Source organism: Hemicordylus capensis, chromosome 4, assembly GCF_027244095.1.
Source record: "Hemicordylus capensis ecotype Gifberg chromosome 4, rHemCap1.1.pri, whole genome shotgun sequence".
Lineage (NCBI taxonomy): Eukaryota > Metazoa > Chordata > Lepidosauria > Squamata > Cordylidae > Hemicordylus > Hemicordylus capensis.
This window is the reverse complement of record NC_069660.1, coordinates 29,093,346-29,160,804: the sequence shown is the minus strand read 5'-3', so window position 1 is coordinate 29,160,804 and position 67,459 is coordinate 29,093,346. Positions and strand designations below refer to the sequence as shown.

Genomic DNA, 67,459 nt, shown 5'->3' with positions numbered 1-67,459 from the left:
AATTGGTGTTACATTTGCTACTCTCCAGTCATCTGGTACAGAGCCCGATTTCAGGGATAAGTTAAATATTTTAGCAAGGAGGTCAGCAATTTCACATTTGAGTTCTTTGAGGACTCTTGGATGGATGCCATCCGGCCCTGGTGATTTGTTAGCTTTCAGTTTTTCCAGACAGTTTAGAACATAATCCCTCGTCACTTCTATCTGACTCAGCTCTCTAGCCTCCATCCCTAAAAAGCCTGGTTCAGAAACAGGTATATGCTCAGTATCCTCTGCCATGAAGACAGACACAAAGAACTCATTCAGCTTCTCTGCAACCTCCATATCCTCCTTAATAATCCCTTTCACTCCCTCATTGTCTAATGGTCCAACTGCCTCCCTGGCAGGTTTCCTGCTTCTGATGTACTTAAAGAAGTTTTTGTTATTCTCCTTGATATTTTTGGCTAAATGTTCCTCAAACTCTCTTTTTGCCTCCCTTATTGTCACCTTGCATTTCTTTTGCCAGAGTTTGTGTTCCTTTCTGTTCTCTTCGTTTGGACAGGCCTTCCAATTTCAGAAGGAAGTCTTCTTCCCTTTTAAGGCTTCCTTGACAGTACCCGTTAGCCATGCTGGCATCCTCCTGGACTTAGTGGTACCTTTCCTCCTTTTGGGTATACAATCTAACTGGGCTTCTAGTATTGTGGTTTTGAGTAAACTCCATGCACTCTGGAGTGAAGTGACTCTCCTGATTTCCCCCCTCAGCTTTCTTTTCACCATACTCGTCATTTTGGAGAAGTTTCCTCTTCTGAAATTCACAATGTCTGTGTTAGACGTCCTTGGTGAGTCTCTCCCCACATGTATGCTGAATTTGATGGAAATATGGTCACTGTTCCCTAAAGGGTCAATGACACTGACATCATGCACCAGGTCCTGGGTGTCACTCAGAATTAGATCCAAGGTTGCCTTCTCTCTGGTTGGTTCCATGACCAACTGTTCTAGGGCACAGTTATTTAGCGTATCTAGAAATTTGACCTCTTTGTCCTTACCTGAATGTGAATTTACCCAGTCTATGTGTGGGTAATTGAAGTCACCCATAATTACAGCCCTGCCTCTCCTTGACGCCTCCCTGATTTCCTCCTGCAACTCCCAGTCACTGTCGGCATTTTGATCCGGAGGGCAATAGCACATCCCCAGTAGCACGTTCCCTTTCCGGCCTTGTATAGTCACCAACAGGGTTTTTGTGGAGGACTCCAGTCCACCTAGGTTTTCTAGCTTGTTAGATTCTATCCCTTCTTTAACATACAGTGCTACCCCTCCTCCAAGGTACCCCTCCCTGTCCTTTCTGTAGAGTTTATACCCAGGGATAACAGTGTCCCACTGGTTCTCACTGTTCCACCATGTTTCTGTTATGCCCACTATATCTATTTCTGCATTAGCAACCAAACACTCCAGCTCACCCATTTTGGCTTGGAGGCTTCTGGCATTGGCATATAAGCACCTATACGCTGAATCTCTCCCCTGATGTATGCTATTCTTTTGACTCTTTGACCTGCTGGCACAGGCTCCCATCTGCTCTTTATGTGGTTCTGCTATGTCCCCTTCTGTTTTATCTGAATTCTTTGCAGCCTCACACTTTAAAGGATGGCTTTTGCCAAATGGGATACTGCCCAGCTCCCATCGGCTGTTCCCCAGGTGTCATTTTAAGAGCTGCTCTGCAACCTTTTTGATTTTAAGCACCAGCAGTCTGGTTCCATCTTGGTTCAAGTGCAGCCCATCCCTTTTGTACAGGCCTTACTTGCCCCAAAATGTGCCTAACAAATCTAAACCCCTCCTCCTGGCACCAACGTCTCATCCACACATTGAAACCCCTCAGCTCTGCCTGTCTCACTGTACTTGCGCGTGAAACAGTTAGCATTTCTGAGAATGCTACCTTGGGGGTCCTGGACTTCAATACACTACCTATCAGCCTAAATTTGGCTTCCTGGACCTCCCGACTACATTTCCCCGCATCGTTGGTACCAACATGCACCACGACAGCTGTCTCCTCCCCAGCACTGCCTAGGAGCCTGTCTAGATGCTGCGTGATGTCCGCAACCTTCGCACCAGGCATGCAAGTCACTGTGCGGTCAACACACGGGTCACAAACCCATCTCTCTATCCCTCTAATGATCAAATCACCCACTACAAGGAGGCCCCCACCTCCCAGAGGAGTATCCCCTGTGCGAGAGGATATGGGCTCATCATCCATGGAAGGGGTCCCTTCTAAAGGAGCATTTCCCTCTTCCTCAGACCAATGTCCTCCTCGCCCAAGACCTTCATTCTCCCTGACAGCAGAGGAGCTACCAGCCGTGGAGTGGGATGCCTCTATCACATCCCTGAAGGTCTCGTCCACATGCCTCTCTGTCTCTCTGAGCTTCTCCAGATCCGCGACCTTGGTCTCGAGGGAACGGATTTGTTCTCTGAGAGCCAGGAGCTCCTTGCACCGAGCACCCACCCATGACTTCTGCCCATGGGGCAAATAGTCATACATGTGGCACTGTGTGGAATACACTGGGAAGTGCCCCTTCCCCTGCTGACCTATCTTCATACTGTTTTCGTTTACAGTATTTAGAGTATTACAGTATTTAGAGAGTTTATTGTCCGTTTATTAGAAGGATAGGTCTCAGTCGTAATGGTCAGCTATTTAACTGTCCAAACAGCCTTTCCCAAGAATATGAGGGATACGAGGGAGGGATATGTACTTATGTTCTCTTCTCCACCAGGCTCCTTGTGATCCTTGTGATCACAGGGGCTTGTTCCAGGTTCCCCCGCACACTTCCCGCTGTCCCTGTTCACTATGCTCTGTTCACTATGCTCTCGGGCCTTCACCTCTTATGTAGAGTAGCCTTCCAAATGACACACAGGATGTGAGTCAAAGGAAAGGAATGTGGGGCCTCTCCCAGCCCTAGCTGACTCCACTCCCTCCAGGCAGCCACTAAGTAAACACTGGAGTTAGGTAACCCTAACAACTCCTAGCCCTGTGAAATCTTAACCCTAACAAGTAACACAGACACACACAGACACAGAGAGATAAAGAGACTAAGACCTACCCCTTAAAGAGAAACAGCCCCTGCAAATCTCCCCTCTTCCTGTTAGTTTGTTTGAAGGGGAAAAGGCTAGATGTTTAGAAAAGCTTGCTCACCTTCTCAGCTGTGTCTGCTCTTCCCAGAGTAGCCTTCATACCAGCGGGGATTCGAACCAGCAACCTTCTGCTTGTTAGTCAAGCATTTCCCCGCTGAGCTACTTAAAGTGTTGGCCTACAATCCCCATAATCCCTGGTTATCAACCACTTTGGTTGGGGATTATGGGAGTTGCAGTTTAAAAACAGCTGGGGTGCCTAAGTTGAGTGGGCCTGCTCTAAAACGAAGGTACTTTTGTGAATAGTTAAATGGCACTATTAAATTAAATGGCATTAATGCCATTAATTAAATGGCACTATAAATGTGCAAGTCTCCATCCCTTTGGTAAATGTCCCTTGTACCAATTATGATCAGAATATTATGACTGAGGTTCTCTTTTACTAAATGTGCGGATTGTAGTAGTTGTCTGCTGAGGTAACAGCACTCACCTTATGCTCAGAGGCACATTCTACCAAATTCTTAAACACTGCTGCAACACAAATCCCAACTTTTGATGTTGGCACCAGCCTATGCAGGTAGTTGATCGAGGGGAGGAGAGCTGGCCCTATGGTAAAGTGCTGTTGAGTTGGTGTCGACTCCTGGTGACCACCGAGCAGAGGCGTATCTAGGGAAAATAGCGCCTAGGGCAAGCACTGAAATTGCACCCCCTGTCCAAATATCTGACACCCATTTTTCAGATAACTTTACCATTATATCAGCTGAAAAATACAAGTAAAGCTTGTTAATCTTTTAATATTTCAAAAGCTATTTAGCCGTGGATGTAGCCAGACCAAAAAATGCTGGAAAACTACAAATTTCAGTATGCTGGGGCTCATGAAATACCCAAATACTATGTGGAGGTGTACTTGGAAAACTAATGTCTAATTCTCTACTATGCATTGTAGCATCACTATTACATAAGTTTTAAAAATAAATGGAGAATTTGACTTTTCCCAGATACTCTGAAAATAAAGGATATGCAGAGTAAACTGTGTCACTGCTTGGAATATATTCTAATATTTCAGAAAGATAGTTAAAATGAGAGAAAGAGAGCAAGAAACTCCCAGTGGGCCTTAATACTAAGGATTTCACATTGATTAAAAGGCAAACTCGCCATTAAATAGCCATATTATTAAGACATCACATTTAACTCACTTATCACAAGAAGCAAAGTAAGAGCAAATGAATACAACCTTAGCTCATAAGTTTCATCTCATTATCCACAAGCCCTGATTCTCTGTACATAGTGCCAAACTGAATATGTGTTCAGTGACTTATATTATATTAAAATTTTAAAAATACCTGTAGCCCCTCCGGGTGCTTCCTAAAGGCTGTGGGGTGGGTCTGCAAAGGTTCCCCCTCCCCTCGCTGGCCTCTAGGGCTTTGCAGGGACCATTTGAGCATGTGCGGTGGCCATTTTAAAAAAATATTTTCCCCCCAAAATGGCCACTGAAAACAAAATGGCTGCCGTGCATGCTCAAATGGCCTCTGCGAGGCCTGGCTTGGCCTAGGGTCTCACAGAGCCCATTTGAGCATGCCGTTTTGTTTTGGGTGGCCTTTTTTAATTTTTAAAAATGGCGCCCCCCTTCAAGTGGCACCCAGGGCATGTGCCCTGCCTGCCCTACCCTAGATACGCCCCTGTACATGAGTCCTGTAGTTACAGGGGATGGGGCTATAGCTCAGTGGAAGTGGGTCCCTATGCTTGCATTCAGAAGGTTCCAGGTTCACTCTCTGGCATCTTCAGGTAAGGCTGGGAGAGACTCTTGCCTGAAACTTTGGAGAGAATGCTGCCAGTCTGTGTCAACGGATTGGAACATAGGAAGCTGCCATATACTGAGTCAGACCATGCCCTTCCCTACTGAGTGGCAGCAGGTTTCCATGGTTACAGGTTGGAGCCCTACCTGGAGATGCCAGGGAGCAAACCTGGGACATTCTGCATGCAAGGAGTTGCTCTTCCACTGAGTTGCAACCCCCTTCCCTAAGGGGAATATCTTGCAGCAGACAGCATCACATGTAGTTTCCCATTCACATGCAAATCAGGGTGGAGCATGCTTAACAGAGGAGGCAATTCATGCTCGCTGCCACAGACCAGCTCTTGCAGTATCAGACTGGACATCAAGTCTCATGCCCCCCCACCCCCCATGGTATGAATAACATGCACCATCACATTTTCTCTCTTTATAGAGCTGCCACACCCATAACTATCCCTGTAAACCAACAGGTTTTTTGCTTTAATTGGATTGTTTGAGAGGTGGCAAATATTCCTGGCAGCTGAATTATTGTGCTTGAGATCCAAAAGAAATGCACAGCTAGTTCTTTATGGCTGAGGAGAGTTTGGGCTTGGGTTTTCTCCAGATGGTACCTGCATGACCATCTACTTCTGGAACAGAGAAGACTTTAGGAGCATAGGAAGCTGCCGTATACTGAGTCAGACCATTGGCCTATCTAGCTCAGTATTGTCTACACTAGGGATTCTCAACGTTGGGCCCCCAGATGTTATTGGACTTCAACTCCCATAATCCCCAGCCAAAGGCCACTGGGGCTGGGGATTATGGGAGTTGAAGTCCAATAACATCTGGGGGCCCAATGTTGAATCCCTGGTCTACACAGACTGGCAGTGGCTTTTCCAAGAGTGTAGGCAGGAATCTATCTCAGCCCTATCTTGGAGATGCCAGGGAGGGAACTGGGAACCTAGATGCTCTTCCCAGAGCGGCTCCATCCCTTAAGGGGAATATCTTATAGTGCTCACATGTGGTCTCCCATTCAAATGCAACCAGGGCAGACCCTGCTTAGCTAGGGGGACAAGTTATGCCTGCTACCACAAGACTAGCTGTCCACTCTTTCCAAAGCAATATGCAATATGGTATGCATGGGTATCTTCCTTTTAAAAAGGGAGGGGAGTTTTAAAAAAACCCCTTCGGGCCTGCTTAAAGTATGCTCTTTGGATTGCATATATACCAATTGAAATTGTTCCTGCAATACACAGTAGTATCCAGCAGGAGTCCCCCTTCACCTATGGAACTATTGCATGGAGAAGTTGCAAGGCTTGATGTCAATGTTGCCGATGTCAAAGTGCAGTTGTGCTACCAGTATTTCCAGTCCTAAGCAGTGGGAATTACTACAAAACCATATTGGTTGTTCTCTTCATCGTATGTCTGAAACAAGATGGTCAGATCATGTTGAATGTGTAAAGCGTTTTGCAACTCATTTGCCTGGAATTAAATTGGCACTGGAGGACCTCCTAGATCTAAATGTGACGGCCAAAACAAGAAATGAATTCCATGGAGTTTTATTATATGTGACATCTTTTGCCTATGTGCTGTGTGGTACAAAATATTAGCTGGCATAGATATTTGCAGCAAGGTCATCCAAGCTAGAGATGCCACACTGGATGCTGAAGTAGCAAACATAGAAACTCTCCTCACAGATCTGACAAAACTTCAAAACAACTGGAAATGCATGTGGAATGAAGCCACATTGGTTGCATCAAACCTAAAGATAGTAATGAAACTTTCCCGTAGATGTGGTGGAGTTAGGCGCAAGAGGACAAGGCCACATGATGACAACACACCTGATGCTAACTTGGAGGAAATGAATGACACAGATGATAGGCCAGAAGAGGCCTACTTCAGAAAGCGTGTGTTCTACATTTTGGTAGATAATGTTATAGCAGGATTAACTGTCCGCTTCAATGCTGTTAAGGAGTTGGGGGAAAACTGATTTCTTGTGGAAATATCTCACCATGTCTGAAAGTGATGTAGAGAGAAAAGATTTATCTTTATCAGAGCAATATCCTGCTGACCTTAATGGTGATGATTTTGGAAAAGAAATGCAACATTTACCCTCAGTACATTAAGCAAATTTTGTAAATACACAGTTAAAGCCATTAGATCTGCTGAACTTGTTAACAGAGTACAGACTTGGTGACCTGTTTCCAAATGTTTGTGTTAGCTTAAGAATACTATTAACAACTAGCTGCATGCTCTTTGGGGCCGGCTGTACCCCACTTTCCCACTCTCTCTTGCCCTCCCTCCCACCTACCTGCCCCACTCTCTCTTGCCTCCCCCTGCCCCACTCTCCCTCCCTCCTGCCCCACTCACTCTTGTGCCCCTCCCCTCCCACCTATCTTGCCCCCTCCCCCTTCTCTCTTACCATCCACCCCCCTGCCCCTCCCCGTCCCCCTCTCTCTTTCCCCTCCCCTCCCCCTCTCTTTCCCCCACCCCCTCCCCCTGCCCCTCTCTCTTGCCCTTCCCCCCTCTCTTGCCATCCTCCCCCTGCCCCCTGCCCATCACCCCTCCCCCTGCCCCACTCTCTCTTGCCCGCCCACCCCTTCCATTCCTCTTCTCCCTGCCTCGCACCCCCACCTGCACTGAGCAACTTCCAGCTGGACCTCACCATTGCCACAGCCAGGTCCTCCTTACCAGCAGGGCAGCAGAGTGCCAAAAAGGGCCCCACTGCCGCCGTTCCTCCTCCCAGGAGGCAAACTGGGGAGTCCCGCCATCCATTTCCCTCCCACCCCAGGCTGCCCCACTCGCTTCCCCGCACCCCCATCCTCTCGCCGGCACCTCCTCTCCCCTCCCCTGTGCATGGCCGTCCCGACGCTGCCTCCTGCTCCTGCTCCTCCCACCCCAGGATGGCCTGGCCAGGCCAGGCCGTCCTGCCACCTCCGCCTCCCAGTGGTCAGCCAAGGCCGCCGCCTCAGGCCGTTTTGTGGCCCCTGCCACCATTTTCTCTTGCCCACAACTCTCGCCCAAGGCCAGGAACTCTCGCAATGTGTCGCAAGAGTTCCGCTGCCAAATCCAGGACATGCATGCCGGCTAAGAGAATTAAATATATAGATTCCAGCAACAACAGCTTCTGCAGAGAGGTCATTTACCAAACTCAAGCTGATTAAGAATTATTTAAGGTCTACAATGACTCAGGAACATCTTGTGGATTTGGCCAGGCTAAGTATTGAATCTAAGTATTGGCCAGGCTATGTATTGAATCAAACATCAAACATTTATTGTTGCCAGAACAATAAATTTTAATGCTGTGATTCGAAATTTTTCACCAAAAAAGGCCAGGAAAGCTCTTTTTAAAAAGTAAATACTAAGAACCTATCTAGCTTTAAAAAAAATTATTAATAATTATGTCTTCTAATGATCTGATCTGCATTGCAATATAAAAGGATGTTTCAATGTGAATTCTTTCTCCTTCTCTGTATTGTAGCATAAACAAAGATGTTCAGATCAAATGTGCTTTCTTCTCTCTGATCGTCTTTTATTTTATTTATATTTATCATGGAGGAAGAATAGGAGCATAAGGCTCAAATGCAGAAAATCAACAGACCACTCCATTCCACCCCTCTCTCCTCTTCCATACCCTTCTGGGCCTTACAAGCTACAGCTCATGGCATAAAACCGTAGTGGATAAAAATACGACAACCACTGGAGAAGGCAAGGGCCCCCAAAAGAAACTTCATACCCCCTGATAAAATTCCTCTCAGAGGCCATGTGCATGCTGAAAGCAGTTAGTTCAATCTCCAGTATTTCTATAATAAGTAGTTTTGGATTTTTTAAACAACAACTACTGTATGATTTTGCTTTAATTCTTTTCTTCTGGCTCACATGCAGATTTCTCCAAGTTTGGGCTGTTTAAGAAGACAGATTGTGAGGAGCTCAAAAATGATCTCTCGAAACTGGGGAAGTGAGCAGGCAACAGAATGCCAAACACAGTTGCATATTGACTTCACATATATGCTTATGAGGTCTGATCTGTCCGTGACTGACCAGGAGAGGGATCTTGAGGTCATAGTGGACAGCTCATTGAAAGTGTCAACTCAATGTGTGGCAACTCTGAAAAAGACTATTTCCATGCTTGGAATCATTAGAGGGGTATGAAAATAAAACTGTTAATGCAACTAAGGTGCAGCCATATTTGGAGTATTGCATGCAGTTCTGGTCACCATGTCTTAAGGACATTGTAGAACTGGAGAAGGTGCAGAAGAGGGCAACCAAGATGATCAGGGACCTGGAGCACTTTCCTTATGAGGCAAGGCTACAACGCCTGGGGCTTTTTGGTTTAGAAAAAAAGACAACTGCGGGGAGACATGAGAGAGGTCTATAAAATCATGCATTGTGTGGAGAAAGTTGATAGAAAATAATACTAGAACAAGGGGTCATCCCATGAAACTGATTGCCAAGAAATTTAGGACGAACAAAAGGAAGTACTTTTTCACACAATGTATAATTAACCTATGGAATTCTCTGCCACAAAATGTGGTGACAGCCACCAACCTGTTGGCTTTAAGAGGGGTTTAGATAAATTCATGGAGGACAGGTCTATCAATGGCTACTAGTCTGAGGGTTATAGGCCACATCCAACATCAGAGGCAAGATGCCTTTAAATACCAGATGCAGGGGAGCAACAGCAGGAGAGAGGGCATGCCTTCCTTACCTCTTGCCTGTGGGCTTCCCAGAGGTATCTGGTGGGCCACTGTGTGAAACAGGATGCTGGACTAGATAGGTTTAGGGCCAAATCCAGCAGGGCTGTACTTATCCTCTTTCTTTTTAGTTTTCAAGATAACTCATCCATTGTGTTAGATTTTAAAATAATAATCTGCTGCTTGTCTTTATAATTCATACTGAGAATAATAGGTAGGATTTGTATGTAATAGGGTTTTCATTATTATTCTAATTGCAATTATAGTCACTCATTTGGATTCAAATTCCTGCTACTACTACAACAAATGTTTATACACCACTTTTCAGCAAAAGTGCTCAGCCCCATTTAGATACATAGAGATAGATCCCTGTCCCTAAAGGGCTCACTGTCTATAAGCAAATGTAAACACCAGCAGCCACCACTGGAGGGATGCTGTGTTGGGACTGGGTAGGGACAGTTGCTCTCCCTCTGCTAAATAGAAGAGAGTCACCACTTTATAAGAACATAGGAAGCTGCCACATACTGAGTCAGACCATTGGTCCGTCTAGCTCAGCCTTGTCTACACAGACTGGCAGCGGCTTCTCCAAGACTGCAGGCAGGAATCTCTCTCAGCCCTGTCTTGGAGATGCCAGGGAGGGAACTTGGAACCTTCTGCTCTTCCCAGAGTGGCTCCATCCCCTGAGGGGAATATCTTAACAGTTCTGCTCACACATCAAGTTTATTTTATTTATGCATTCATCAGACTTATATACCACCCTCACTTTAATCTCTGGGTGGTTAACATAAAACAATTAAAACAAATATAAAAGTTAAAACAAATCAACATTTTAAAATCAACCATAAAATTAAAACAGACAATTTTAAAAAGCTGAGAAATTTTGAGCGAGAAGATGGGTTTTCAGGTGTTTTTTTTAAATTGCCAGAGATGGGGAGGATCGTATCTCAGCAGGGAGCACATTCTACAATCTCAGGGCAGCGACTGTGTAGCCACCAAATGAGTTGGCGGTAACTGGCGGTTACATCGAGAAGATCTAGAGGTTTACTTTTAAAGACACTTTAAAAGACAGGACTGTCACAAACAGGGTGCAGGGCCGGGGGGGGGGGCGTGCAAGTCAGCATGTGTGGGGCCTCCTTAACATTTCATATCATTATAGAATCTTACTGATTGATGACATACAGTGTAAATAGTGTGAGTGAGGTTTTTGGACATGTCCAACCAGCTTAGACAGACAGACAGACAGACATAATGTTTGTTAATTCCAGAAGGTTTTGACTTTTTGGATGGTTTTTTAAAAAAATTCAAAAAATATTTTAAAAACCAACATTTTGTCCAATTCACTTCAATATAATAAATATACATATTCCTCCCACCCTGCCCTACGTCTCTGCTCAATACCAAAGCCCTATGCCAACTTGTTCCAGGTGATCTAGAGGCTAGGGCAGAAAGGGGGGTGTTTCACCCTTTTTTTAAATGATGGCAGATTCCTCCATATGGGGGTGGAATACCAAAGCCCCATGGCAAGCCATCCCACCAATATTAAAAAAGGGTGTGTTGGGGGGGGGGGGGTCACACAAAAAGGAAACCACATTATATCTCCATGACTAAGCCTGAGAAGTCGAAGGTTGGGCTGGGCTGAGGGTGTACACAGAGCTGTGGTGGGCAGGGGTGGCTGGCTCTGGCCACTAGAGAAGAGAGCTGGTCTTGTGGTAGCAGGCATGACTTGTCCCCATAGCTAAGCAGGGTCTGCCCTGGTTGCATATGAATGGGAGACTTGATGTGTGAACACTGCAAGATATTCCCCTCAGGGGATAAAGCCGCTCTGGGAAGAGTAGAAGGTTCCAAGTTCCCTCTCTGGCTTCTCCAAGATAGGGCTGAGAGAGATTCCTGCCTGCAACCTTGGAGAAGCTGCTGCCAGTCTGTGAAGACAATACTGAGCTAGATAGATCAATGGTCTGACTCAGTATATGGCAGTTTCCTATGTTCCTGTGCCTCCTTCCTTCCTTCTGGCCAGCCGGCCCTGAAAGAGCTCTAGGCTTCAGCAAGGCCTGCAGGAGAGGCGTCCCTGGAAGCTCCACCCACCCACCAAACAGTTGAGAGGCAGAGAGGGAAGGAGCTGTAGCAGGGAGCTTTTGCTGCACACCTCCCCCCCACCAAAAAGATCAGCTCCCAGCTGGGCTGAGTGGGGAAATATAAATTACTGGGACTGGGAGAGAGTGCAGGGCAGGCTGCAGTGTGCCCAGAGCAGGGTCTGTGCCAGCACAGGGCTTGGGGTGATCGCCCCAGTTGCCCCACCCTAAAAGGTGCCTCTGCTGACCTTTATCTTTTCAAAGGGAGAATTCCCATTACCAATAGGTAAACTTGAGAGGTGCTTTATCCCCAGTGGTTCAAAGGATAATGTTCGGGTTGCCAACAGAGCTTTCTGGGCCTGCTATAAACATCTGCACCCAGCCCCCTCTCCCAGCTGCGTGAACCTAGACCTTCCCATATTGCTTTGGGTGGAGAAAGGATGGGACAAAAGCAAAAAGGATGATATGGAAAAAGGCATCCGCATGGGTGTATGTCAGGGGTTCCCAACCTTGGGTCGTCAGCTATTGTTGGACTACAACTCCCAGTCTCAGTGGGCAAGGCCAAAGAGTTGGGGCCCCAATGCCGGGAACTTTGTGTCCACATGTGTCTGCCTATGTGTGAACAAAATAGCTAAAAAGTTCCAAGTTCCTGCATTTGCTTCCATGCCTCCCACAATATTAAGGAAATGTTAATAAGGATTGCTAGATGCATGTCCCCAAGTTCCTTCTACACCAGTGGCAGCCAGACTGAGGTGCTCCAGCTGTTGGACTACAACTCCCATCCACGGCTCAGGAGTGACCATGTGGCCATGATGATTATAGGCCTATCCCAAGTGGTCTCAGGAGCGACGCATGTTGCTGGTCACATTCACAACTTGGCTTTTTGCTCTGATCAGGATGGTGTTCTGTGGATGGGGACTCCTGTTATTTCCCCATTGTCATGGATGGACCCACCATCTAGTTAAGGTGGGGTTTGCAGGTGCAACCCACTTCTGCAGGGGTGAAGGACCTATTAGGCTGGTCCACCAGAGAAGCTTATTGAGTCCAATAGGATTCCAAGAAGCCTTGGAAAGGTTTCAAGTTGGCTCTGCTGATGATTCCATCGATGCTCTGGCGCAAACATGGGATAATGAACTCACTAGAGCACTTGACACAATAGCTCCTAAGCATCCTCTCTGACCTACTTCAGAATTAGCATCGTGGTATTCAGAAGGATTACAGGAGCTGAAGCAGCAAGGTAGACGATTAGTGCGCAAGTAGAGGAAGACTCGATGTCAATCCAATAGATTACAACATAGTGCACATTTGAAGATCTATGCTCTGGCAATACGGGTGGCAAAGGAGCAGTTCTTTTCTGCTCACATTGCTTCCTCAATTTCACATCCAGCAGAGTTGTCTTGGTTGTAAGAGGGCTAGTACCCTCCCTCTTGAACTCGAGTTTGTAACCTTTGATCACCCACTGTGATGTTTTAAATGTTTTTTCCAGATAAACTCTCTTGTATTCAGGCTGAACTGAATTCCACATTTATTGCAGAGTCTACTAGGAAGGTGTCCAGCAACTCCTCTTATGAGATCAGACCGGATCACTTTCAGTTTGTGGATCCCAAGGATATGGAGAAACTGCTTTGGACTGTATGTCCTACCCCCTGTTCTCTTGACCCTTGCCAGCTTGGCTCATTTCATCTGCCAAAAGTACTAGCAGAGAGGGTCTGAAGCATATTATAAATGCTTCTCTGAGAGAGGTCAAGATGCCTCCTTGCCCTGAGGGTATAATTAGACCTTACTTGAAGAAACCTGCAATCGATCCCTCAGAGTTAGACAATTATAGACCTGTCTTCAGCTCCAGGCAGTCTTGAAGGAAACAGATTATCGAGACCCATTTCAAATTGGCTTTTGGGCAGGCTATGGAGTTGAGACTGCATTGGTTGGCCTGGTGGATCATTTCCTGCTGGGTATCGACAGAGCAAGTGCGGCTCTGTTGATCCCTTTGGATCTCTCAGCAGCTTTCGATACCATCAACCATGGTATCCCTTTGAGTCACCTGAGGGAGTTGCAATTGGGTGGCACTGTTTTACAGTGGTTCTCTTCCTACCTCTTTGGCAGATTCCAGATGGTATCGCTTGGAGACTGTTGCTCTGCAAAGCAGGAGTGAAGTGAAATGAGCGTTATCCCAGCAGAGAGGGCTGCCTGCCTAGAAATGAGCTCCGGAGAGTTCCTGACAACAATGGCTCCCACCAGCTCAAAATTGTTTTGAGGGGTGCCTGGGTGAGGGGGTGACCCCTTTACTAACTGCTGGTCTGGAAAACTGTGCACAAAGAATGTACCAGTCCATGACTCCAAAAACCTTGAGAAACACTGGTATAGACAATACTGAGCTAGATGACCCAATGGTTTGACTTGGTAGAAGGCAGCTTCCAATGTTCCTATATGCAAGTTGAGTTAGAGATCAGGTGCATCCCACCTTTTCATAGATCTCTCTCTTCTGACAGTCCTGGGAAGGAAGCTGAGCTCTGCAGAATGTCAAGTCCACATTAACATTTTAATAAGGCAGCCAGAAAGCAAAAACAGAGCATAGAGAAATCCTAATTTGAATCAAGCTCACCGTCTCATTTTGTAATTTTAAACAAACCTTTGTTTCTCACCCGAGCCCTGCTTCCATGTGCTAACTAGAGATGCAGCCCTTGGAATATTCCTTCTACACTCTGATAAGCAGCAGCTCTGCTCTCTGCTGCTTGTCATCTTGTGAACATAGGAAGCTACCCTGTTTGGAGTCAGACCATTGGTCCACCTAGCTCAGTACTGACTCTCCCCATCATACCTGGAGAAGCCAGGGACTGAACCTGGGACACTCTGCATGCAAAGCTGTGGCTCCATCCCCCATTCCTTAAGAAAGAATCTCAGGCAAGTTCTTTTCCAAAGGAACTCTTCTGGCTTAGCTAACCGGGGTGTGGTGGGTGTCTGAAATGCCAAGCTACTTTCTAGGATTTAGCTGCCTCTAATAAAGATGCAATCAATATGAACCACTAGCAAATTGCATCAAGGAGAGCCTGCCCATTTATTATGCTTTATAAATATTCATAACCAGCAAATTGCCCTTTGTAATTATTTCTCTCCCTCAACCACTTTCCACAATGCTTTTTAAAACATACACAGCAAGCACACCACTAAATGCAGTAGAGTGCCCTTTAAAGGCACCTCTGGGTTCCTCTCTTTTCTTTCTTCTAGGAAATAAACAGGGAGAAAATCACAGAAGTCAAAGGGCTGTTTAAGTTTACATCAAGGTGCAATACCTGGGCTGAGCACCAGGGGCACTGCAGGCTGGGCCCATGAAGATTTGATTGGAGGTTCAGAAGCTGCTCCCACATCCAGACATCGAATAAGTGTGAGGGGGTGGGTGGGTTTGCCACCCCTGGATTCCCCTGCTACTCTTTATCTCTCTTGCCTCAGACAGACCTTTATGGGTGGGGATCTTCCTCAGGCCACACGTGCTAGCAGGCTTCTCAACTCCAATCTGCCTTCCCTAGCTCCCACAAGGCAGTTGAGTCTGGGCACACACCATGCCTGTGGTTCTAGAAACTAGACTGTGCCCCTCTAGGCTGTTCTCTCATGTGCTGTGCAAGTTGAAGCTAGCCACAGCAGCAGCTCCTGGATCTTGCAGGAGGGCCAAGCTCAGGTCCCAGACCCTTCATCAGGGGAGCCCAAAGTTGCAGTGAACAAGCACATCTTCAACACACCAAGCACAGAGCCAACTGGAAGAACTGGCGCCAAGGTGCCACGTACCTGCCTCAGGAATGGCATACCTGTGCAAGGGAGTGTCTGCTTCATTTTTCACGACATCAAAAGAGAACAGCTAATTGTAGCCCTGTCCTTAGGCTGGGTAGCAGCAAAGAGCATACATGATATTTTGTGAAATACTATATTTGCCACTGAAGACTCCTCAACTAGAGTTGAAACACATCTGGCAGCAGCATATCCATGAACAGATGCTGGTGAAATGATGTTATCCCTTGGCTATAACAAGACATTTGGAAGATTGACATGGACTTCTCCCTTCTTATTGATGAGTTTTGGGACAATTCAACTTTTTAATTTGATAGGGATCATTTTCATGACTACGTTGCGTGTATATAGAGAGTTTTATAACTCCTTGCGTAATTGAACAGTGTTCCCTAAGGGTTTAGTTTAATATAATCACAATAAAACTGTTTGTATATATCTAGATTTCCTTTTTATGCCTTGACACATTGTTGAATCCATATAGGGTTTTGTTTTCACATGCTTCATCTTTCACCGCAGCAACAGATGCACCACATACCCAGAGGTTCCCCAGTAACCAACACAGCTCAGTCCTCTATCTGCAGACTGGGGACAATAGCAGCCTCTTGCAGGAAATACTGAGATATAAAGGGAGTCTTTTGGAACCAACAAAATTTATTGTAGCTAAAGTTTTTGTAGACTGGAGTCCACTGCCCGATGCATTCCCACAGAAGCTTATGCCTCAACACATCTAGTTATTAGAGGCACCACAAGACCTGCTTTTGGTGAGCAGACTATTAACATAACTACCCTTTTGGTATTTGAAAATATAGGTAGGCTTTGAATGTGAAAAAATCCAGTGAATGACAACTGAATTATAGAGGTGTAAGATGTTTGCATAGAAGTGCAAGGATCTACTGCAGCCTACCATTGTGTACTCAGCCAAAACATACCTTTGCTTTCTCCTTTTGACAGAAGAGGTGGCCAAACATTTAAACCAGCAAGGGTCTCCTTTTCATGCATCTGGTGAAATTCCATTGAGGATTCTTCAAGCTGGAGTTCCCAAGTTCCCAGTTAATCACTGTATCAAGGTTAGTTGTCAAAGAAGCCTCGCTCAAAACTGAAGACTGGCCAGGTGGTGCCTGCTTCCAAGAAGACAGCTGCTTCGGGCTATAGCAGCAACTAGGAGGTGTATTTGTGGCGAGGATGCTGCTTCATGTGTGTCCAGGTGCAGTTACTGCATGCTAGGCTAGTGTGTGCCGCTTTGCTACATGTGCTGCTGCATTTTGCTGCTCTAGCATAGATGCAGTGGGCTTGCATTCCCCTGCTGCTGCTGCATGCAAGCTGCAGGTACTGCACTGCTGCATGCTACCTTGCTGTTGTGCTGCTACATGCAGGCTGTTGAACTGCACTACCGTACTGCTACATGTTAAGATTGCTTTACATAAGGAACATAGGAAACTGCCATATACTGACTCAGACCATTGGTCCATCTAGCTCAGTATTGTCTACACAGACTGGCAGCGGCTTCTCCAAGGTTGCAAGCAGGAATCTCTCTCAGTCCTATCTTGGAGATGCTGCCAGGGAGGGAACTGGGAACCTTCTGCCTGCAAGTATGCAGGTGCCCTTCCCAGAGTGGCCCCATCCGCTAAGGGGAATATCTTAAAGTGCTCACACATGTAGTCTCCCATTCAAATGCAAACCCAGGTAGACCCTGCTTAGCAGAGGGGACTATTCACATACTCATGCTGCTGCTGCATTGCTGACCATTCACATGCTGTGGTTGCTGAAGGCACTGCCATGTGATGTCCCTGCCACCTCCGTATTGTGTTGCTTCAGACTGTACATTCCTCTGCTACGTGCTGCCCTCCAGATGCTTCATGCACTGTTCCTCCTTTTGCACTGCTTGGCTACTGGGCAATATCAACTTGGCAATTTCCCTTTTCTCTCCCTCCCCTCCACTAACATATCCCTTTGTCTGTAAACTAGTGCAAGCATGAGGAAAACTGGTCGGTGTGCACCTAGGTAGCCATTATATCCATGGCAGATTTGGCTTCTGAGTCGTCCCCAACCTGCAGGAGGCGGCAGAAAGAGCAAGGAAAAGCCCTGGAGGTTAAGTTGTGAGCGTGCATGCTGTTCAAGACAATATTGTGTGCTTACATGGCAGAGTTCAAACAGGCACTAACTTTCCCACACACTTCAACCAAGTGCATTTCTGTAAGCATTTCCCCCCCAACCCAAGCTGTTTTGATCCTAGAATTATATAATGCTTCAGCACAGTGGCAACAGGAAGCCAAAGCTACTGTATGCATAAGATTAAACACATCAAGTAGTCTAGAATGAGTGCAGCTCCACATCCTTCCTCATTTTAAGTAAAACACTGTTCACTCAATGATTTGGCCTCCTTCTTCACTTAAGGGATTTAAAGTCATGATATAATATGGTATAGCCCGCCTGGACCAAAACTGCTGGCGAGGGGGGGGGAGAGACAAGTGAGTAACAGTGGAACCATGGTACAAAACTAGAATTTTGTACTGAACAGAAAATATAAAGTGGGGGAGGGGGGAAAGAATGCCAATGGGAACAAGCAAGCATTCTTCCCAAAAAGAGCTTGAACACAAGTTGTAAAGTTGTTCCATCAGGCTGGTGTCAACTCCTGGTGACCACAGAGTCCTGTGGTTGTCTTTGGTAGAATACAGGAGGGGTTGACCATTGCCATCTCCCACGCAGTATGAAATGATGCCTTTCAGCATCTTCCTATATTGCTGGGAAACATACCAGTGGAGACTCAAATGGGCAGCCTCTCGCTCCCTAGGCAAGTTACTTCTCCACTGTGCCATTAGGTGGCTTAAACACAAGTAACTCCCCAAATATTCTGTAGAGGCACAGAATTGGAGGAGATGCTAGTTGAAAGACTGAGGGATTTGTTTTGTAGGCTATTGAGTATTTCAACTGTGTCTTATAGAAAGGAGCAGGAAATCCACCCTTGGCATTTCAGGCTTGCTAGAGAGCAGTCCAACCTACTTATTCTAAGATTTGCATTTGCCTGCTAAGGATGGCGGTTCATTCTCGAACAAAAAACTGCAACGAGACTTAACAAATGCAATTAGTATTGTCGAACTGCTTTGTTATAAATATATTATATACATTAAGTCCACATTAAAATATTATTTCATGTTACACCAAAAAGATTAAGGCTTTATAATATTTACATGAATGGAGCAAGCACCTTTAAAAATACACACCATTAACCTACTCCTTCTAAGACACAAATTTACTGATGTGCCCAGTTTTCTAGGACTACTTGAAACAATGATTATTGGAAGAGGAATTATACTGAAAGGAATCTGATCACTGAACACTAGAGGACCAAATGCAAGGGTGTGTATTTCACACTTGCACAGAATATGCTCTGATTACCCCCAGCTTGCTACCACATTAGTTGCAGGCTTATACAGCAATCAAGGAAGTAGAACACTTGTTTATTTCAGGAGAAAGACAACAGTAAGGATCCTTAATCCACTAGCAGAGTGAGACTTCCAAAAGTTCTGCTGCACACCACATAGACTAAGACTTGACATGACAGCAAGATGAAGCAACTGGAAGGTGTACCAACCAACCAACCAACCAAATGCACTGAAGTTGTGACCATGTCAGAGACCCTCTTTCCCTCCCACTGATCCTCATGCAATACGTCAGAGTCTGCTTCTTAAGATGTAGTGCTTGTCTTCTCTGTGTTAGTCCACACTGTCTTAAGCTACTTTTAAAGTGGTAATTCATGTTGATACAACACATTTCACTGTGCCACTGACATATCTTACTAGAAATGGTGCACTGTCTTCTCCAACTAATGGCTTTTGAGACTCAAAGATGAGAAGTTTCAACATCAGCAGATGTGGCTAACAGAAGGTGCTCAGTACAAATGGGAATTAGCCATTTGCATTTCAAGTATTATTTTGAAGAGTGAGTCCTTAAACTGCAGTCTGTTAGCACTTTAAAAGCATTGTGCTTTAGTCCATTATTTCTTTGCAAGTCTTTAATTTGGCTGATGGCTTTTTCTTTTAAAAATATTGGCAACGAGTATAAGGACTGCAGAAGCCTGGCACGAGTTATTTAATTTTCTGGGCCCATTTCATGTCATCTGCTCTAGGTTTTTCTCCTGTTAGTCCTTGAATGACGTTCTCCAGGAACTTCCAGAATCCAATTTTCTCCAATGGGTAGTTCAACCAGCCTGAGGAGATTAGAGGAAATACAAGGGTAAAGACATGAATTAAGAACCACCATTATAAGCACTGGAATTCATTTTAACATATTCCAATGTGATGTAAGTGCAGATATACAATTATTTGGTCCCTGAGGTATCAAAGATGTGCAGGCTCAGTCCTAGGGAGCCTTAGGTGGAAATTCCTTTGAATCCAGTGGGACTTGTCTTTTAATCTAGATGTGCTCTGCACACTATTTTTTTTTAACCCTCACAATCCAATTAAACGCCCTTTTAAGAGCTTATTTCAAACCAGGCCAATTTGTCAATCCAACCTGGATCAGCACAAGCTTGCCGTATGACCACAAGCCAATGTAGCTTTTGACACAGAATTCCCGATAGGTGTACAATGAACATGCTTATGTGACCAGTCACTACTTGCTGAAGCAGACTGGACAAGCAGGTTTCAAAGTGGTCATGCAAACCAACATCCAGCCTCTTAAAATCAAGCAACATGGTGTAAGCTCTGCCAAGAAAAAAAAAAGGCTTTACAGACCAACTCAGTTTTTCTTGCGGACAAAGCTAGAAAAGCTTGAAGTTAGTGGGAAACAAAAATTCTGAAATTTGTAAAAGTCTCATATTTTGAAATAACTCCTGAACTTGACCTTCAATTTTGAGGCATGCCAAAAATGGGAGCAATTTATGCACGGGCAGAGTAAGTGCCAGCTGTCAAATATCAAACACCAGAAGCCACCAGCAAGCTAAATTTCATTGCACATCAGCTATTGAATGTCCTCACTGCATGTTAGCTATCAAATACTGCCAGGTAAATCCTGAAATCATGTATTTTTTGTCTAACAGCGAGATCAAGTATCTCCTGCAATGTAAAACAATGATATCCAATACTGCCTATTTGATGCCAACATTGACAAAAATGTTGGCTCTAGTAGTAAGCCACCGTTTCTATTTACAAGTTTCTAATTATGAATGTCCCTATGTGGTGTGGATAAATCGCTATTCTGTTTGTATTACAGCACATGGATGTAGCTTAATGAATTTAATAAGTGGGATCCAAGATGCCCTGGACAGTGTTCTGCTCATACCCAGGAGTCCCGTCCCCCCCCCCTTTCCCCCTTTCCAACAGGAGCCTCTAACCATTCCCCTACACTCCAGGTTGGGAAGCCTCGATATAGATGGTGGGCTTCTACCAGAAGCAATCACCACCCTTATGTGTACAAAGAAGAATTTTCAGCTTGAAGCGGCGTGGATCCTGGTCATAATTCTACTATACAGGAGAACCTCAGGATTCATGGGGGTTCCGTTCTCCACTACTATCGCGGATATGGAAACTGCAAATACTGGGCTATTGGGCAACGGAAATCCAGGGCTTAGGTTCCAAGAGATAGTAACTGGTAAAATGGCTGTAGAAATGTGGGGGCGGGGAGTAGTCTATCGTTGTCCACAGGTCCCCAGCAGTCTAGTGATGGCCCCAAGAGTCAAAAATCAGCTGAAAATCACTATTTTTGTTTGCAGAAAATGGCTCCTGATCTCAAAATAGCAACCAGAAATGGCCTCCAAGGTCACTTCTGGCCCCCGGCCTGCAGATATGCACATTTAACCCCTTTTCTTCCTTTTCCCCTCCACATATGCTGAGGTCAGGTGGCCATTACCTGACTGTGGATATGAGAAACTGTGGATGGCAAGTCCATGATTAAGGAGACTCTACTGTGAGAACAGAACACATGATGTCTACCACACGACTTATGAGTTTCATTTTTTGTTTTACCTGTAGTAATACAGAAATAAGTTTCATGAGGAGACACATGGTGGATCCTGTGGTGTTTCCGTGGAAGGATGATGTGCCAGTCCTGTAGGAAGATTACCCAGCAAGGAAGACCAAAGTAGGTGTGGGACCATTTGTGAATCTGGTTCGTTAAGGTTACAAATACAGACAGGGCAAAGACGTAACACTCCCAAGGGCACGTTTGGTGTAATGCTTCTGGAAAAAGAAGAAGGGGGGTAGGAACTGCTTTACATTCACTGAAAAAAAGCTCCCAGCAGGTATTTTCTGGACACAAAGCCCCCTCATCCAACACAGCTTCAAGTCACCCATTGATTTCATGATTGTTTTTATGGTTGACGATGTTTAAGCAATATATTCAGGGCTAACCTAGTCACTGAGTGATCATACATCCTCCAGGGCATTATCAAGTGCCACACGGCTAAATAGGTGGTTACCCAATATGTAAAACCAGCGATTGCTCTTTCCATGCTCTGCTTGCAAATTAGCCAGCTAAATGCCTGAGACATGTTGGACAGTGAGCTACACCCAAAGGAATTCTGTTTTCAATTCAGTAAGGCAATTGTGTTCTTATGACGACCTGTGCCATTTACATCTCCAGACACACAATACAATTGTAGCTCCCTAATGCATACTCAACATCCCTAAATAGATTGCACTTTCCTAGCATACTGCAAACCAACCTTAACATCAACAGATAACAGAACTTATGCACCTAGCAGCATCAGATAAATGGTAATCCACTTTTTAAAGTTACAATTTTTTGTAAATTGTACACTCTTACAAATAGTTACTTGCGTTTATAATGATGAAGCAAAATAACTGACACAGCTCTCTCGGCCTTTTGAGCAAAGTTAAAATGATTGCAGTTTATCAGACATGGGGTGCATTTTACTACCCACATAACTAGAGCAAGACCAACTAGCAATCACAGCAGACTTTTGAGCTTTTCTGCACCATGTGGCTTGGCTCACTTAAATGAGCCAGCTTGACTGTTTAAACAAGTCCTTTGATCTCAAGATATCTCGTGTGTGTATATACTTCATTGGTCCCTTTGTCACCAATATATTTAGGGCAAGGAGTTAGGACTAGATGATTATTGGATACTTTGCAGTGTGTGTGTGTGTGTGTATATATATATATATATATATATATATATATATATATATATATATATATATATAGAAAAAGGCTGAAATCAACAAGGTAGTTCCATCTTTGATAGTACAGCAAGAACGGCATTAACTTATTGTTCTAACACTACCATGAACACTTTAGTCTCCTTTCTCACTATTCCTGTATTACTGGCTTATCTTTGCTTTTCTCTTCAGAGGCCAAAGGCCTAATCACTGTACTTCGTGGAAGCTGCAAGTCCAGTTTACTCACAGATTCATAAATACTTACCTGGTGATAAAGAAACCAATTTGTAAGCCATGTTTGCCAATGGAAGTACCGTCAACATGCAGTTATCTCCATTGGTCTCTATAAAGTCGTGTCTCGTAATTGCTGTTGGGTCAATGTGATGTTCTCTGAAAGGTCTGATAAAAGCCTAAAGAAAGCAGGCAAGAGAGTGATTATATTAGTCCACAGATGTTCCTAGCCCACAAAAGCTTACTAGCCTGCATATACCTAAATAACCAGTCAATCAGTAATTTACCCAAATAGCTTTTGTGGTCTGAAAAGATAGAGAACCACCATAGATGGATTAATTTTTTCTTATATACCACCTCCTCCAAAGACTCTCAGCAGTGAACGACAACAATACCAACAACAATTAATGAAAATAAAATAAAATATAATAAAAATATTATTAAAGGGCAAACGCCTGGCAAAACAGGTGGGTCTTAAGAAGGGCCTTAAAAGCAGTCAGGGAGGGGGCTAAACGAATCTTGGGGGAGGGGGGTGTTCCAAAGAAGAGGGGCAGCCACAGAGAAGGCCCTCCTATGGGCCCAGGGACCATGCACTACACCGAGACACTAAGGAGGGCCAGCTGAGAAGACCTCACAGGTCAGGATACAACTGGCCGAGAGAGGCGAGCCTGGAGATATACAGGTGCTAAGCGCCATAATGGTTTTGTAGGTGACAAGCACTTTAAATTGGGCCTGGAAGCGAACAGGCAACCAGTGCAGCGAACGTAAAAGAGGTGTGACACTATCAAATCTACGGCCACACATAAGGAGGCGGGCTGCTGCATTCTGGACTAGTTGAAGCTTCCAAATCGTTTTTAAAGGCAACCCTAGGTAGAGCGCATTACAGTAATCCAAACAAGAGGCAACAAAGGCATGAGTGACTGTTGCCAGGGCCTGCTGGTCGTGAAAAGGCTGTAACTGAACCAGCTGAAGCTGGGCAAAGGCACCCCTGGCCACAGCCTCCACCTGCTGTTCAAGCAGGAGCCGCGAGTCCAGAAGGACCCCCAGATCACAAACCGTCTCTCTCAAGGGAAGCGCAACCCCGTCAAGAGATAAACTCACAACAATTGGCCAGATCGCAAACTGAACAAGAGCAACTCAAGTCTTAGAGGAATTGAGCCTGAGCTTGTTTTGGCACATCCAGGTCCTGACAGCCTCTAGTCACTGAGCCAGCACATAGATGGCATCACCTGTTTGGCCAGGGGTAGAGATATAAAGCTGAGTATCATCAGCATATCGATGGAAACTTACCCCAAACCGATGGATGACCAGGTCCAGCAGCTTCATGTAGATGTTAAAGAGAATGGGAGCAAGGACCGAGCCCTGTGGAACCCCACAAGAAAGCGGCCAGGGCACAGAACACTCACCCCCAATTGACACTGACTGGAACTGCCCAGTGAGATAGGATCGGAACCACTGAAGAACAGTGGCCCCAAGGCCCAGCCCACTTAAGCACCCCAGAAGGATAGCATGGCCGATGGTATTGAAGGCCGCTGAGAGATCAAGAAGAACCAAGAGACGTGCACTTCCCACATCAAGGTTATGATATAGGTCACCCAACAGGGCGACCAATGCCGTTTCAGTGCTGTGGACTAAAACCTGACTGGCAAGGATCCAGGAAATCAGTTTCCTCCAGGACTCGATTCAACTGAGCACAAACCACCTTCTCCATAATCTTACCAAGAAAAGGAAGATTGGACGATAGTTATCCAAATTATCAGGGTTGAGAGAAGGCTTCTTCAGAAGAGGGTAGACCACCACCTATTTAAGGGCTGATGGAACCAACCCCTCCCGAAGAGAGGAAATAAGAGAACGTCCCCCCTCACAGCCCTAATGAGCCAGGAGGGACCAGGCTAGAGATCACTGATTCAGAAAAGGGCCGGATGGCTTCTGTCTTAGTATTCTTCCAGCAGCGCTCTAGGTGTATTTTGACTCGCTTCATCTCTTGAAGTTCCTCAGAGAACCAAGGAAGCCGAGATCCACGAGCTCTAATAGGCCACTCAGGAGCAATCTCGTCAAGCGCCCTCGTAGCCCCGATGTTCCAGGCCTCAATGAGTAGTGCTGGTGAGTTGCCTACCAGATGACTGGGAAACTCCCCAAGTGCCCTCTGAAAACCATCAGGATCCATAAGGCACCTAGGTTGGACCATCCTAATAGGCCCAGTGCCCCTGTGAAGGGAAGGAGCAGCAGCGATCAGACCATGGCAAGAGACAGATGGATAAGTTCCCCATTTTAAGATCACATCGCCACTGCTCTGACACAGAAGTGTGACCGCTAACGTGAGTCAGGCTAGAAATAAGTTGCGATAAGCCCATGGCTTCCATGGAGGCCATGAAATCCGGGGCCATCACTGAACTCTCACCCAGGGCTGACAGGCTGAAATCCCCCAGAATCACAAGTCTCGGGTTCATAACCTGCAGGCCCACAGCAAGGTCTAGAAGCTTAGGAAGGGCTGAGGCTGGGCAGCCAGTACATAAGCAAAAGCCCAAGCTTATCGCGAAGACCCAGTGTCACGAAAAGGCACTCAAAACCTGCTGCCTGCAGGGCAGGCCCCCTAATCAAAGCAAGGTTTTCCCTATAGATCACTGCCACTCTGCCTTCCTGGCCAAGGAGGCAGGACTGATGGAACACATGGAAACCTGGAGGAGATTCTTGCTCACTACAACAGCCAGTGAATAGCTATATACAAGCACGTTATTGCAATGAATTGATGTTGATCTCCTCTTACTGTACGTCAGGAATGAAGAATGAAATTTCAACAGGCGATCTGATAGGTTAAACGTTACACACTTAATCACCACTCTTACTGGCTTATACTTATAAGTTGTGCAGTACATCTAGACCAGGGCTGCTCAACTTCAGCCATCCCGCAGATGTTAGCCTACAACTCCCATAATCCATGGCTATTGGCCATTGTAAATGGGGATTAAAGGAGTTGTAGTCCAAAAACATCTGGGGAGCCTGAGTTGAGCAGGCCTGATCTAGACAAAGATGCTGACCACTATGGAAAACCTATCTTCTGGTTAAGCAGCTAATGACCTGTAATAATTAGTATCCTCCCCTTTTTTTGTTTTTGATAGGTTATGATTTAATGGTGTGTTTTTATATCATGTTATAATGTTGTGTTGTAAGCCACTGAGGGAAGAATTTGTTATGGGGCAGCTAACAAAGTTTTTAATTATTATTTCTTGTTTACACAGTCAGACAGGTGTTATTGACTGGTTTGTTTTATCAAGTCCTTCCCAAGGACCTGGGATGGCTGAATTTTATTATCAATGTTGTTGCTGTTATTATTATGATATAGTCATAGAATATAGGCTGTTCCCAAGTTGCTTTTTGTAATTGACTGATGGTGATTTCTGTGGCCCCTATGGTGTTGAGGTGCTCTTCAAGGTCTTTTGGAATTGCACCTAGGGCACCAATTACCAATGGGATTATTTTGGTCTTTTTCTGCCACAGCCTTTCAATTTGTAGATCTTTTTTTTAATTTTGTGATTTTTTCTATTTCTTTTTCTTCTATTCTGCTATCCCCTGGTATTGCTATGTCGATTATTTTAACTTGTTTTTCTTTCTTCTCGACTACTGTTATATCTGGTGTATTCTGTGGCAGATGTTTGTCTGTTTGTAGTCGGAAGTCCCATAATATTTTTACATCATTTTCTTCAACTTTTTCAGTTTTATGGTCCCACCAATCTTTGGCTACAGGTAGCTTGTATTTTTTGCAGATGTTACAGTGTACCATCCCGGCTACCTTGTCATGCCTTTGTTTGTAGTCAGTCTGTGCGGTCTTTTTACAACAGCTGATTAGGTGGTCCACGGTTTCATCTGCTTCTTTACAAAGGCGGCACTTGCTGTTTGTTGTTGACTTTTCTACTTTTGCTCTTATTGCATTTGTTCCAAGTGCCTGTTCTTGTGCAGCCAATGCTAAACGCTCTGTTTCTTTCTTCAAGTTGCCATTCTTAAGCCATTGCCAGGTCTTGGTGATGTCTGATTTTCCACTTATATTGTGCAAATATTGACCATGCAGTGCCTTATTTTTCCATTTTTCTGCTTGGTTCTTGACTTGTTCTTTCTTGTAGGCCTGCTTTGTTTCATTGGTGTATAATAGTTTCTCATTATTGACCATCTTAAGTGCATCTTCTTCACTGTTCTTTATATATTTTCAAGGCCTCTTTTCTCCTCCTCTACTGTTTGATGGACTTGCAGCATTTCTCTTCCACCTGAGCTGCGAGGATGCAGAGCATGAGTGATGGTCATGATTTTCCTGGTCTTACGATCTAGCATCTCTAGATGATCAGAGAGGGTCTGGTACATATGTTTCTCTGAGGGAGGGCAGGATGCCTCCTTGTCTTAAGGAGGCTATCATTAGACCTTATTTGAAGAAATCTGCATTGGATCCCTCAGAGTTAGCTAATTACAGACCTTTCACTAATTTTCCTTGGTTGGGCACAGTGACTGAGTGAGTAGTTGTTTCTCAGCTCCAGGAAGTTTTGGATGGCACAGAATATTTAGATCCTTTCCAGACTGGCTTTCGGGTGGGCTATGGGTTGAGACTGCCTTGGTCGGCCTGATGGATGATCGCCAATTGGCAGTCAATAGAGGAAATGGAACTCTGCTGATCCTTTTGAATCTCTCAGCGGCTTTTGATACCATTGACCATGGTCTTGCTGGGTCGCTTGGAGGAGGTGGGATTGGGTGGCACAGTTTTATAGTAGTTCCGTTCCTACCTTTCTAGCAGATTCCAGATGGTTTGGCTTGGAGACCTTTGCTCTGAAAAACGAGAGCTAAAGTGTGGTGTTCCACAGGGCTCCATACTGTCTCCAATGCTTTTTAACATCTACATGAAACCACTGGGAGAGCTCGTCAGGAAGTTTTATCTGGGGTACTATCAATATGCTGATGATACCCAGATCTATTTCTCCATACCAACTTCATCAGGAAACGCATGACCCCACCCCCCTCAAGTGCCTGTCTGGAAGCGATATGGGGCTGGATGAGGGGTAACAGACTGAAGTTGAATCCAAACAAGACTAAGTTACTGCCTGTAGGGAGTCGGGATCCGAGAGATGGTTTACATCTACCTGTTCTGGATGGGGTTACACTCCCCTTAAAAGATCAGGCTTGTAGTCTAGGAGTGCTCCTGGATCCCAAACTCTCCCTGGTTTCTCAGGGTGAGGCTGAGACCATGGCCAAGAGGGTTTTTTATAAGTTTGAGCCGATACGCCAGATATGTCCATTTCTAGAGACAAATGACCTTAAAATGGTGGTACATATGCTGGTAACCTCTAGGCTTGACTACTGTAACACACTCTACGTGGGGCTGCCTTTGTACATAGTTCGGAAACTATAATTGGTTCAGAATGTGGCAGCCAGATTGGTCTCCAGGACAACACAAAGAGACCACATAGCATCGATTCTAGAAGAACTGCACTGGCTGCCAATATGTTTCCAAAAGAAATACAAAGTACTGGTTATTACCTATAAAGCTCTCAACGGCTTATGTCCAGGGTACTTAAGACAGCGCCTTCTCAGTCGTGAACCCCATCGCCTATTAAGATCATCTGGAGAGATCTGGTTATGGTTGCTGCCAACTCATTTGGTGGCAACTTGGGACCGGGCCTTCTCTGTGGCTGCCCTAGGGCTTTGGAACTCGCTCCCAGCTGAAATAAGAGCAATTCCTTCTCTGTTTGTTCTTAGGAGGACCCTGAAGACATACCTATCTGCCCAGGCCTTCAACTGATACCATTTAAAAAAAATTAATCTGATTTTATCTATTATTTTTATCTTGTGAATTTTAAATGTTTTATATTTTATATTATGTTTTAATTCTGTACACCACCTAGAGATTTTGATATTGGACAGTATATAAATTCAATAAATAAGCGAATTCTTACTGCTCCCCAGGTGAACCTACAAGATGATCCAATTATTTTTTAAAAAGTCTAACCTTTCCAACTATTGGCAGCTCCACAGATCCCCAGGTGTCTGCTCCCCAATGCACAAGACCAGAGACAAAATCGGCAGTAATGACTCCTGCAACTTTGACACACAAGGGGGACACAAAAAGAGGGAAAGAAGAGATTGGTTAGCCATTCAGACAATTTATATCACTAGTCAGGAAATTTCTATTTAATCATTTTCTAGCAAAACTACATTTGTTGTCTAATATAACCTTAATACATAATCAAAGATAGATCTTGGTTTCATTTTTAGAAGGTACATACTTCTCATATTGCTGTTTCATTCAGGCAACCAGGCCTTGCATTTCTTTGTTACACTGTTTGCATTTCGCATGTATGTCTTTTATGGCCTGCTGCCATATTTCCCTTCTACAATGGAGGATACACTTGGAAAAGGTTTCCTTAGGACTGCATGAATATATTCTGTTCATGCCTTGTTTCACTTTCTATTCCCTTCTCCGATTTCTTGGAATTTATATCCAAACTCCTCCTCGCTCAGATCTACTCCATTCCCCCAAACCCTCTATTCATTCACTGACCCTCTTTGCACTTTTTGCGGGGGAGTGGGAGGGCAGGGCTTGCCTGTGTACATACTACATGTATTCCACCTGCACAATAGGACTGATCAAGTCTGTTATATCCCATAAACTGTTGTTAACATGTTCATAGCATATAATGAGAAGTTATGATTAATAGTAAAAAAAAAAAAAATCAACCCTGTTTGGTGCTGACATCTAGACTAACACTACAAGCCCTATGAGTCAGGGGTGATTTTCACTGATCTCCTCTTCCCTCTGAAGCCCACTGTGCCTCCTGGAAATATGTCCCTGAGCATCATGCAACCCTCAGGGACATATTTCTAAGAGTCCCCGTGGGCTTGAAAAGGAAGGAGGATTTTGTGAAAAGAAACCCTCCCCTGTAAGACTGGATGTCAACCACAGTTACGTAGAAGCCAATATTTGCAATACCTTTTTTTCAGCCAAGCAATCATTTCTGTGAGCAACTCCAAAAACAGAGGTGAACCCCATTATCCATGGGATTCAATTCTCCGCTACAACCACAGATAACTGAACCACAGACGAGTCAGTCAGTCAGTCAGTCAATGGGACTCAGGGGGTTAGGTTCCTGGAGGCGCAAAAAATGGTGGGAAATGTTCTAGAAACTGTGCGGAAAGTACCCTACCATGCTCTGTGGGTCTCCAGGTGTCCAGCAATGCTCCGCAAAGCCTCAAATCCAGCTTTTGTTTGCAAAAAGTCATGTGCTTTTTTAAAAAAACACAAGTTAGATATAAAATGACTCCTCTACTCATATGCAGAGGCTAACCCTTTGTTTTCTGCATATGCTGAAGTCAGGTGTCAATTACCCAACTATATGCTGTGCACTTCTTCTGCTATGTAAACTGTTTGAGAACTTTTTAGCAGAAATGGTATAACAGCGATCGGAATCAGACTTTTGCCGCCTAGTATTTTTCAACTGATTCGTATACAAGCTGAAAGTACTACAGAATGTATCTGTGCTTTCAGATATACCACAAATGTATGAATATTTTGTTTCCCGATTTATACAATCTATATGCAATATGCAAACACATAACATCTGAGAAAATGAAGTACATCAGGTATACATTATCTCAGTAATCCTTTCAGCAACTTGCAAGGTAGTGTATTACTGCCATACTGAAGGAAGACACAGAGAGAAGCTTGCCAAAGCCATCTAGAGAGTTCATGGCAGAAACAAGATTTGGACTGGGAACTTCCAACAAATCCATTGGGGATGGAGAGGAAAAGAGAAGGACTACCTCCTGATTGCCATGCTAGTAGCCTGGCCTGAAGCAAGAGGTCATATGAGAACGTTTAGTTTCTAGCAACACTTTTGTGTACCTAATGAAGCTATTAAGTTCTGAGGGTGCATGCACACTTCCTTCACAATTATGCAGGAGTAGGCTTGCGGGATGTGACCAATTGCAACCAATAGGCTCTCCTTGGGTAGGTGTAATGAAGGCTTCGTATAAATCAGATGATCATAAAGAATGTAGATTTGACTAACAAGGTGTGGTTTGTTTATTGTAGAACCGATCTACTAATCATCATCAATTATTATGGTCCCTGACCAGCCAGCAATTAAAATAATCAACAGTTACAAACAACTTAACTTAAAATATTCTGATATTAAATACTGAATACTAAACTGCCAACCCACCACCAGAGTAACACATGTACCTTTCATAACATGAGTGCTAACCATTTGTATCCTGATGTTACAAGCAGTGGCACAAAATTTGGCCACACAGTAGGTAATCTCGGCATCAGAATCAGACAGGATAAAATGTACATAAAAGTCGTCTGGCTTGCCTGGACAATTTAACAGAATTGGGCCAATAAGAAGGGAGTATCTCTCTATGAAATATACAATACAATAAAACATGCCCCACTGATTCAACCATGCCCGAGCGGCAGGAGCAGAGCCATTGGGAATATGGCGTACAGCGAAATCTACCCTCCAAAACAGCTGAAGGTATCACATTTAAACGGGCCAAAGTAAAGGCATGGCGGAGCTTAGGGAAGGTAAGTTTGTATAAGTAATTAGCCAGGAATAAGGTTTGTCTGGGGTTTCCTAAAACCATGCAGTCTGTAATTCACGCTCTGTCCTTTTGAAACGTAATAACCCAAAGGCACTGATGGATGGATTTTTTTAGCCTTAAAAAGGCCTATACAAGCCAGATCTGGAAGAAGGAGGCCATAACACTGAAGTTTCTTCTCCACCACATTTTCCCATCTAGAGGAAAAGCTATCCATTAAAGCAAGGGTGGCCAAACCAGAAGGGTTGTAAATTAATTTAAGCCAATAGTTTAAAATAAGTGCCCAAATGCAGTTTTCAATTGGGATTAATCCGGTTAATTTTCAGTAAAGCATTTACACACAGTGGAACACCAAGGATAGATCTAAGAAACTTGGACTGTACTGCTTCCAGAGAATGAAAATTTGAGTATATATAAGTTTGAGCACCATACAATAATGGATATTACCTTATCCTTAAAGGCTTTCACTGCTGCTGGTATATATCTACTTCCCCTGGAGAAGTAGAATCTGGACAGCGCAGTTGCATTTCTATGTGCACCTTGGTGAAATGAGCCTTCCAGGAGCCATTTGATTGGAAGACCACCCCAAGGTATCTTAAGTTTTAGCCCACTCTATTTCTTGGCCATTAATCTGCCATCTGTGTTTGGCGTATTTCTTGGTGAACACCATAACCTTAGCTTTTTGGTAGTTAATTTCTAACCTTTCCTCCAAACAATAGGAAGCAAATGACTTAAGGGCTCTTCAAAGTTCTGTTTCAGAAAAGAATAATATGACCATGTTGTCCACATAGAGAAGTGAAGGAATTGGATAAGAGGCCAAATTAGGGAGATGGGAATTAGAATTTTGTAAAACCTGCACCATGGAATTTATGTAGTAGTTAAATGGGGGGCCAAAATACAGCACTGTTTTATACCCCACTGGACTGGAATTGGGTCTGATAAATGGCCCTGCTGATTACACCTCACCCTCAGGTAGTTATCTTGAGGAAGCATATAAATAAGAGCAAGCAGTCCACAGACATTAGAGGAAGTCTCCAACTTTACCCAGAGTCTATCCCTGGAAATAGAACTGAAGGCCGATTTGAAATCAATGAATGCAGCAAACAGGGTTCCACGTGGCCTAAAGCTATACTTCTCCACCAGATGTTGTAAGACTAGATATTGATCTATCATAGATTGACCAATCCTGAAGCTTGCTTGTTCCTCAGCCAGAATGTTCTCACTGTCTAATCAGGACCAGAATTTCCAACATAAATGTCTGGCATAAAGCTTCCCCACAATAACTAAGTAAACTAATTGGCCAATAATTTGAAGGCTCAGGTATCGCTCCTTTTCTATAGAGCAGGACTATTATTGCCAGGTCCCAGTCATTCCCGCCTTGGGATTGTTTTTAATGAAAGGCAGTATATAAATTTAACAACAAATAAAAATTAAATAAAACTGGGAATCTGCAAAGCATGATCAATAGCAGTAAAGAGAGCTGCCAGAATTGGGGCCCACCAGTCAGCATTATTTTGAATCGTTTTGGCAGATATGTAGTCAGCCTCAAGTGCTTTCCCCTGTCTAAGCTGTGCTATTAATTTTTTTTTCTTTCAGAAATGGTGACTGGGGGCCAAGGAGGCAGAGAACTGATCTACTCAAGAAGTGCTAGAAATGCTTTCCTCTGTTTGAAGCTACTTAAGTGGGATCGAGATTCTTATTTGTGCACTCAATATGTAGATAAGGAACCTAGCAACAGATAAACCTCTAAACACCTGCCCAGTCAAGCATCTTGTAGACCTTATGCTCTCCAAAGAGGTGTTTCTGTATCCACGTACGCAGAGCGTGCTGCCAGATTAACCAGCAAGTACATTTAAGGACAGAGCAACATTGTATATCTCTGGAAACTCTATTTACAGATCTGTACTTAAACTGTGTTCTCAAGAAGTTACAGTCTCAGAACAGTACCTAATACCATAGCATGCTCACTCTATCCCTGGAACTTAATTTTCATGCGCTCTGTATAGGTTTGGTGCAATATCTCTGAACTTTTACTTTAGACACACACGGCAATTTTCATACAGATTACGATAAGGATGGCCAGAGTGAGCAAAGGGCAAGTGCAGAGAGCTAGAGTTACAACAGAAGTGTTCAGGGATCCTTCCTTGCCAGGGAAGAAGCATTAGGCTGGAGAGATCGCTTCAGGCATTTGCCTATGTTTCCTGCACCAGCTGCTAAAGGAAGAAACCTACACCTTTCTTTTGCAGGTTAATACAAAGACCAAAGAGGCAACAGTGGGGAAGGCACTTGATAGTGCCCTCTTAATAAGGGAACACACACAATCGGCCCTTAGCCATGAGCAAATCCAAATACGTGGCTCACTCAGACTAGTTGGCGAGCCAAACTTGCCCTTCCAATCAGGCCACTTAGATCAGCTCTCTTAGATCCCAGTTAACAGGATTTCACTCAGAATTAGCAGGATTCGAGACAGCAGATAACAGCCTAGAAGACAAGCAGTTCCTTTTAGCACTACACTGCATTTTCCTCATCTGTCTGCAGGAAGGAATTACAGGGATCACTTGTATTACTTTCTTTATCATGGAGCCTCAACAAACCTCACTAAATGGTTATCATCCCTTGCCCCTTAATGTAAGCATGCACAATTCAGCACAAAGACAAATACCCTTACAGAATTCTTCTAGAGAAGTATGTTTCTCAACCTTTGAAGTAGCAAACACCCCCTAACTCCTGAAAAATTTAAGTGACAGATGTTCAGTCTAGTCTGGGCTGCTCCAGGGGTACACAGCTCCAATATATACCTGGGCTAGAAGTGATGTTAGCAAAGCTAGGAGGGCCGTGCAAACTGCAAAGCACAGCATGCCAGTGTATTGCTGAGAAAAATAAAGTGCCAACTTGACACAGCAAGAGATGGACACAACTTTGACAACAGACTAGTAACCTCAATGAAGAGCTTTGAGTAAGTGTTGTTGGGCAATGATACATTCCAATCCTGCATGTATCATGATCCAAGGTACAACCTGCTGCTTTCAGGATAAAGAAAAAGCCAAAAATGATTGGGCAGAATGCTTGAGGATAGAACATTAGTGCAAACAACAAATGCTTAGAAATAAATTTATCTCATCCCTTTTTACTTTCAGTGGTTGGTTTATGTTCTTTTTTCCTGTCTTTTTATCATTCATTATTTTAATTTATATTATTATTTTAACACATTTGTATACCACCCAAGATGCAAGTCTCTGGGCAGTTTACAACAAAAAATGTGTTTGTGTAAACATGTTTAAATGTTCAACATGCTGGTAATTTTCTCTCTTCAGGTTAAACATTATTGAACTCTATTTGTAGATTTACATTGCAAGCAAAAGAGTTTGATGTTATTCTACATGAAATGTATCCTAAACCAGTTCTAACTGCTTTTTAAAATTAATGTCTGAACCAGAGATGTTTATTTTTAAATGCTGTTGAACTTAAACCAAAACTGAACCTAATTCCCCAATAGTAACTTCACCTTTCCTCAGGAGTGGAGAAGAAGGAAATGTTGAGCTACCTGCTAGTATGGCTCATGAGTACTTATAAAGCAAGAAAATATTGCCAACTGCTGGTGGGTGAGACAAGAGCACCACTCGTGTCCAAGTTGGGACACTTAATACAGGAATAAGCACCAGAACGTTAAGATTCATGTGACAGATATGAAGAGGTCTGATGCAATTTAGAAGCACTTCCTTGTAAACAATACTCTTAACACAATTTGTGTTCAGTGCTTTGAAAATAGAGAACCAAAACAATTCAACAAGTATTTTGCTGTTCTCTGCAAAATGTGTAGGTGACTGGTTTTATGTGCTGCTGTTTTCCCAAATTCAGTGTGAAAAATCCAAGGTGTATTAATAGTAATTCAGTCAGAGGGCCACATTCAGGGATAAATGCCCTACTAGGACAAGTGCATGGAGCTGCTCGCATGGAAGAGTCTAAAATATCAAATAGTAATCATGGACTGAGTCCTACATGGAAAGGATTGGATGTTGGTCTACTGACCATGGTCAAATGCCCTTGTTTAAGTGGAAACCAACCTTTTTAATTAATTACATCACACAGCCAATTAGTGTAGGCTGAATACATGGGGGTGAGTGGGATCACATCTACCATTCCTAACCTTCATGAATTCAGCAAGTTCCAGTGCATAACATGTTTACATTGCAGAGAGCGGAGAAGAATTAAAAAGGGGTTAGCTTCTTTCCTGCATGACAGAAAGCACCAGCTGTGCCTTGCTGATGTCTTGTGTAAAAAGCAAATCTGAAGAGAAGGGCTACTTCATTTTCTCTATAAACATGAAGAAGGGGGGGGGGGAGAGATGAGGAGTTCCTTTCCTGCTAATAACTCCTACTCCAGACCAAAAGTCAAACTTCCAATGCTCACAATCCACACTCGGAACCTTAGTTCCCACTAAGGTTCCCACAGAATTTATGCTGCCCCCTTTGTGAAAGGAAAAATCTTCACAAACAGAATGTTCATGCTCAGCCTCCAAGCACAGTAATACATCTGTCCCTACAAACGACAATACTGTGCCTACAAACAATAGAGTATTCAGTGCTGAACTTCCCAGTGTCCCCGCCTGAACACAATTCAAGATGATTGAAAATCTTGTGCCAATCTCACTGAGCTGGACATGTTCAGGAATACTTCTGAAGTCCCAATATGTGGGACCCTTGCATTAAAGAAGTTTTAGTCTGTGTAACCAACATGTGCCTTCAGCAGGGCTGGATAAATCCCAGGCACCAGGGATCCATGGCACCTATATTTTTAACCATGGTGCCCAGGATATTCAAGTCTCTTTATTTCTTCCAGGCAGCCCTGTTTCTCTTCTAAGTATGTTACTTGTAATGGGGATAAAGAGAAGCCCATTTACTCTCCTGCTTCACAATGTCCGTCACTAAGTCTGGTAACTTTGTCCAGTGTCCACTGTCTGGCTACTAAATCCGGCGGGGGGGAGATGTTAAAAGGCTTGGCCTTCAGTACCCAAAAGCCACACAACTATGCTGCCATCCTTATTCTATGCCTCTGCCAGTTCTTTACACAACTTCAATAGCCACTTCCTTATAACTGATGTTGCAATGCCCTGGGCCCACAAAACTCCTCCTCTTCCTCCCCAATTATAAACATCTCTCTCCCCATCTCTGAAGCTGGTTCCAACAAGGCTTATCTTCTGATATGATCAATTGCCAGGCCTGCACAACTGCCAAGGTTGCCTGTTGCTCATGGGTTTTAGCTATAGAGTTAGGACCAAGCACCAAGTTTCAGTCATACAGTCTTGGTTGGGAGAAAAGATGAAAGGTGCATGGCTCAAGGAAAGAATACTTTGGGCAAGAATACTGTCGCACTAGAACTACCACCACAGGATGCTTCCCACTCTTCCCCAACACCTTATGACTGGGTCAAATACCCCACAAGCTACCAATGTTAATGGACATGCAACTCATGCTTCTCAAAATATGGAACATTTTACTAGATGTAACTCAAAGCACAGAAGCCTACAGGAAGAGGACATGGGTGCTAACAAACCATTGTCCAGCCAGGATTTGAATATCTCCCCAAAAGGGAAATATTTTATTCTTGATAGTCAAGTCAAATCAAGTTATTAGTATCAACAATGTACATTAAACAGTTTTTTGTTATGGTATACCTGCTGCTAACGAGACCCTCGTCAACTAGTATTTAGGAACACAAGAGAAGAAATTTAGAACAGCACACCATTTATAGTGGCTTCCCTTGTGAACATGAAGTAGTCTCATGTTGGTTTAACTAAGACTACTCAGAAACGACTCAGTTTTTTCCTTCTACTCACTCTTCTTTCTGCCTCCACCCCACACACTCTCTACAGGAACCCTCCTGGGACGAACTTCCAAATTAACAAAACATAAGAGATTACAAGATAGAATACAACATCTTTCTTGAAATAACTGATCCTTTTAGCTTCTCCATGACTAACTCATTTAGTGACTGCTCCGCATTTAGAGCAACTGTCCAAGATAAATCTCAGAGGGATAGCTGCATTAATCTGATGTAGCAACACACATCTCAAAACACCTTAGGACTAAAAAATGTGGTGGCACAAACTTTTGTGGGCCAGAACCCCCTTTATCAAATGCATGAAGTAGCCACTTGTCCAATGACCACAGAGAGAAATAAGTTTTGTTTTGGTTCAGGCCTTGGGGCCAAGTCAGGCAGCTATCAAGTGGAAGTTGCTTCAGAGAGTTCTTTCCCTGAAGCCCTCTTCAGGCTTTGCATGAATTGGAGACTCAATGCTGGCATATAGCATCCCCAAGAGTACACTCAGAAGCTCAATGAACATTCAAATCCCATCTCCCCAGCCCACCCTCCACATTTAAAGCATTGGCCTCAGCATTCCACATCACAGGGAGGGTGTCTCCACACATACAGCATGTGTAGACACTGAATATGGAGAGCAGGGAGGAGGGCTCTAAGTGAACATTACAGCAAGGGCAGGGCTTCCAAGTGTGCTCTCAAGGACACTGTATACAAGCACAGTGTTTCCACTCTAGCACACCTGAACAGAGTTCAAGTGTTACCATTACCATCTCCCATGCAGTAGGAGACGATGCTTTTCAGCATCTGCCTATATCGCTGCTGCCCAATACAAGACTAACCCCTTAAAAATAGAGGTTAAGTACAGGTCATACTTATAATTATCCAAAATGAAGAGAACTCTGAGTTTAAGATGACCCCCTAATTTCTAGCATCAAAGAACTTGAAAAAACCTAGTCTTGGATTCAGGTAAATACAGTGAATATTTTAGGGACATAGGAAGCTGCAATATACCAAGTCAGACCATTGGTCTATCTAGCTCAGTATTGTCTTCACAGACTGGCAGCGGATTCTCCAAGGTTCCAGGCAAGAATCTCTCTCAGCCCTATCTTGGAGAAGCCAGAGAGGGAACCGGAAACCTTCTGCTCTTCCCAGAGCAGCTCCATCCCCTGAGATGAATATATCTTCCAGTGCTCACACTTCTAGTCTCCCATTCACATGCAACCAGGGTGGACTCTACTTAGCTAAGGGGACAAGTCATGCTTGCTACCACAGGACCAGCTCTCCTCTCCAACAAGTGACAACTCCTAATGTTAACTGAATGCCCAATCTGCACATGCCCAGCTTTTTAGTTTCATCACTTATTTGCTGCACCCACTTTGAAATAAAAGTGGGGGATGTTTCCATTATCCTAGCCCAGGGGTGGTTCTCCTGCTGTTGAACTACAACTCCCATCATCCCCAGCCACAGTCCATTGTGGATGATGGGAGCTGTGGTTCAACAACAGCTGGAGAGCCAAGATTGCCTACTCCGTCTCAGCCCAAGATCTAACATTACACAGAGCACTGCTCTGACCTTCCATTCCTTGGCCCAAATTATCATCTCCCCCAAGCTGGTGCTTTCCCAAGACTGGTCTGATGCAGTCTGCTGGCTGCACTACACATGAGCCAAGACCAGGAACTAGCCAGCCATGATTGGTGGTGGCCCCATGTCCCCTCTCTTCCTGCAGATCCTTTTCTGGCAACCAGGAAGTGGGCTTAGGAGAGGAGCAGGTCTTCTGTCATTTGCACTGGGAGATGGAGATGGGAAGAAACAAGGGGATCCTCCTCCAACTGCCTTCCAGAGAATCCGGCTGTTTCTTAGCATTTAAAAGTAGCACAGTAAAGTGGATAGCTAGCTTGCAGACAAATGTGGGGTGGAGTGACAGGGGTGGGGAGAACACCACAGAGATGGAGAAAGAATGCATCCTTACAAGTAGGGTGACTTCCGAGATAGGAAAATATTGGGGTGGCCTGCCCCTCCCTGCTGCAACCTGCAAGGGCTAAGGATTTCATGCTGCCCCCAAATGCTGGCAGCAGAGAAAAGCACACAGGCACAAGCTCCCAGCAGGCTGGGAGTAAGAAAGCAGACTAAAGATAAACTCAAAGCTTACAGTGGGGGAGTTAGACTGGGCCCAGAGGATGGTGGCCTCCGATATGCGTTCCTGGAGACTAAATTCTTCTGTCATAGGACCCTTTAAGTTGTGGACAGTACTGTCAGAGTAGTTTACAAGATCAGAAGGTGGGGTGAAGAGTTGTCCAAAACCAATTCACACACTTACTTATTTCAACCATGAAGTTTTACCAAAGGTCCCCCACCAGTTTACTCCCTAACCACAAGCCAAGTTACATGCATACTTAATTTCTCTTTTGCTATGTCTTGACTAAAACCACCACCGTTAAGAGTTGACCCAAGGCTTTATTCTATACACCATCAGTGCCCACAGCTGTAGATGCCAATTTTAAATTTAATCCCTCGGCATTGCAAGAGGGCAGAGGAGTGAATTCTTCAAGTAACACAACCTAGAATATTAGAAGGTGTCAAGTGTCAGGTAATCTAATCAAAGCCTGAACATATCACACCGGATGCAACAACTTTTCTGATAGCTTGTGCAGAATGGGATCCTGGCCCCTAGAGCCTGAATCACTTCTCTAATCAGCCAACAGTAAAAAAGCAAAGAAACTGCCTCTGCCTTTTCAGCTATTAATACTTCAGCATCTACATAGCTCATCAGTGCCTACATCTCATGCAGACACAAGTGTAGTGGGATGGAGAGAAACAAGACTGGATCACTCATTCTCTTATGTCCATTTTTAGGAGTGCAAGGCAATTCATATTTTAGGCTTCTTATGTGACCAACAGCAATCTAAACCTGCAGAATGCAACAGATAGTAACTGTGAAACATATAGAGCAATGACTATTTTGAACAGACGGTAACTAAAACTTCTTGGTAGCCACTGAGCTGCTATCACTTAAAGTGCAATAATATGCACTTTAAGACAACTATAAGTGCAAAACCTTTTTATTCCATCATTTTCAGAACAAGTAAGTTGTTGCAAGACAACTAGCACATCTGGCCCTGGTCCTTGAACTTTCCAACAAAGGCAGAAAAATATGAACAGCTGCCCTGGTAAGCTACATATTGCGCTTCATAGCTGAAAAATGAACCATTAAGCACGTGCACATACTGATCGTCTTTCCATATCAAAACCTCAGCGCTGCTGAAGGGGCACTGAACACACCGTTCACTGGACTTCAAAACAAAAAGCAGCCAAGTGTTATGACAACATGCATTCCTCAGTAGATCAAGATCAGTTCCCTCTATAATTCATTAAGTAAATAAAACACCACAACAATACGACACGTCTCTGCAAGATTATTTTTAAATACACAGGGGATCTTAAGTGCCAGAGCGGGAATGAACAATGGTCCTCAAAATGCAATCAAATGAATCACCTAGAAGCCAAGATTCTTTCTGTGTATTCCACTGCAAGACTCAAATATTCAGTGGGCTTCAAGCAATAACATAGTGCACCAAAAACCCTTTCAGTGCTATTTATGGTAGGTGCCCATAATCTTGATTAAACTCTACGTACTGTCAAAATTTTGTTTTTCCTGAGTTGGAGCAACCCCACAGTAAATAGATAAGGACATAAAAATATAGGAACAGAGCAAGCTGCCATATAATGAGTCAGACCATAGGTCCATCTCGCTCAATATTGTCTACACAGACTGGCAGCGGCTTCTCCAAGGTGGCAGGCAGGAATCTTTCTAAGCCCCTATCTTGGAAATGCTGCCAGGGAGGGAACTTGGAACCTTCTGCTCTTCCCAGAGGAGCTCCATCCCCTACGCAGAATACCTTACAGTGCTCACTCATCAATTCTCCCATTTATGGGCAACAAGGGCAGACCCTGCTTAGCAAAGGGGACAAGTCATGCTTGCTACCACAAGACCAGCTCTCCTCTCTATCAGTGAACAGATATGTTCACTGCAAGCCAACAGAGCACACAGTCATGTTTGCTCAGGAGACTTACGGAGAGGGACTAAGACGTCTACACACAGAGATCAAGAAATACTGGCATAGTTGGCATACATAGATTTACTTGTCAGATGGTTCCTCGGGCTATGCTGGTATATTACTTGTCAGGATATGTTTTCACACATCACGCATCATTTTACATGCATCGTGGATGACTAGATATCCTGAGCCCTGTCTATACAAGCTGGTTCTCATTTTAACGAGTTATCCATAAGACATTCCCTGGCCACAGCAAGGACTTGGACATACGCAGTAGATTTTCCTTCACCCTTGGGAAGATTCCCTCACCATCATTCCATATAAATTTCTCCGTTATTAAAACAGGTTGTCATTCCATATATTGGGGAGAGGGAGGGATGCTGCCCAAAGAACAAAGCCCAAAGTTTCTGTGTGTGCAAGCAACTAGTTGCTTCTTTGGATCCATACCAAAAGATACAGAAACTAGTTTTATATTGTGCTTTCTTAGAAACTCGGCCATAGGCCAGAAAGTGGTATTTACACAGAATCCCAATTCTGCTCCTTTAATCATTTACTACTACTTAAATATAATCAGCAAATTGAGGACCTTATCTGCTACTAGCTGCACTGATAACAGTTTAAGTCTTTATCACTGCTGAAGTGAGAAATACCTGCTCTCAGTGCTATTAATGTGAATAATTAGCAGGGCAATGGCTGAATCTTCTTAGTGAAGAACCCAAGGTGGTTCTTTCATTTATGAAGCTTTCATTTCTATAAGGCCAACTCAAGACCACAAATACTTCCAATAAAAAGGATAGGAAATGCACTTGCCAAAGAGTTGGATATCCAAACACATGACTATATATAGCCAACTCATCCCTTGTACAATCTTGCTGAACAAGCTATCAAAGCCCTTGTACTCAGCCACCTCTAAATAGAAGCCTCCTGCACTAGAGTTCCAAGAATAATGCATCAGTCAATTCATTTATGGTTTGTTAGTGCAAGCCACCAAATGCTGCTTCTGAAGAGAGATAGGTTTATTGACCAGCAAAATTCTGAATGAGCCATACAGAAATGAGTGAGGTTGCCTGGGTGCAATTCATTAAGCCTGGCTGGCTCCTAATAAGTGGATCCAAGGCATTAACTGCAGTGACATTTTTCCAAGTCAACCATTCAGTTTTAAGAACCATACTTCAGAGCACAGATTTGAAGGCATTTTTGTTTACCCAAGGCTTTTAGATTTTGTTTTAACTTTGTGCAACACTGCCTTTTGTTTTTTGATGATGTAATGAATTGTTTGTGGCAGTTTTTCCCCATTGTTAGCCGTGCTAAAAGCCATTAGGCTGAAGCACAGGATATAGACATTTTAAACAAACAGATACTTGATAAGCAGAACACAACTCAGAAGGTTGTTTGGTGTGCAAGGCAGATCTCAATATAGAACTTCAAAGTACATTTCATTATAAACACAGGATCTATGAAGCTATTAAGGGCCACTCAATGTTTTCCCAATAGAATCTGGCAGTTTACATTCACTTGCTCAGAATTCAATCAAAATTTAAATGCCAGTTCGCAGGAAGACATCTTTTGTTGGGTCAGGTGCCGATAAAACAGCAGGTTTCTAGACAACACAGAATTCATGAGGCAGGCATTCAAAAGCTGCTACCCAAATTTGCATAGCAGGTCCAATTAAAGCAGTCAGCTGAGCTATTCTAATAGCACAATCTTATGCACATTTACTTTTAACTAGGTGTGTTCAATAAGGTTCTCCTTAGTAAGTACATTTAAAACTTCCGTTTGAATCCTATCTCTCTCTGGGGTCAAAGAACTTTCAAAATGGAAATTTTTCGCAAATTACTACTTCACAAATCTGAGTAACTCTTATCCTATATTATAACACAAGCAATGGACAGCTCTGCTGCTGTTGCTGATTAAGTAAGTTATCTACAATGAACTTAGAACAGAATACAACTATCAAGAAAGTAATTTATGAACACTGAGGCAGTTTGAGAAAGAACTACAGTGGTCATAACACCAAATTGATTATAAGACTGACAACAGCAGGTTTTCAAAAAAGCTTAAGGTCACAATATGGCTACAGTTCTAAGGCAGCCTCTATGGTATCCAAGTGGTGGAGTGAATATTATTATTATTATTTTTACATTTATATCCTGCTCTTCCTCCAAAGAGCCCAGAGCGGTGTACTACATACTTCAGTTTCTCTTTCACAACAACCCTGTGAAGTAGGTTAGGCTGAGAGAGAAGTGACTGGCCCAGAGTCACCCAGCTAGTTTCATGGCTGAATGGGGATTTGAACTCAGGTCTCCCTGGTCCTAGTCCAGCACTCTAACCACTACACCACGCTGGCTCTATTTTCTCCAAGAAAATTTTCAATTACATTGCTCCCTATTTTTCAAGCAACCTTCCAGGCTTCAACTGCCCTCATGCCAGTGCCGTTTACATGAGCAGTAACATGAGAAACATTTTGCTCAGTTATCTACAGTGACTGCCGTGTTCACCAATCAGAGAAACACAATGCACTTTGGAACGCAGCCATTTGGAAGGGCCTGGCAGCCTGGCATGCAGGAGGTTACAGAGTAGATGTGCTTTTATCAAATGATCCAAAGCACTTGGGCACTAGACACTTAACATAAGATAGCCACTTTCCCCCCTTAACCTGATTATGTTATTGCACTTGAAGCATCTACTGCTCAAACATAGGTAGAATAACTGCAGAAGGTGTTTCAACACAAGAAAGACTAAAAATCTGATTAATATTTTTATTAGAAATCATGGCCGTCCATTAACCAGGTATGTTGATAATCCAAACATCTCTACAGATCCTTGTTTCAGTGATGAGACAAGAATGTAAGCAAGAGATAGTGGCATCCAGCTTGTATATTTGAAGAGTCCTCATGGTAAACCCAATTCAGTTCCAGCTTCTCTGGACAACAAGTAAAGAGCAATAGCTAACAAAAATTGGCAGATACTTATATGTGCTCCCTTACTATTCCAGCCAGATGTTCCTTAGACAAACTAACAGACTCAAATGTCATGATTATTCACTTGTAAGTCTTTTCTGTGCTGGTTAATACTGTGCAGGATACAGGCAATAGCACAAGTTTCAAATGCCTGGGCTGCCACCTTAATCTCCACAATACTATTTGCTAATGTTGGTATTTAAGTTACAAAATATAGAGGATTCTTGCTCAAACAGATAGTACACTTAAGTCTAATGCACAATTTTTGCTTATATGAAACAGACTTCTGAAAGAGGAAAAAAGTTTGGAAAAGAATCATTATATAAACTGCAGATAATATATACACCCTCAAATTATGGTATAAACTATTCTGTAGCAATAGAAATAGCAATAGCACTTACATTTATATACCGCTTTATAGCCGGAGCTCTCTAAGCGGTTTACAATGATTTAGCATATTGCCCCCAACATTCTGGGTACTCATTTTACCGACCTCGGAAGGATGGAAGGCTGAGTCAACCTTGAGTGTACATGTTTATAACAGCACTTTGCTTTCAACTTCCATAATGATAGAAAGCATTGCTTACTGTATTGTAGTAGCTAGCTCATACTTACATATCCCAACAATAATTGAGAATGCATGCTCCAGTCTCAAGCAGAAGAGGAGATTGTAAAAGTTGAAAGACATCAGAGAAAAACACAAGATGACACTGATCCACTCTTGCAGCCTTTTCCCTGTAACAAAACACAATTTTATTCAATCAAATTAATAAAATCAAAAGCACAGAACATTTTTTCTCCCTGTTTATTTTGCACTAGCTGGGGGGTGGGGTGATACAATGCTTTAGGGCTTTAAAAAATATTTACATCATTCCTGAATTTGTAGTGACGCATCTGTAAGAGATCAAATTAAGTATTGGTCACATAAAAATTAAAATTAGCTTAATATGTCTTGTGTCTTATTTTTAAGATCTTGCAAGAACTATAAAACAACCTTAGTAGAGGTTGTTACATGTATGCAAACTGACCCAGCATTAAGGGTCCAAGGTGACCCGGTATTAAGACCCAACACTAACCCCACCAGTGAATAAATACATTTAATATAATATTTTGTTGGAAAGCTACAATCTAGATCTATGTAGAAGCATTTGTTTGACATGCTTCCTCATTAAAATGTTTTCATTTGATATTTGAAACAGTTGTGTTATGGAGGCCTATTTTTGGACTGTCTGAACACCCCTACATGTGGTGTCTGGGATGGTGTAGTTAGTGCGCACATATACTATGGTCCAGAAGCAGGGTGGATTTGATTTAAATCAAACTGATTTAAATCACGATTTAAATCACTAGCAGGGTGGATAAAAATTAATGATTTTTTAAAAAAAATCAAAAAAATCGGATTTTTTTATTTAAATCAGATTAAAAAAAAAAAAATCATTGATTTTTATCCATCCTGCTAGTGATTTAAATCGTGATTTAAATCAGTTTGATTTAAATCAAATCCACCCTGTCCAGAAGAAACTGTGTTTACACCAGGGCTGTTCAACTTCAGCCCTCCTGCAGATGTTGGCCTACAACTCCCATAATCCCTGGCTACTGACCACTGTGGATGGGGATTATAGGAGGAGTTGTCCAAAAACAGCTGGAAGGGGCAAAGTTGAGCAGGCCTGGTTTACACTAAGGCAAAGAAGTAACCTAGGGAGTGAAACATAGAGGAAGGCATAGCATTGGTTTCCTGTTCATTTGGGGATCTGTAAAAGGCTCTCAATAGAACAGAGACCCCTGTATAGTCACTCTTGAAACCATTCCACTCATGGTGCTCACCTAGCAAATCAGGGAATATCTCTCTCTGGGACACCTCAGCCCCCAAACCATCACTTCCACTCCACTTACATGCCCCCAGTCTGTGGCCATAAAGCCAAGTCACAGCCGAGGCTTACATGCTGCTGTCTTAGTGTCCGACTGCCTGCTTTTTTCTCCCCTAATGCATCCACACACCCTGCACCAAAGGGTTGAGCTGCCAGGTCTTCCCAAAATGTCAGTTAGTCTGCTCTGTCTCCATCTCCCGTTGTTTCCATTAACCCTTTGTTGTCATTTCCTCTGTCAATCTCTCACTGCTTCTCCCCTTCAAGGTTGCTCCACTGGTCCTCTGGAAGTCCAGGTGGGCACAGTCTGCCTTGGCTCCCTGGCTCTATTTGAGGTAGCCCTGGTCTGCTCCCCCATGTGGTTCTCTAGCTTGACCTATGCTGTCCTGTCTCCCCACTATTGTCTTCATAGTTACCCTACTCTTTTCCTCCGGTCTCTGGATTGACCCCAACTTGTCTGGGTTCCAAGTCTTTCACTCCCCAATTTACTTATGGTTCTCTGTATTAACTTTTTCTCCTTGCCCCCCACCCCTTTACTCTCCTTTCTCCAACACATATAGTATAACACATCTATAGTCAGCATGTCTCTTTAGACAGCCATTTGAATATCCAGGTAATTAAAAGTGAAGGTTAAGCAATAGTGCTCAGACACGTATTTAATCTTAAATATTCTGTATCATGTGGGGACACCCCACATGTCCATACCATTAAAGCCTCACTCTAATCAATAAAATGTACTGGATCCCTTTTGTGTCTGCTATTGTCTTGGGATGAACTGCCTGCTTTATAACCGCACCCACAGAACCCGGAGTGGGAAGCACCCCCAAATCCCCCTCGTAACAAGTGAAGCATTACATATTCTTATTTGAAATACTGAAAAGTATACATTTTGTCCAACTCTGTTCACATGGAGAACTAGCTCACCCTGCACAACCATCTACTGTTAATTGGATGTTTCTATTCCCCTCAACATAAACACACAGGCAATGAATGGACTGCTCTGCTGTTGATTTTTTAAATACCGTAAGTTATCTACAATGAACCAAGAAAGAACAGAAATACAGCCATCAAGAGAAGAATGTCATGGACATCAAGACAGTTTGCAAAGAAAACCCACAGTGGTCATGATAGATTAAAACTGATTCCAAGACTGATACAAGAGCAGGTTTTCAAAAAAGCATATGGCCACAATATGGCTACAGCTCTAAGGCAGCCTCTATGGTATCCAAATAACTTAATTAACACCCTCATTCTGCAGAGGAGTGACTGCACCCTAAATAGATGAGCTAAATGCTCAAGTCCACAAGGAACAATTAAGAGTATGAAGAAGAAAACACCTACATAAGACTCCCAAGGGAGACCATGTGAAGGACTTGTGAAGACAGCCTTGCCATTTAAAGTCAAAGCCTAGGATTCTGCAGAATTAAGGATTCTGAGAAGTCAACCCTGGTACAAGCAATTCAAGTCAATTCCCAATTATGTTCATATAGGCAAGAATCGACTTAAGTGGAAAGTGCCTAAATTAGGACAGTTAGCTGGTGCGTGATCTTCAGCATCAGCAATAAACACCAAAGATTATGTTGCTGCAAGGATTCTTTTCAACAGGGAGTGAAAGACTGACATCTATATCCACTTATGAACTTACCAGCTCTGCACATCCAATCAAAATAGTGTAGCTCTAGGACTTTATACTGTGAAACCTAGCTTAATCCATTCACTGCACTTGCACTAAGCCTTTTGATCCACAAAGCTAACAAAGACCACCAAGGCCTTGATAAGTCTCTCATTTTTGCCTGGGAAAAGGCTCACCAAACACCTCGGAGTTGCAAACCAGAGATCATAAGGTTTAAAGTTCCCTCTCTGGCTTCTCCAAGATAGGGCTAAGAGAGATTCCTGCCTGCAACCTTGGAGAAGCTGTTGCAAGTCTGTGAAGACAATATTGAGCTAGATAGACCAATGGTCTGACTCAGTATATGACAGCTTCCTATGTTGTGAAGACCAGGCTTACAGGTGAAACTCGGAAAATTAGAATATCGTGCAAAAGTCCATTAATTTCAGTAATGCAAATTAAAAGGTGAAACTGATATATGAGACAGACACATTACATGCAAAGCGAGATAAGCCTTAATTTGTTATAATTGTGATGATCATGGTGTACAGCTCATGAAAACCCCAAATCCACAATCTCAGAAAATTAGAATATTACATGGAACCAAGAAGACAAGGATTGTAGAATAGAACAATATCGGACCTCTGAAAAGTATACAGTGTACTGTGCTTGATTGGCCAGCAAACTCGCCTGACCTGACCCCATAGAGAATCTATGGGGCATTGCCAAGAGAAGGATGAGAGACATGAGACCAAACAATGCAGAATTGCTGAAGGCCGCTAATGAAGCATCCTGGTCTTCCATAATACCTCATCAGTGCCACAGGCTGATAGCATCCATGCCACGCCGCATTGAGGCAGTAATTGCTGCAAAAGGGGCCCAAACCAAGTACTGAATACATATGCATGCTTATACTTTTCAGAGTTCCGATATTGTTCTATTCTACAATCCTTGTCTTCTTGGTTCCATGTAATATTCTAATTTTCTGGGATTGTGGATTTGGGGTTTTCATAAGCTGTACGCCATGATCATCACAATTATAACAAATTAAGGCTTGACTTATCTCGCTTTGCATGTAATGCGTCTGTCTCATATATCAGTTTCACCTTTTAATTTGCATTACTGAAATTAATGGACTTTTGCACGATATTCTAATTTTCCAAGTTTCACCTGTATATGCTTAGCATCAGGGTAGATTTGATTTAAATCAAACTGATTTAAATCACGATTTAAATCACTAGCAGGGTGGATAAAAATTTAAAAAATCCGATTTAAATCAAAAAAATCTGATTTTTTGATTTAAATTGGATTTTTTTGATTTAAATCGGATTTTTTAAATTTTTATCCACCCTGCTAGTGATTTAAATCGTGATTTAAATCAGTCTGATTTAAATCAAATCCACCCTGCTTAGCATCCACCTACAGATTCCCTTTACAAATATTGTGAGTTCACCGATTAACATTAACGATTAATTTTCACATACAAAAGACAAAGAAACAGAGCTCCTACTTATGGGACCAAGAAATATTTCAAACAAATAGCAAAGTTATGCTAAAATAGAACACATTTTAAAGCAAGAATATTGCTGCATCCTTCTATAAAAATTCCAAGTACTGGAATAGTCAGGTTTGATGTGTTGGTAGTTTCTCACATGCTTTGACTTCAGTATTGAGCATTCAAGTGGCAGTAAAGGTAAAGTGTACTGTCAAGTCGGTGTCGACTGCTGGCGACCACAGAGCCCTGTGGTTGTCCTTTGTAAAATACAGGAGGGGTTTACCATTGCCACCTCCTGCCCAGGATGAGATGATGCCTTTCAGCATCTTCCTATACCACTTCTGCCCAATCTAGGTGTTTCCCATAGTCTGGGAAACATACCAGCAGGTATTCTGGTAAATCTCTCGTATTCGGGCTGACTTGGATTTAGACCCCACAATTACTGCAGTGTCTGAAACGGAGGTGTCCAGCAACTCCTCTTATGTGGTTAGGCTGGATCAGTTTCAGTTTGTGACTCATGAGGATGTGGACAAGCTGCTTGGAATGATGCAGTCTACCACCTATTCTCTTGACCTTTGCCTGACCTGGCAAATACTATCTGGCAGGGACGATGTTGTAGAATGCCTGGTAGAGATCATAAATGCTTCTCTGAGGGAGGGCAGGATGCCTCCTTGTCTTAAGGAGGCAATTATTAGACCACTTCTTAAGAAGCCTGCCCTGGATTCCTCAGAGTTGAGCAACTATAGGCCTGTCTCCAACCTTCTGTGGTTGGGCAAGGAAATTGAGAGGGAGGTGGCCTCCCAACTCCAGGCAGTCTTGGATGAAACTGATTATCTAGACCTGTTTCAGACCAGCTTTCGAGTGGGCTATGGGGTGCAGACTGCCTTGGTTGGCCTGATGGATGATCTCCAATTGGGAATGGACAGAGGAAGTGTGACTCTGTTGCTCCTTTTGGACCTCTCGGCGGCTTTCGATACTATCAACCATAGTATCCTTCTGGAGCGTCTGAGGGGGTTGGGGGTGGGAGGCACTGCTTTGTGGTGGTTCCACTCCTATCTTTCGGGCAGATTCCAGATGGTGTATCTCAGGGACTGTTGTTCTTCAAAATCTGAACTTCGGTATGGTGTCCCACCCTCCTCATCATCAGGAGATTTGGTGCAGGGTGTTATCAGTATGCTGATAACAGCCAAATCTATTTCTCCATGTCATCATCATCAGGAGAAGGCATAACCTCCCTAGAAGCCTGCCAGGAGGCAGTGATGGGCTGGATGAGAGGTAAAAAACTGAGATTGAATCCAGATAAGATTGAGGTACTTATTGTGCGGGGTCAGAACTTGGGAGATGATTTAGATCTTCCCGTTCTGGATGGGGTCACACTTCCCCAGAAGGAACAGGTACACAGTCTGAGGGGGCCAAGGTCAACTCCCAGGAGTTTTACACCCATGCCCATGGGAAGCCAGCCCCACTGTTTGAGAACCACTGGTATGGCATTACAAGTAGTAGTGTATTTAATTTGCAAACACTTTATGTTAGATGGGGAAAACAGTATATGATATAGACAGGTTGCTTCTAATTGATTTTCGTAGATGCAAGTTTCGAACCTGTGGTGTGCAACAGATCACTCACTCTGGGAATTAATCACTCACAGTTAAGCAGGAATTTGAATCCAGGACCCCCAGATCCAAATCCCAAATTACTCACTAGGCCATACTGGCACTCACTGACAATGGAAGTGCTTAAAATACAGAAACATGGATAAAGCTTTTTTTGACAGCTTCATATGCTCCGATTAACAGTTAGATTTTTAGAGAGTGAATAGAGTAAGGGGCTGAGCATCAAGGACTCAACTCACACACCTCAAAGTGGCCTGGTGACAGTTCATGATAAAAAAACTCACGACCTTCACATTCCTCTTGCCTCTAGGTTAGCAAAAAAGGGGAAGGCAGCACCCCCTCAGAAGACTGGATTCAACCCAGGAGGCTCCAGTTTGCTTATTTTAAGCCTTATTTTAAGTCTTTTCCACACAAAGTTCTGATTAAGGAAACAGCCACATTAGGAAAGAGAGAGGATTCCAATTCATGGTATGACCTTGAACAAAGCGTCTTGCTGTGCCTTCATCAACTGCAAAATAGGAGCAATGCCAGCTATTTTTTGGGTACTAAGATTACGGAAGGAGAATCAGAGTAGCCAGAAATGCCCTTTACAACACTGCATTAACATTTTTAAAAATCCCAATGGCACACAAAAATCCATATTCTGAGTTCAGAACAGCCCTGTGCATGCAACTAAAATGTGGAAATAATCCACGGATGCTTGAAGCAGACTTGCAAGAAATCACTCACAGGATAAGAGCAAGTCAACTCCTCCTAGTAACTCAGAGGGGAAACGCTTGCACATTTCAGGAGTTGGCTCTTTCAAGCCATCTATGTGCCACAAGTAACACACACCCGAGGTGGGCTAATGGCTTTTGTGAACTTATTTGCACTGTTGGTCTAAGCAGCCCAGCACAAGATGCCAGGTCTTTCAGAATATGATCAAGACTACACAGGCAAAAACATCTGAAATATAAACACTAAAGATCAACACCCAGACCTTGTTTCTAATACGCTGAAGAGATGCCAGCTCTCCAGTCAGCAGCAGCAAGACAGGCTGACAAAAAGAATTAAATCAAACAGATCAGTTTGCACTGCAACTGCATACACGGACACTTGGCATCCGAAGGCCTCATTCACTGGAGTCTGGGATGGGTAGGGTTTTGTCTTTCAGTGCAGCAAAAAAGTGACCTAAAAAGCACACTTATAAGCCACAGTCACATGAGACAGGAAAGTCACAGAAGGAAGTACGTGCCATTTCCTGAATGAAGGAGGGACTTGGATTCTCAGAGTTAGGCTGCCCAAGACTAGCCTTCCCCTAGGCTGTAGTATGAAATGACTCAGACTACAAACTCATAAGACTTGCAAGTTTAGCTCCCGCCCCGGAAATTTCCCATTTTCTATTTCTTAAACATAATATGCCAACAAAGCTGCCAAGCTGCAGGGGAAAATCTGAGCTTCTCCAAATCATGGGTAAATCTCCACAGAATCTACACCCTCGTCCTGTGGGAAAGCCCAAGTGATAGCTAGCCCACACAGTTAGGTGGGTCACTGAACATTTTCCAAGCCTTGCAGAACCTGCTTGTGGATAAGCATAAACACACACAGCTGGAAGAACTTCTCAGAAGCATTCTATTGTGTCTCTTTCCAGAACTGTTCTCAATCCCATAATGAACTTTCAGAACTTTCCATTTACACAAACCCCTTATGACATACCCTTTAAAAAATCACATCCTAAGCTCAAGTCACATCCTTACTTCCCCTTCACAAAGAAAAAGGGTTCAAACAGCTCATCACCCCCAACCTCAGAAGGAATGCCATACCTCCTTATTCACATGCATGAGACAATTACGTATTTCCAGCATTACGATTTTAAGGAACAAAGCTTGAGACTTCACATCATTAGGAACACAGGAACATAGGAAACTGCCATATACTGAGTCAGACCATTGGTTTATCTAGCTCTGTATTGTCTTCACAGACTGGCAGCAGCTTCTCCAAGGTTGCAGGCAGGAATCTCTCTCAGCCCTATCTTGGAGAAGCCAGGGAGGGAACTTGGAACCTTCTGCTCTTCCCAGAGCAGTTCCATCCCCTGAGGGGAATATATCTTGCAGTGCTCACACATCAAGTCTCCCATTCAGATGCAACCAGGGCAGACCCTGCTTAGCTAAGAGGACAAGTCATGCTTGCTACCACAAGACCAACTCTCATTGGGTGGAGAACAGAGAATTAGAAAAGGCAGTCTAGACCTACATACAATGAGATACGAGAACTGAAGACATCACCATAATCTGAACATGGCACTCTTCTCCCCAAGAAAGGAGATGGGCAACACATCCACTATTTCTTAACACTAACTGTTATCCTACAATGAAAGAGACAAACTGTGGGCTTCCCTTTGTTCTCATATGAAGTGGGGAGCTTAAGCCTTATTTGCATATGTCCCAGAAATGAGATCCCACGGCTCATTCACCAAGAACGAACTACTACTATTCCCCATACAGTAATGAGGAAACAGCCAAAATCACTATACCAATAGGAGGAGCAGTTCACATGGGCGTTTTCCCACATGCAAGAGCACTCGCATGTTGCTGTACTTCAGGTGCTAACATAAAGTGAACTAGAAATCCCATTTCTGCTGTAAACATCAGTGAAAGCGGTTTTTGGGGAGGGTGCTGGGAAGAATATTACTTTAGTATTCCTTTTCAGAGAAAAGAGGTAGAACAGCACGATTAATTTGGCTCTGTAGCCCACCCTATCCCAAGGGCTTGGGACCGTGATTGTTCTACTCTAGTCCTGAGTGTTCTCTGTAATTTCTCATCTGTGTGCAGAATGAGTTTTGTTCTGGGAGGCAGCACCAAGGTAGTGTGTGCGTGCGTACATTCAGAGTGGGGCCTTCCTGACTCAACCTGAGTAGGATCGAAAATTAACTGAGCAGACATAAAACACAACATGCGAGCGCGCACACATCTTAGAGGGAACACTTGCCCCGATCATCAAAAGCCTTTTTGAATCTAACACAAAGCTTTGGCTAGTCTCCAGAGAAAGAATCTCGAAGTTCAAACTTGCCCGCACAGGCACAATCCCACGGAAGGGAGGACTTTCCTCGCGTCCAGTTCACACATTCAGCAACCGCGCATGAAGCGTGCAATGATCAAGGGCAGAGAGCGAATGATGAGCAGCAGGCACGTGCGAACCAGGCCACACTCCGGGCTTCGGGGCGCGCACATCGCAAAGGAGAACCGCGACGCGAGAAGCGGCCCTTTAACTCGCCGGCCAGGAGCTGAAGTCTCCATCTCAGACCAGCCGCTCCATACCGAGGCGGAAAGCCACCACACTCACCGGGGGAATAAAGCTCGGCAAGCTCGCGGGCTCCGGCGTGCTGCGCTCCCCAGCGGGGACAAGCGCCCTCGGGTTCTTCCTGAGCAGCTGACGCAGCGGCCTCCGCCTCAGGCGGCAACGCCGACGCCCCGCGCGGGCCGCTGCCGGCTCCTGCCGCCCGGCGCTGGGCGCGCTCGGCCATAACCCCCGCGGCCCGGCTTCGCCCCGCCTCTTCACCCGACTGCTGCTCTCGAAGCCCGGCCTCGTCTTGGAGCTCCGGGCCCGCCGCTCGCGCCCCAGTGCCGGGGGAGCCGCCTGGCGCCAGCGCTTGAGCCAGCGAGGAGGGCGGCGGCGGGAGCAACATCTCCGAGCAAACGCGCCCCAGGGCCAGCCAGCCGGCGCTTGCGACTCGCCGCCCCTCGCACAGCCGCGCGAGGGCAGAGTCGGCAGGCCGGGCCACGCCCCTCGAGGGCGGAGGCAGCCAATCCGCGCGCCCCGCGCGCAGAGCCGCCGGCCTGTGGTAGCCGGCGAACGTTACGCCTCTGCCAATGGCGGCAGAGCGTGTGGGCCGAACTTTTCTGGTTCGGCGGCTTCAGGGTCCGCCCACTTCTGGCGGATGGAGGACTCAGAGGAGGAGAAGGGAGCGCGGTGGAGCTGCCTCTGGCGGCGGTCTCCTAGGCGAGACGGGAGGAAGGTGTGGCCGGACTGACCTGCAGGCTGAGAAAATGCAGCGCAGGGTCTCACTTATGCGGAGCCTCTTAAAAAAAAAAGACTAAATTTTAAGTTTAAATTTAATTTTAAAATTTCAAGGTTTGCCTAATGTATTTTTGTTCCATGACATTTCTGATGCAAATGGGCTTAATGCAAGATAACTGTTTTTGTTAGGTTATTAGTTTTCTGTGGCATGTTTGCCAAGCAAAAACAAAACTTGATTCTTTCTATTTTCTTTGTCCTTTTTTTCTTAGATTTGACATAGTTTAACCAGCTTAACTCCTATGGCATGCCAAGAGGCCTTGGGGCGTTTGAATGGAAGCTGGGCCAAATCCTGCGCTGCCAGTTCTGAGAGAGAGCAACTGCATTAGTCAGGCACAGCAAAACCAAAAAGAAGGAGCAGTGGCCTTTGGCTGCCATTCTAAACACATGTTCTAGACTAGAAAGTAGTCGTGCCATCCACTGTTCGCTCTAACAGGGATTCCCAGATGTCGTTGACTACAACTCCCAGCATCCCCAGCTGCAGTGGCCTTTAGCTGGGGATTCTGGGAATAGTAGTCAACAACATCTGGGAATCCCTTTTAAGAGGGAACACTGAGGCCATCCCTTTTGTATTACTGTTGTTATTTAGAATCTTCATATACCACTTTGGTCCTTTTAGGTTTTCAAGCACAAGTCTTTCTCAGTCCTGTCTGCCAGGGATTGAACCTGGGACTTTATGTATGTAAAGCAGATGCACCACCATTACCTACAGTCCCATCCCCAATTAATTAAGCATGTGGAGTGGTACCAGGCCACTCTATAGTGGCCAAAAAGATCTTTAGAACAATATATAGGTTGTCACATCCTGCTTTTATTATGTCCCTATCAATTTTTTTGTGTTTCTTGTAGCCTGAACTTAAGAGCCCTTTCAGATGTTAGGAGCGCACCAAGCGCTCATGGTTACAGCTAGCAAATGTGGGGAGGAGGAGATTACACCGTGCTGCTGTAAATCACTTTGCACTAACTGTCACAGTTATATGATGCCTTTCTGAAGGGGGTGGCACTGTAAGCATGATCATGGTGAATCTGCAAGCTGCAGGCTAATTGGATCCAAGTTGCAACTCATGGATTCGACGCGACTATGCTTACGGTGTTGCCCCCTTCAAAGGAACGGCGCCATAACCGCGATTGTTGACGTGAAGGGCTTATTGACAGTGAAGTGATGGAACTTCCTCTCTGCCGTAACTGTGAGTGCCCAGGGTACTGGTGGAGCCACCATAGTGTAAATGAGTCTGAATAACACAGGCTGCTTCACTTCAGGAGCTGCACCTCGTGCCCCAGCCACACCCCCAACGTCAGACGTTGCGTGTGCTTTGCTTGCTAACAGGGCCACGTGCCCCGTTTGCGAGTAAAATGTGGCAGGGAAAGTCACTTTGGACACTCTGCGGACGCGGCGCTGGTCAGATTTTACTCAGGAACGTGGGTGCCGCCCCATTTGCAAGCAAACCACACCCCCTTGGTCTGACGTCAGATGCTGACATGATGTATGGGGCATGGCTAGGGGGGCCACGGCAGTGCGCTGCACCTGGGCCACACTTGGCCTCCCTCTGCACCTGGCCTAGGGCACTCAAAACATCTGAAGCAGGCTGTGCTTGGTGACCTGAACATATTGTGTGTAATTGGACTTCCTTCTAAGTGTGAATAAATTTGAGGCCTTAATGTAGGGCTTATACATCGAACATCTTTGATGAAATGGGGAGGAGAGCTGGTCTTGTGGTAGCAAGCATGAATGGTCCCCTTTGCTAAGCTGGGTCTGCCCTAGTTTGCATTTGAATGGGTGACTACATGTAAGCGCTGTCTGCTGTAAGATATTCCCCTTAGGGGTTGGGGCCATAACTCAGTGGCAGTGTACAGTTCCCAGGTCCAAACCCTAGCGTCTCTTCTCCAGGTATGGCTGGGAGATATTCCTGCCTGTAACCTTGGAGAGCTGCTGCCAGTCAGTGAAGACAATATTGAATTTGATGGGCAATGGTCTGACTCGGCATGAGGCAGCTTCCTGTGTTCTTATCTTAGACTCACATTGATATAAGAACCATAATGTGTGGTGCAGCCCTTTAATTGGCTGGAGAACTGAAGTCCAAATTGCAGCGAAGCTCATTCCAGAGGCGTGGTGTCCAGGTCACGAGAAGTAATCATTCCACTCTACTCTCTGCTGGTCCAGTTTCACTGGGAATACTCTGTCCAATTCTGGGCAGCTGGGCCCCTCATTTTAAAAAGGACATTGATAAACTGGGTCAGAGGAAGGTAAAAAAGGTGGTGAGGGGTATGGAAACCAAGTCCTACAATGAATGCTTGAAGGAGCTGGGCGTGTTTAGTCTGGAGTAGAGAAGACTGCCAACTTAAAATATCTGAAGTGCTGCAAGATATAATCGCTTTTGAAAAGAAGTGAACCTGTTCTTTATTGTTGCTGAGTACAGGAGGACTAGAACCAGTTGCTTGAAATTACAAGGAAGCAGATTCAGGCTAGATATTAGGAAGAATTGCCTAGTCCTAAGAGCCGTTCAACAGTGGAACACCCAGCCTCAGGCAGTGGTATGCGCTCCTTCACTGGAGGTTTTCAATCAGAGTTCAGATAGCCATCTCACAGGGAAGCTGTAGCAGCTTCCTGCACTGAGCAGTCAGTTGTCCTAGTTGACCTCCAAGGTTCCTCCCAAGTCTAAAATCCTATTATTCTATGGTGCACACTCACCAGGAGAGTAGAGCTTGCTAAGCTCGCGGGCTCCAGCGTGCCGAGCTCCCTGGCGGGGACAAGCACCCTTAGGTTCTTCCTGAGCAGCTGACGTATTGGTGTCCACCTCAGATGACACCCCACCTGGGTCATTGCCGGCTCCTGCCGCCCGGTGTTGGGCACATTCAATCATGGCCCTGGTACGGCCTCGCTCTATAATCTGTCAATCACCATTATGCCACATCTAGTGATGATAACCATTGCAGCATAATAGCATTGACTCATCATGTTGTTCCAGTGCCATGGCATCATGGATTGGTTAGCAACACTGGCATGATGTTATAAGGGGTGTCACTGCACTGTCAAACCCCTTGAATCCAGTTTTAGGCATGTATTTGCCATCGTAGAATTTTATAAGACTGAGCTCAAATTGATTACAGATCATTCTTGCTTTTACCTGCGAGAAGCTATGGAACACACAAGTATTGGGTGACCAAGCTGAAAATTTGGTAACCAGTGGCTCCTTCTCCAGTAACCAATGGAAAGCTATACTATCAGATATACTATATGTTGTTGCTGGCTGATGGGTCCTGCAGGCTTACGAGGGCAGAACAAGAGCTCCATCCTTGGAAGAATCTAATAAACTAACTGGGCTTGTTCTCATAGGAGAGGAGAGCTGGTCTTGTGGTAGCAAGCATGATGTCCTCTTAGCTAAGCAGAGTCCACCCTGGTTGCATATGAATGGGAGGCTTGATGTGTGAGCACTGTAAGATATCCCCTTAAGGGATGGGGCTGCTCTGAGAGGAGCATCTAGGTTCCCAAGTTCCCTCCCTGGCCTCTCCAAGATAGGGCTAAGAGAGATCTCTGCCTGCAAACTTGGAGAAGCTGCTGCCAGTCTGGGTAGACAATACTGAGCTAGATAGACTAATGGTCTGACTCAGTATATGGCAGCTTCCTATGTTCCTATGACCCTAAGCAGGGTAGGAGGAGCATCCAGCCAGAGTAGGAGAGCCATGCCTGCTCCCAGTTGGCAGTCATGTGCATGCAAAGATCGAGGGAGGAGAAAGGAGAGTGATAATGTGGGAGCCAGGAGCTGGGTAGGATGGTTTTTCATCTACCCTTGATAAAATGCTGGGGATAGAATGTGTATTGGCTGCATCTGTCCTACCGAACTCCCAGCTCCCCTCCTATTACCTTTATCTTTGTATGCATATGACTGCCAATCAGGAGAATGCAAGACTTTGATGATAATAATAATAATAATAATAATAATAATAATAATAATAATAATTATTATTATTATTATTATTATTATTATTATTATTATTATTATTATTATATTTCTATACCGCCCTTCCAAAAATGTTTCAGGGCGGTTTACTCAGAGAAATAATAAATAAATAAGATAGCTCCCTATCCCCAAAGGGCTCACATTCTAAAAAACAAGATAGACACCAGCAACAGTCACTGGAGGTACTGTGTTGGGGGTGGATAGGGCCAGTTACTACCCCTGCTAAATAAAGAGAATCTCCACGGTAAAAGGTGCCTCTTTGCCCAGTTAGCAGGGGATAATCTGTCTGGACACGCCTACTACCCCGTTTAAGGTCATAAGAACGAACCCACTGTGCATGACATTTGCTTCACAGCACAGGGAGGAGGAGCAGGAGCATTTTTTGCTTCTCTCCCCTCCCCCAAAATGCCCTTTTTTGCATTGAGAAATATGTCTGTGAGGGCTGATGTGTTTATAAAAGCATAGATGATATATGCCACCTGAATGTACTCAGGGACCATGGCTCACCAAATCCCCCCCACCCCCGAGCAATGAGTTCCAAAGTCTGAGAGCTGCTGTCAAGAATGTCTGCTCACATTTCCCCAAATTTCATCCTTCATTGGGTAGATTTGTGCAGGAGGAGAGAACACTTCAGTTTTCCTCCCAGTGAGATTCTGAGACCAGAGTAAATAAACCTCACTGGGAGGAAAAAGGCTTTCTAAAGGTGGTTTCCAGTGGAAAAGTTCCAGTTAAAGAGAGAGGCTGCTCTACATGCAGTCTAACCTGGGCTAGGGACGCCCAGCCCGGATTAGGCTGCATGTGAGAACTGCCGGGATCGGGCCCGATCCTGGTGGGGCAGCACCACTTAGCACCTCTTTCAAACCCGGCTGTTAGCCATGGTTGAGGGAGCAAGCCGAGTGCTCCCTTAACCCAAGCTAACTGCTCATGTGTTTGCTGGGGCTGAGTTTAGCCCCAGCAAACACAAAAACGGGTGTCTAGAGTACCTGTATCCTGGGGGAATCCCCTGATGCATCGAGCATGTTGTGTGATGCATTGTGGGATTCATGGAGGCTGGGACAACGAGTCTTGGCCTCAGATCAATCCACTCTGCTTCGCACTGCACAGAACAGGGCTGATCATGTGAGAGCGCGCTCCTTGCCCCCACCAAGTAAACAGCAATAGTCTGCGGTGGGAGGCAAGGTTTGGGAAGCCTTCCCCCCGCCTGCCCGGTAGGTTGTGTGAATGGCCTCAGAGTGTTTTCTGATCGCTTCCAACCTGCCCATGTTGTGTTTTCAATCACACTCCTCTGCCAAGTCTAGTTGCACTCTGAAAGCGTCAGATGTTTGTTGTTTCAGTCCATCTGATCCCTGGCAGGTGTTAACCAAGGGGACCCGCAGGTGAAGAAGTACCCCGTGTGGAGTACTTCTTCTCACCATGTGTGGAGCACTCAGTTGACACCCAGTGAAATGGAGACACGAGAAACAGGAGTCTTTGGGCCATCCATCCATATCCTTTGCTGCACCTGAGTCCTGTGGGAGGGGCTCATCTCAAAACCCTCCCATAAATTGCTTAAGGAGACCTGAGGCCCAGCTGGGGGTTACCAGCTGAGAAGGAAGCTGGGTACTAACCACAGAGATAGCCCACCAACTGGGGTTGTGGGGGAAAGCTGGTGCCCACAGCCAGAGATAAAAGGTGGTCCCTGTGAAGCTGGCCCTGGAGGGCTAAGAAACCTGGGCTGTAAGGAAATGTGGGCTCCCCTTGTTGGAGCAGAATGGATCCAACTGCTGTCCTTTTATGCTGCTCAACAATAAAACAGCCGATCACCTGTGCTGGGGTGTTATTTATGGAACCCATAAATACCCAGGGGCCATTTGACGTGGAATTAACATTCTGGGCGAGGAGAATCTGACATTCTGTACACACCTTCACATTACTACAGCTTGGGATACATGTAAAGCCCTATAAAACATTTACAGCTCAATTATGTATGTTTGCTCAGACACAAATTCCAGGTCGTGACTATATCTGTGCAAAAGTACTTCACGTATATACTACTCTGTAAAGGAGATCATTGTAGGTGAAAAAGGGGTGCATTCTTACTGTCCAAAGTAACCAAGCTTCCTAACTCAGAACCACATGATTCTCTTCTTATGCAAGGTATACAGATACGCATCCGGACAGATATGGTACTGAGAAACCTGATTCTGATAACTTCATCATAAAGAATCGAGACAAGGCAAGCATTAGCCATTTCTTACACGTCCCAAAATATCATAAAATCACACCTCATCTTTCAGGTTACACATTCAAATTATTCGGGGGAGGAGGAAACAAGCATTAATATACATCACAATCTAATATATGTTTCCTTGGAAGTAAGTCCCATGCATTGAATGAGACTTACCTCCAGGTACATGTTCACAGGATTGCAACCTCAGAGAACAGTGATTAGCATATACTCTTGATTGACTTAATGCTCCTAAACAAAGAATCTTTCATTTCAGAAGCTGAGAAGCATCTTTCCTGACACTGACCAATTAACCTGTTAGCAAGTAAAGTAGAGTGTGCTGTCGTGTCAGTGTCAACTCCTGGCATCCACAGAGCCCTGTGGTTTTCTTTGGTAGAATACAGGAGGGGTTTACCATTGCCATCTCCCATGAAGTATGAAATGATGCCTTTCAGCATCTTCTTATATTGCTGCTGTCCAATATAGGTGCTTTCCCATAGCCTGGGAAACATACCAGTGGGGATTAGAACAGGCAACCTCTGGCTTGCTAGTCAAGTCATTTCCCCGCATAGAGGCTATTCCCACGACCAGCTGAAATCGGGCTAGGGGAACGTAGCCCGATTTTGGCTGACCGTGGGAGCCACCGGGCTTGCAGGCGAGCCCAGTTGCCTCCCAGTGGTTAACCCACCTAAGTACCCCTCCCCTTAAAGCTGGTTTTTAAAATTGTGAGTAGGTGCGGCTCCCCACCACGGCTACTCACGAGTAGACCTCCGGAGGGGAGGGGAAAAGCCACCTCCTGGCTCCGGGGGTCTCTCCAGCATGCCCCGCACGCTCGCGCAGGGCATGCTGGAGCTTCTGGGGGACAATCGGCTCCCGCTTCCCCCAGCACCTGCCGGCTCTGTTACAGAGCCAGCAGTCGTGTGGGCGGCCGATTTGGCCACCCAGAGCAGAATGTCTGCTTGCTTGTGTGCAGGGGGAGCGGGCTAAGCCCGCTCTCCCCGCTCACTCTTAGAAACCGGGTCTCACTGATCGTGATACCCAACTCTCAATCTTAAGCCATTAAGTGGCTTAACATGTTAGTAACTACTAGCTACAATGGTTTCCTAGAAAATGTCTTAGTCCCTCAATAATTTCAGTAATGTCATCACCTATCGTGAGAACAACAGTGTTCTCCAAGTATTATGACCCTCACACGGCAGATGAGAGTGGGGCTGAGGCTCATGGGTTGTTGAAAGCCATCCAGTAAATTCATTGTTAAATTGAGATTTGAACTTCGGAATGCCTGTGCATAATGTGGTTGCACAACTCCACCCAGCTACTGCTGATGCACATTTTGAAGATGGAAGAGGGCACTCTCTGTTATTTCTAATAGTGATTTGGGTACAAAACGATTTGGGTACAAAATGATTGGGGTGATTTGGGTACAAAACGATTTGTAACCATATCTAGCTGATTCAGGTGATACTCTTGTAGACAGAACAAATCACCCCTGTGCTCGATGCCCAGATTTGGGTACAAAGCAAATCACCCCAGATTTGGACTTGAAAAATCCAGAGATTCGGACCTCCATTTTGTGGCCAAAGTGGGTTGGGTGGTAGTGCCTAATAGGTGGAAGCTACCACCCAAATTTCAAAGAAATTGAGCAAAGGGGTGTTTTTGTTTTTTGTTTTTAATTGAAGTTGGTGCCTCTTTAAGCTTTCCCCCATAGGGAATAATTGGGATTTCAGCAGCCTAGATTTCAAATAAATTGGTGAAAGGGATGATTTTTAATTTTTTCCCCTGAAGTTTGCATGTCTTTAAGCTTCTTCCCCATAGGAAATAATGGGGATTTTAGCAGCCCCATAACTCCACTTGGGGGGTACCAGGGTGGTCCAGAGCAGGTTGTGGTGTAGTGCACATAGGGTGCCAACCACCCACAAGCCCATAGGGCACTGGGTTTTGTTGTTTTCAATGTCTGAGGTAGAGTAGATTCTAATCTACTTCTGAGAGTAGATTTCTGGTAGGAAATGAGAGGACCACTCCGACAGGTGAATGCAGTCCGACAGCTACTGTGGCTCCAGGCTGTGTAGAGCTTTAAAGGTTGAATCTAGCCTGCAACCAATGAAGCCTTGGCCCAACATGTAGGACCTTTATGTAGAAAAGTCCCTCCAAATGTATAGAAGGGTGCAAATAAGAACATAAGAAAAGCCCAGCTGGATCAAGCCCAAGGCCTATCTAGTCTAGCATACTGTTTCACACAGTGGCCCACCAGATGCCTCTGGGCTTTGGAGAGATCATTTTGGAGCTCCTTGCAATCTCTTTTGGATTTCACTACCCTATATAGTTTGGTGTCTTCTGCAGATTTGGCCACTTTGCTGGTTATCCCAACTTCTACATCATTTATGACCAAGCTAAAGCACCGGTCCCAGTACAGATCCCTAGGGGACCCCACTTCTTACTTACTTCCATTGTAGAAACTGTCTATTTATTCCTATCCTCTGTTTCCTGCCCTTCAACTAGTTACCAATCCACGCATGAAACTGTCCCCTTATCCCACAAATGCTAAGTTTTCTCAACAGTTTTGATAAGGAAGTTCGTTGAACACTTTTTGGAAGTCCATGTATTCTATGTCAACTGGATCGCCTTTATTCACACACCTGTTGACATTCTCAAAGAACTAAAAAGTTTTGTGAGGCAACATTTACCTTTACAGAAGCCATCCATGCTGGTTCTCATTCAGCAGGGCCTGTTCTTTTATATGCTTAACAATTTTATCCTTGAGAATGCTTTCCATCAATTTGCCTGCAACAGTTGTTAGGCTAACTGGCCTGTAATTTCCCAGATTCCCCCTGGATCCCTTTTTTAAAATCAGTGGGGAAAAGACACAGGGGGAAGCGGGCTTTCTCCAATGTGCTTCTTTCCCTTTAAATGAATGAACAATATTGATGTGGCATCTCTGTTGCCAACCAGCATCAGGAGGAATGTGGAGATGGTGGAGGTTGGGGCACCAGCTCTCAGAGGTAGCCAGTAAGAAATATGGTCGACATATTGCTGACCCATTTCTGGGCTGCTCTGTGCCACCCACTCTATGGTTTTGGGAGGAGCTACAACACAAAACAGATTATGGTGGTGACAGAATTCATATGAAACAATGGCCTTTTGCAACCTGAGGTTTTGGCAATGAAACTCAATATAAACTGAAAGCTCAAATTCAGGTTTGGAGGTGAAAAGGGGCCTGTGGTTGGCTGACGATACTGGCTTCACACATTGGGATACCACAAATTCTCTGCCACGTTTAACTCCGGTTTTGCATTATGTCTGAAGGCGGTCAAACTCTTTCTGCATAGCTGCAGTATTACCCTCTAGGTATTAAAAAAACGAAGAAGTAGAACAGCCCCATCTTGTGGCTAACTTCTTTTTGCAATGCCTGCAGTCCATAAGTACATAAATCTGAGCCACAGCATGATTAGCCTTTCTTTTTGTGATGGGCTTGCAGTCTATTACAGATGTGCTGGAGCAATCTGACTCTCTGGAGAGGGGAGAGGGTGCTTTGATCCCAATAGTTCTGGGCAAGAGGAGATAACCGCCTTGGGATTATTTTTAATGAAAGGCAGTATATAAATTTAACAATTAAAAATATGGTGGTGGAGGCTGGACAAGCTATTCCAGGGGAAATGGGGCCAATCATGTTAAAAGTGTCCCCTTTTTTGCTCCTTCCTTGAACCAACAATACCGAAACTGCCCTGTTGACCTGCCTTCTGACCTTTTGGGTGCTGCTATTTAATGCTAAGTTGGTTCAGAATAGCACACACATTATCCAGGATTTGTTCTTAGATGGAGGGTCCAAGTGAAGCATCGTCAGTATGCTGATGATGAATACCCCACTCTATTTCTCTTTTTCGTTAGCTTCAAGCAAAATGGTAGAAGTACTGTACCAAAGACGGGGATTGATAATGGACTGAATGAGGCCCAATAAACTGAAACTCAATCGAGATAAGTCAGAGGTGCTTTGTATAGGTGGTTCATCCAACCAGGGAGGTGATGTTCAACCAGTTCTTGATGGGGTCACACTCTTCCGATAGGGTCAAGTTTGTAGTTGGGTGCTCGATCTAGCTTTGTCACTAGAGGCTGGCTTCTCTTCGATAGCACCTTTCACCACTTTGGCCAGTGCATCTGCTACAGCTCCTCCTGGACAGAGATGCTTGTTTCTTAGGGCTACAGTTGTAAAAATCTTGCTGTCCCAGCAACAGTACAAGTACTAGTCATTTCAGCAAAGTTTATACCAGCAACCATTTCCAGGACAAAATATAGATTGTAAATTGGTAGCAGAGTCTTGTCATTTATTTTATTATTCTACAGCTGCACTCAGAAACTGCAGTCGATGCAATATGCAGCAGCCAGGTTGGTCCCTGGATCTTCTTGGAGACACCATATCACTCCTACTGTATATTTAAAAAAACTGCTGTGGCTGCCAATATGTTTCCAGGCAAAACACAAAGTACTGGTTATATAACCTACTTCACAGGGCTGTTGTGAAGAGAACCTTAAGTATGTAGTACACCGCTCTGGGCTTTTTGAAGGAAGAACGGGATATAAAAATATAAACAACAACAACAAAAAAAAAATAACAACAACAACAAAATAATAATAATAATGATAATTAATAATAATAATAATAATAATGACAACAACAACAACAACAACAACAACAACAGAAGGAATGGAACTGCCCAATGGAAGCAACATCAAGAACCTGGAAGAGAAAGAACATTACAAATACTTGGGCATTCTCCAGGCTGATAACATTGCACACACTGAAGTTAAAAGAAAAATTGGAAGTGAATACATCAGGAGAGTTAGAAAAATCCTCAAGTCCAAACTCAATGGCGGGAACACCATACAAGCCATAAACACCTGGGCTATACCTGTTATCAGATACACTGCAGGAATAATAGACTGGACCCAGGCAGAGCTAGAGACGCTAGATCGTAAGACCAGGAAAATCATGACCATCAATCATGCTCTACACCCCCGCAGTGATGTAGATAGGCTATACCTCCCTCACAGCAAAGGTGGAAGAGGAATGCTGCAAGTCCATCAAACAGTAAAGGAGGAGAAAAGAGGCCTTGAAGAATATATCAAGGACAGTCAAGATGATGCACTTCAAATGGTCAATAACGAGAAACTATTCAACACCAATGAAACAAAGCAGGCCTACAAGAAAGAATAAGTCAAGAACCGAGCAGAAAAATGGAAAAATAAGCCCCTGCATGGTCAATATTTGCACAATATAAGTTGAAAATCAAATATCACCAACACCTGGCAATGGCTTAAGAATGGCAACTTGAAGAAAGAAACAGAGGGTTTAATACTGGCTGCACAAGAACAGGCACTAAGAGCAAATGCAATAAGAGCAAAAGTTGAAAAATCAACAACAAACAGCAAGTGCCGCCTTTGTAAAGAAGTAGATGAAACAGTGGACCACCTAATCAGCTGTTGTAAAAAAATTGCACAGATTACAAACAAAAGCATGACAAGCTAACAGGGATGATACACTGCAACATCTGCAAAAAATACAAGCTACCTGTAGCCAAAAATTGGTGGGACCATAAAATTGAAAAAGTTGAAGAAAATGAAGATGTAAAAATATTATGGGACTTCTGACTACAAACAGACAACATCTGCCACACAATACACCAGATATAACAGTAGTCGAGAAGAAAGAAAAACAAGTCAAAATAATCGACATAGCAATACCAGGGGATAGCAGAATAGAAGAAAAAGAAATAGAAAAAATCACCAAATACAAAGATCTACAAATTGAAATTGAAAGGCTGTGGCAGAAGAAGACCAAAATAATCCCAGTGGTAATTGGCGCCCTGGGTGCAGTCCCAAAAGACCTTGAATAGCACCTCAACACCATAGGGGCCACAGAAATCACCATCAGCCAATTACAAAAAGCAGCTTTTCTGGGAACAGTCTATATTCTGCGATGATATCTATAACAACAGCAACAACATTGACAATAAAATTCTGGCATCCCAGGTCCTTGGGAAGGACTCAATGTCTGTATAGAACAAACCAGTCAATAACACCTGTCTGACTGTGTAAATAAATAAATAATAATAATAACCTACAAAGCCCTAAATTTTAGGGGTATGTGTGTGTGTGTATGTATGTATGTATTTATCAATCATATTTCTATACCACCTGATATGTACATCTCTAGGCAGTGTACAAAATTGAAAATATTTAAAAGTTGCAAATTCAAATACATAACATAAAAACAGAATAAAATAGATATTAAAACAGGGTTTTAAAATTATTAAATTTAATTCTAATTAAAAGCCTGAGAAAACAGGAGAGTCTTGAGGTTCTTCCTGAAAACAAACAGAGAAGGAGATGATGCTCTTATTTCAGTAAGGAGCATATTCCAAAGCCCTGGGGCAGCCACAGAGAAAGCCCGGTCCTGAGTCTCCACCAAACAAGACGTTGGCTAGGGATGTGTATGGA

The 67,459-nt window shown here is 44.2% G+C and overlaps 1 protein-coding gene across 2 annotated transcripts; it reads right to left on the bottom strand.

The window, feature by feature from the left end:
• Nucleotides 1-18,504: 18,504 nt before the first annotated feature.
• Nucleotides 18,505-57,678, bottom strand: PEDS1 (plasmanylethanolamine desaturase 1). Of its 2 annotated transcripts, none has more exons than XM_053246226.1 (6): nucleotides 57,492-57,678; nucleotides 44,783-44,902; nucleotides 28,742-28,833; nucleotides 22,790-22,934; nucleotides 21,371-21,583; nucleotides 18,505-19,614 (listed from the first exon to the last, which is right to left on the bottom strand). In XM_053246226.1, exons 1-6 carry the CDS (start codon nucleotides 57,661-57,663, stop codon nucleotides 19,493-19,495), a joined length of 864 nt encoding a protein of 287 aa, XP_053102201.1. In that variant the 5' UTR covers nucleotides 57,664-57,678; the 3' UTR covers nucleotides 18,505-19,492. The 2 variants fall into 2 exon arrangements, with proteins under 2 accessions (XP_053102201.1, XP_053102199.1); XM_053246224.1 differs by lacking the exon at nucleotides 57,492-57,678 and adding an exon at nucleotides 54,071-54,536.
• Between the last annotated feature and the right edge of the window lie 9,781 nt (nucleotides 57,679-67,459).

Bases quoted from the DNA above. Each gene is read 5' to 3' on its own strand.
- PEDS1 (XM_053246224.1), bottom strand. From the start codon at position 54,413: ATGTTGCTCCCGCCGCCGCCCTCCTCGCTGGCTCAAGCGCTGGCGCCA. The intron at 22,935-28,741 runs GTTAGACTTTTT...TGCTTTCTTTAG, and splicing joins AGCTGCCAATAGTTGGAAAG to GCTTTTATCAGACCTTTCAG. The intron at 19,615-21,370 runs GTAAAACAAAAA...TAATCTCCTCAG, and splicing joins TTATTTCTGTATTACTACAG to GCTGGTTGAACTACCCATTG.